The sequence below is a fragment of the Emydura macquarii genome, unplaced genomic scaffold, assembly GCF_026122565.2.
Source record: "Emydura macquarii macquarii isolate MOO-44397 ecotype Brisbane River unplaced genomic scaffold, CSIRO-AGI_Emac_v2 contig_691, whole genome shotgun sequence".
Taxonomy (NCBI): Eukaryota; Metazoa; Chordata; order Testudines; family Chelidae; genus Emydura; species Emydura macquarii.
Genome location: NW_027130828.1, coordinates 12,909,878 through 12,981,966, shown reverse-complemented (window position 1 = coordinate 12,981,966; position 72,089 = coordinate 12,909,878). Strand labels below are relative to the sequence as shown.

General features: G+C 43.6%; 1 protein-coding gene and 1 long non-coding RNA gene across 2 annotated transcripts in view; one reads left to right on the top strand and one right to left on the bottom strand.

Moving 5' to 3' along the window:
- MEGF9 (multiple EGF like domains 9) overlaps positions 1 to 11,910 on the bottom strand; it is an 81,162-nt gene extending 69,252 nt beyond the window's left edge. The window contains exon 1 of the mRNA XM_067542146.1: positions 11,220 to 11,910. Within this exon, the coding sequence (XP_067398247.1) occupies positions 11,220 to 11,736 (517 nt within the window). The 5' untranslated portion in view covers positions 11,737 to 11,910. The remainder of the gene's footprint in view (positions 1 to 11,219) is intronic.
- A 32,663-nt stretch (positions 11,911 to 44,573) lies between these two features.
- LOC137148918 (uncharacterized) lies at positions 44,574 to 69,823 on the top strand. Its single transcript, XR_010918614.1, has 4 exons — positions 44,574 to 44,679; positions 53,814 to 53,989; positions 56,569 to 56,691; positions 69,719 to 69,823. It is a non-coding gene; the product is annotated as an uncharacterized lncRNA (long non-coding RNA).
- Positions 69,824 to 72,089: the final 2,266 nt, after the last annotated feature.

The following is a 72,089-nucleotide window of genomic DNA, read 5'->3' as shown; positions in this document are numbered from 1 at the left end:
CAGTCTTCGGCCTACCCCACAGTATAGCAGGCACAGTGAGGCTGGCACAGGGCGGGGGAAGTAACCAGCTACTCTGATGAATAAGAATACGATTTGGTCACGGCGGTCATAGATTCTGTGACTTTCCAGGACTTCTGGAGCAGGGCTGGAGCAGCTGCCAGCCCCGGCAGCTCTGTTTTCACTCTCCCTCATGGTATTTTTAGTAAAAATTAGGGACAGGTCACAGCACTGTGAATTTTTTTTATTGCCCGCAACCTGTCCCAGACTTTTACTAAAAATACCAGTGACAGAATCTTAACCTTAGTAATGAGCAGTAGCTGACGACTTACTTCCCCTCTAGAGCAAGGAAGGTCAGAAGCAGAGAAAGAACTGTTCTTTCAGAATCATGAGCCCTTCCTTGGCCTGCCACAGCTACATAGCACCTCTTATTCAACTTCCTGGGTAAGTCACAGTCTCGCCCTGGGAGAGCTGGCCTCTGCTGCTGCGCTTTCCTTATGGGGGAGGGGAAAGGAGGCTAGTGGCTTCCCCCCCCTTTTTAAAGTCTGATTGAGTTCTCTTTCTAGCAAAGGTATTTCAGTTCTAGCTGCACCAAGAGTCAGGTTTCTTAATTCGATGCAGATTTCAAATGCCTAAAGAGCAAAGGCCCAAACCCTGCCATTGTTACATCCCTGAAACTCCCGTTCGGCTCTTTGAGAGCACGATAGACCACCATCTTCAAGCATGCCCCTTGTGGCACAGCGTGGCTTTGGAGGCCAACTGCCCTCCCTTGCTCCTTCCTGTGGTCTTGCAATTATTTATTTAGACCTGGGAACTGAAGACAAGATGCCTCCTTTGCAGGGATTTATTTGCTCCTTTTCCAGCGTATAAAGAAAACAACCTCCTCCTTAGCCTCTCAGATCCAACCCGTAAGCCAAGAGTCCCCTAGTTCTCCTCCCGGAGCAGGGTTATGCCTCTGGCCAGCTCCAACCCTCAGTCAGCTTTTCCCCACCTAGCCCCTTTTTATTCATGCTTTTCATCTGCCCAGCTTGGAGAGGTTCACAGGCCACAGCCCTTCTCCTGCTAAGAGCTCAATGAACTCCTTTCCCTAGGAACACCTCCCTACAACTAACCCAATGGTGGTAGGTTATTCAATTAACTGCCTAGATGGGCTTGTTTACAGTGCTGTTGTAGCGTATTGGTCCCAGGATTAGCTAGACAAGGTGGGTGAGGTAATATCTTTTACTGGACCAGTGTCTATTAGTGAAAGAGACAAGCTTTCGAGCTTATACAGAGCTCTTCGGTCTGGGAAAGGCACTGAGAGTGTCACAGCTAAATACAAGGATGGAACAAATAACAGCTGTTGTAAATTCATAACTCTGCTAGACACCAAAAATCATGGTCTGAAGAGGCTGGATTTATGGTTCATTACAGCAAGCTGTTACCCACTACCCCTTCTTTGTCCTATGACTGTAAAGATGTTAACTGCCCATTTCACCTTGAATGGTCTCTGGCAACATGTCTTAACTGCTTATCTGTTCCACTCTTTATTTAGCTGTGACACGGAGTATTTTTCCCAGACCCGAAGAGCTCTGTGTAAGCTCAAAAGCTCTCTTTCCACAAGAGAAGTTGGTCCAATAAAAAGGTGTTACCTCACTCACCTTGTCTCTCTAGATGGGCTTGCTCCCTTTCAATTAACTCCTTAGGGTATGTCTACCCTGCAACATAAGCCCCAGGTTAGTGGGACTCAAGTCTGCTGATCATGTTAGGGAACCCTGGGCTTGAGCATCTACACAGGGTTAAAATATGATGTTGAGACTTTTCTAACCAATGCTCGAACCTAGGGCTCTGGCATCCACACTGCAGTGCGCAGACTGGAGTTAAAGTAACCATATCCCAGAATCTCTAGCACCACCCCATCCTGAAATGTGGCTGCTCTAGCTCTGGGGCTGGGACCATGGTGCACTGGGGAAAACCTTACTGCTCACGCTGCATGTTACCAGGAAGGTTTGATGAGTTCGCTCTCCACACAAACCCAGGAGGCCCAGATCAGTGATCAGAAGAGAATGGATTAATGCTGATCAGAGCTGTTGCAGTTTGCAAAGGAAGGAGAAGGGGGGGAAGAAGGTGTGACTTCCAATTTCAATAGAGTGGATTGCAGATTGTTGGATACAAAGGACTAAGAAAGCTGTCCCATGGAATTGTGGGATACTTCCAGTTGACTCCCAGGACCAGAATCAAACGGAGCTGGGGGGGGGGGAAGAGGGGTGTTTGAACCCAGGCTCAAGCATGGCCTTACATTGCAGTGTAAGCACATGTCTACACAAAGACCAAAAAACCCACCGCTGGCCCATGCCAGCCAACTCAGGCTCGCAGGGCTCAGGCTGCGGGGCTGTTTTGTTGCTGTGTAAACTTCCGGACTCGGGCTAGAGTCTAGGATCCCAGGGTGGGAGACTCTACACAGCAACACAACGACCCCACAGCCTGAGCTGGAGTCAGCTAGCACCGGCCAGACGTGGGTGTCTAGTTGCTGTGTAGACATATCCTTAAGAGTCCTCATGGCTAACCTGGGCTCCCCTTAAAGGGGACGCAATCCCCATGATAGTGAGTCAGTGCACACAGTAGAATTCAACCCTAAGAAGGATTTTTTTTGTTTTGTTTTATGCAGAAATAAGTACTCCAAAACCAGTGACCAAGAGCCTACGTGCATTTATCATCATCATCTCAGTCATCAGCTATGGGGGAGAAAATCCAGGAGACTGGTGAGCCAAATATAAAAATAGTCCAGGGGAAAAACAGCAAGTTACACTATGGAAAGAGTCCAATATTCTACTAGCCACACCTTCCATTATTTAGATCATCAAGACATGTGTCCCAGCTAAATTCAGATTTGCATACAACATTTCATCTCCTTATCATGTAGTGATATCACCATTCAGTTACAGTCACCTGTCAGTGGTAACTGATCTACTGCAGTCACTTCCTAGTTTCAGTATACAGCAACATCTTCATTGGGGCTCCACTGTCAAGCAACAGAGGAGTTGGGGAGATTGCCAAGAATAAAGGGCCAGTCCAGAGGTACAGGGACTCCATGTGCCTGGCTCAAGAACCTGTTGTGAACCACAAGGATCCATGCAGAATCTGGAGGCCTCAGGGGTTTGTGGACAGGCCCTAGGGCTGATTATGTAAGATGGGGTAAATCCTACCCCAAATGTGACCTGGGGCAACTCACTTGGTCTCTGTGCCTCGTTTCCCCACCTGTACAATGAGAACAGCAGCACTGCCATTCCTCGCAGGGGTGTTATTTGGATAAATACATTTAAAGATTGTGAGGTGCTCATATACCAAGATGACGGGGGCCAGATAAATACATTAGGTAGACAGATCAGGATGTTCTCTAATTCAGAGTTGCTAACTCTCGCAATTTTGTACCGAGTCTTGTTTGGTATTTTTTCTTCAAGACCCAGCTCCTGGAGTTATGAGAGACTCAGTTTTCATTTTAAAAAATGAAACCAAAAAAAAACCCAAAACAAACATACAAATTTCTAACCCTCTTCATCGCTGAAAAAATTTGAAAACCTGATCTCCTAACGGCTCAAGAAGCAGCAAGTAAAAAGACACACGATTTATTAGGTTTAAAAGTCTCCTGACTTTTAAGCCAAGCTCATGTTTTTTTAATGCTTAGGGTTGGCATTGCTGTTAGTTTGAGGTGTAAGTGAGTGTGACATGGCTCTGAGACCACAACACATCCTCTCCATGGAACTAGCGAAGAGCACAGGATAGTTATATTTCCTGCTGAACGCAGCATGATTTTATTTATTTTGTTTTTCAGACTCACAATACCAGGATCATGATTTATAACACCTCCTCACTCCTCCGGCCCCTCCCATGATGGTTTTTATGCAGCACAACCATTCCTTACTTCCCAGCTTTCACAGTTGGGATTCAATTTCCATTTCTTTAAAAAATGGAAATAAATTTCCTGCTGCTGTCTCCTTGAAACCCTAATATCTTGACAGCCGTATTGAACTGCAAATCCTGAGCTTCAAATGATACCACGCTCAAGTTGCATTTCCAAGTGATTAACAAGAGGAGAGCAGCTCCCAGCAGCTCCCATAAGTCGTTCCATATACATATTGTACCCCATTATTTATGTCTAAGATAAGTGTTATCAGGCTCTTCCTGGATTGCTTTTAGCTGAGTTGTCTCCCAGCACTAGAGATATCCCAAAATCCATGGATTGGGAGCCTTCCCTACTTCGACAGTCATAGATTTTAAGGCCAGGAGGGTCCATTATGATCATCTGGTCTGATCTCCTGCATAATGCAGGCCACAGAACCTCAGCCAGCACTTACTGCATTAAAATCTTCTAAAGCACCCAAATGGGGACCACTGTGAAGCTCTAGAGTCCCTCTAGGACATGCTGAGATGCAGCAATCCCTAGCAGCAGTGGCAAGAGGGTGATGAAAATCTATGGAAGAGAGGCAGCTCTGGGGGCACAGATGAGAAGGGAGAAAGATCAGCCCCAGCCGGGAGAAAGAAATTAGGCTGGAGGAAGACAGAGTGGAGGGTAATAAGCTATCCAGGTCTCAGGTTTCCACACCAGCCTATTTTAATAAAACACCTCAAAAATGTTTCTCATTCTCCATGAAAAGTTGCCTCCTTTCCAGGTACCTGAAAAGCAACTGATCCTCAGTTCTTTAATAAAGACAGGCCCAAACCCAAACATCAGGTGAGAACCTCACAAACAGCCCCTAATATTATTATTATTATTTCTTAAAGGCAGTACCCACTATGTACTCAGCACTTCGTAAGCAATCAAGGAGAAGCTCAGAATCTAAAAACAAACACATGGACAGAGCACAGAGAAAAGGGCACAGTAACAACAGGCAAATGACACACAAGTCAGCTCGATTCGCTGTAGGTAGTGCAGCAGAAGTGAGTCTTCAAGATGGATTTAAAATGTGGACAGAGTAAAGAACATGAGTATCGGCGCAGAGGGGCCATTCCACGTAAAGTAGGGGGGCTTGTGGAAGGGATTGTGAGGGACGCTGATAAATGGGTAGACAAAGCTGAGAGCACGAGCAAAGCAGAGACGTTGAGGAACCCAAATGAAGTTTGACAAAGTAAATAAATAAGCAGAGGCAGGGGAGTTATGTAGCACTTTGAAGGCAGTGACAAGGGGTAAAATTTTCAAATGCAGCTAAATCACTTAGCCGTACAAGTCCCAGTGGCGTTTAGGAGCTTTGTAAATGTGATGGAAAAAGCTTAAATCTGATGCAATAGTGAGTAGGATTCTATAAAACCCGGGAAATGTTTGGATGAATCCTGCCCATCTCTTTCCTTTTAACAATGCTTGTTTTATTAGCCCAGATTTGCAAAATGCTGTGTGTTAAAATATTACACTGTACCCACAATTACTCACAAGAGGAGCCTAAATGTTATTATCCCTACTATACAGCCGGAGAAACTGAGACACAGAGGTTCTCGCAATTTGCCTGAGACCACAAAGGGAGCCTATGACTGAAGCAGGGATTAGAACTGAGCAGTTCCTCATTCACAGCTCCATACATATGCCACCTTGCCTTCCCCTTTATGTATTGTACACTGCACTTCTCTTTGAAGCACAAACCTCAAGGACACAGCCAATGGCTAACTAGCAGTGGGGACTCAATCAAGGCCATGAGGTGTCCAGATGAGTAAGAAAACAGAGTTGCAAATGCCCTCACTTCCAAAACATCTACTGCACTGTATTCCTTCCAGGATTTTACATCCCTCTGAGATTTGTCTTAGTCTCTTGTTTGTGACCTAAATCTATTAGCTAATCTTTCTAACACAGACACCATCAATTTGGCTGCTTTCGGCTGCACCTTTTCAGTCTGGATAAACTATTTCCAGTAAAGGAACCAAAAGCAGCACATACAGTAATATTCTAAATGTGGTTACACAGGTCACTTACTGTCAGTATACTTTGCTTTGACTTACATACTCCACATATATACTCCAATACACCAAGATCTGCTTTGTTTACGCAAATGATTCTGAGTGTCCATAATCACTTCAGGTACCTTTTCTGATCAGTGCTCAGAGCAAGGATTGTTTTTATCCCCCAACCTCAAAAATGTACAAGTTGCAAAATTCAGATCTGGGGACACGTTCCAAATACCCAAAATTTTGGAGGGGTGCTGATCTATGAATCTAGTTCAAAGCATTACAAAGGTGGAGGCAGTTTCCAAAATCTAGAACTGGGTTCAGATTTCAAACACCCTCAAAATTCCAGGGATGTCTGGATTCAAGGTTTTGGACGGTGGTCTAGGTTGCAATTAATCCATTTTCTGTGTAGCAACCAATACATTTAATAGGTCTGTCTGCCTATCCATTTTTTGGGGTTGGACCCAAGGCTCTAAAAAAAAAATCAAGGAGTGACTTGTACAGTGAGACACATTCTGATCTTTCATGAAGATTTTGCATTTGTTCTCTCGTTTGTTGATCTGATATAAATAAATCTTCTGGATTGAAAATATAGATTTTTCTGTGTATGCAAAACATAACATTGATTGTAATGAATTAAATTACCTGCCTAGCCATCCCAAGCTCAGACTCACCAATGCAAAGCACTAAAAAACACCAGAAGTCAAGCCTAGCCCTCAAAAATGTTGAGATTCACTTAAAAATAGTAACTTTAAAGAAAAATTGGGACTCTTTTTGTTTGCTTCTGGTGTTGGAGACTTTGGACGAGGAGGTCATATTTTCAAGCTATTCTGCACAACGCTGAGGGCTAGAAACTTACTTTTCTTATAAATGAAAGCTGAGATTCTGACATTATCACATGACTCCAGGAGCAGAGTCTTGAGGAAAAAAATCAAACCACATATCACAGAACTATAGATAAAAATCACAAGTGTTGGCAACTCTGCAAAACAGCTGTAAACTTAAGTATGGAAGAGAAAAATACATTGATAATAAAATAGTAACAGCACTTACATAGCACTTGACATCTTGATAAAGCCGAACAAACAGCCTGATTTTCCTCCCATTTACACTCTTTTTACACCAGTGTACCTCTATTCACTCCAATGCAGTTGCTCCTGATTTACACCAGATGAGAATCAGGCCCACCAGCTTCAAAACAATCAAAGTGTTATTCTTCCCATTATGGGTTGCAATAACAGTGCTGAGAGTAAATGCAGCCTTGATAAAAAGGGGTCCATTTCTGTAGTCAGCCATGTGATGTCCATTGATTTTAATGGTAGTCATGTGGGTAAAACCACATGTGACTGTTTTTGAAAATGAACCTCTACCCCTACAGGACTCAGAGGGACACTTTATATTTTTAGCAGTAGTCCAGTCTATATGGATCAGTGACGGCGCATGCTGATGGCTATGCCTACAGTGTATAACAACTTCACAAGTCAAACAGGCTTTTCCATATGAATTCAGGTACATGCCTCTGATTAAAATGAGCTATATTCCACAGAAGGGAGACAGAAGTTATTACACTGGCGCTCTCCTGGTTCATGTATTCTAAACTCTTTCCTCTGGAGGGGGCCTCCTAAACCCATTCCATCTGTTAACGTACAGTCAACCCTTCATCAATCAAACTCAAACTACCCTTCCTAACAAATAAGCTGGATTAAGGGTAACCTGTCCATGTAAATGTCCATGTAAATGTTTGTAGGGTGCCCATCACCCAAGATGAATAACGTAGAGATCAACTGGCTGTAGTTAATAATTAGCATTTATAAACTTTTAAGAGCATCACAAGCATTATTAACAAATCGTCTTACCATGCCTGCGGTAGGTAGGGGAAGTAGTATTGTCCCCATTTTATAAATGAGGAAATTGAAGCACTGAGAAGTGTAGTAACTTGCTCAAGGGCAGGGAGGTCCTCAGAGGCAGCACTGAGATTAGACTCCTAGTCCTGAACTGAAACCCCTGCACCCCAGCAATCGTGCAAGGATCACACATGGAACATGGAAGAATTGTGCACAGAACATGGAAGAGTCTGGATCCTCATATTAGATTTTGAACTATCCTTTCATGTCTTGCATTTATGAATGATACTTGTACTTTTGCCTATAAGGAAACTAGGCAGTGCTGCTCCCGGTCTCTATAAAGCATAAAAACAAGAGGTCCTGGTTCTCTTGGTCTTAAGAAGTGATTTCTGACATCATTCCAAGATACTGCCGCTAGAAGTACAGTCCTTTGGAGGCAGTGTAACAGGAGCAGAACTTTCTGATGCTGCATTACCTGTCTTGGAAGTGATACACTACTGCAAGGCATGATCATAAACATTTTTGGGTAGTGGCTGCTCCTACACTAAGTCATCCTCTCGCCTAATAGATTTCAATCAACTTGCAGAAAAACACTAAGGATAAAATCAGTTGGAGAATATTTACTTTATATGACTCAACAACCTGTATATTCACTCTCTGCACTTCAGGCCCTCAGGTTCAAACTACACATTCTGGAAACTGAAACTCAGTCAGTTTGTTGACAGAGCAGATGAAGTCTAATCATTGTACAACTGAAAAGGTTGCTTTTGCTCTAAGAAAATACAACCCTTTCCTAGTCTAATCTATCATTTCCAAATTTAAACTATCCTATTTCCTTGTGAAGATACAAAGACACAAAACTCAACAGAAACAAAAGGGAGATAGGGCTGTGAAAGAAGAATCCAAGTTTTCCACAAACTGCCATTCTAGCCAAATAAGAAAAGTTGATTAAAATCACCTGCTCAGACAGATACTTCAACTGCTGAAGTGGTAAGAAACAGCAAAATATCGCTCTGTTTCACATCCTTGCCCTGAATTTGACACATTTTGAAGAAAGTATTTTCAATGCTGGGGTATATGTATATGTCTGTCTAGTCTTCATTTCTAAAATTCTAGGAACAAATTCTCTGCTGGGGTAAATGGGAACAGCTCTATTGACTTCAGTGGAGTTTTGCCCATTTTCATTAGGAGAAAATTGAGCTCCCCACCCCGTTTCCAACACAGGTGGATGAGAACATCAAAGCTCTGGAGAGGGCTGTATGGTCCATCTTGCTAATTCTCCATCTCATTTCAAACAGCTGAAAAGAGATTTTCTCCCTTGCCTCTGCCCCCTGGTCTCTCACCTTTTCCCACGTTATTTCATTTAGCCCTAATAAAGCATTTTGGGGCTGGTTTACATGAAAGAGCGAGTACAAACATAAGGTTCAGATCCTCAGCTGGTATAACTGGGTATAGCTCCACTGAATTCAATGGGAGCAGAATCAGCCCTAGAGCTGATTATGACTGTGTTGTGATACTTCCCAGAATGGAAAAAAGCTGAAGGCCTTTTTTACTCGCATGAAAATCAGGCATTGCATTTTCACAGGCCTCTCCCAAAGTCTGAGCAAATGCTTAGCATTTGCATATCCCCTCTCCTCCCCAATACATAGCATTTATTTGGATGTTGGCTCAATTCAAGTACCACGAATTCCAGTTTGAGCGAATCTCCTGTCGCCAGTGTGTGGACGTGAGGAGTGGGGATAGCACTTCTTACCCTTAGGGCTCAACTGTGCCTTTTAGGTGCTGGCCAGGGGGCACAATACTTTACAGTAGGCGCACACTGGGTACTATATCCCTTAAAGGTGTAGTGTGGGCTCCCCTCTGAGCCTGCCAAGTTCTGCTGGCTGGAGGGTGTGGGGAGAGAGAGAAGGAAGGTCAAGCCCACTAACACACTCCTTCTTGTTCCTTTAAGGGTACTGCTGCTCTAGCCAGGAGAAATTCTTGCACCCAGCAGCTTCAGTTGGACCCCTGCACAATTGACTCAAGATGGAGGGAAAGGTGCCTTGTGCCCTTCCCATCCCTTGCACACTCGGGGACCAACCAGCATCTGATCAAACCTTGTGATCAAACCAAAGAATTTTCTTCTTCTGCCTTTATTCTCTTACAATCCACCCAGTTCCCCCCTTACCCCTCCCCCCCATTAATAGCTATAGCAATACAAATGTGTAATGGGTATTGTTTCCATTTTAGCCCTTATCTCCAGTTCCCCAGCCCCTTTATCAACACAACATGAATCTGACCCTGTTCCCTTTGACGCCAATGGGAGTTTTGTCATCAAGTTCAAAGGGAGCAGAATTAGAACCCAGGGCATCTTTGTTTGGACTATTTGTTCAGCAAACCATTGCTTGTTTGTGATGCCTTCAATTACCCCTGTCCTCTCCACGTACAGTACATTTTAGAATATAAAAGGCTCTAAAAACAAGTTTCTTTTAAATGAAACCCCTCCTTGTAACTCGCTGGTGCCTAGTCAATAGAAAAGTCTGATCTTTCCTTGTACAGGCATTATTTAATACAGGGGCATAGAACCTGCTACCATTTAATTCCATTTCTAAATTCCTATTGACTTCAATGGGAGCAGGATTGACCCCATAGTAACGGTTAGTATGTATATAACAAAATTCCACGTTTTCTTATCCTCACATCCATTTATAAACGGTGGTGAAAGACTGCTCGATCAAATTCAATTTTTTGTATTTGCATACTAGTGTTGCCAACGTGTAATAAAAAAAGGTAGAAACCTCAGGTGTCTGTCAAGGTAGATGGTGATCATCAGGCATCTGCCTAGAATAAGGCTTCATGCTCCTGTGTAGGGTTTTATCCTGTGTTTATTTGTCATGGACACAGACTGGTGCATGAGAAATAAGCAGTGAATGAAAAGCAAACAGCCTTCTTCTGTTAATGTGCAACTGACGCAGTGTACACCTGCCCCTTGTTTATTTTTAAACAAAACTTTATTTAGCCTGATCCTGAAATTAACATTGGCAGGTTTTTCTATTTTCAGCTCCCTGAATGACCCCCCAGCAGTAACCTCAGAAAAAAACAAACAAACAAACAAACAAAGCCGTGAGAAAACCAGAGGAATTAGAAAAAAAAAAAAAAGAGAAGCTACCCTTTCCTGGCCATTGCTAAACATCAGGTTATTGCCAACGATTTCTTTGCGGGTGGAAGCGGGGAGGGGAAAGTGGAAGCAACATTTTTCTCCGAGCCTTTCTACATCTGCCACCATCAGCAGAAATTTCCACCGGAGCTGGGGGGTGGAGGACGGACCAGGGGTGTTTCCCGTTGGCGCTGCTCGGTGTCAGCCAGGAGCCTCGGGCATCACCGCGCACCTTGAGCATCTTCCTCCTCTCCCTCTTGCCAGTTGAAACCTGCGGGTCCCTTTATTGTTACACCCGGCGGCAGGGCGGGGGGAGGGAAGCAACGACTCACCTTTGCTGCTGCTGGTGGTGGTGGTGGTGGTGGCGGCCACGTCCTCCTCTTCCTCCTCCTCGGCAGGTGGGGAGGGCACTGCAGAGGGGGGGCTGGGGGTGCCGAGGGGGCGCGGGGCCCCTTGGCTCGGCAGGGGAGAAGTCGAACCTGCTGCTGCTGCTGCTGCTGCGGAGGGGGACGCTGCGGTGCCGGTGCTAGGCTGGGTTCCCGGCGGCTCCAGGCTCGCCCGGTCCGGGTCTCCCGCCTGCGCTGGCCCCGCGCTGACACCGGGCTGGGGGCTGGCGGGGCGCGGCCCCGAGGGGGCGAGGGTGAGCGGAGGAGCGGTGGCTCCCGGTCGGACGAGCTCGTTCCCTTCCTCCGCGCCGGGGGCGGCACGAGTTCCCGGCAGCGCCGCTCGGGGCTCCCCGCCGGGGGCCAGGCTGTAGCCCTGGTCGGGCTCCAGCCGCAGCGAGTCGGCGGCCAGGGCGGACACCAGCCAGAGCAGGGCGAGCCGCGCCGGGCTCCGCGCGACCCTCATGGCGCGGCGCAGCGCTCCCCCATCCGCTCCGCCAGCCAGCCCGCCGCGGCGCCGCCGTGCGATGAGCGCTGCCCGGCCGCCGGCCGCGGCACCATCCCTCCGCCGCTTGCAGTGACAGGAGCCGGCGCTCCTCCCCCCCGCGAGCCCTTCCTGCCCTCGCGCTGCCTCCGCCCCTGCCTCGCGCCGGCTTGGCGGGGGGGGGGGCGATGGGAGGGGGGGGGAAATCGGAGCCAATCGCAAGCCCGCCTCAGCCACGTGACGGCTGGCTCGGCCTACGTCAGGCGCCGCCCAGCCAATCACAAGGCCGCTGGCGGAGGGGGGGCGGAGCGTAGCAGGCGGCCGGGGCTGGGACTCTTGCCTGTGCGGTGCTGCATTGTGTTACCGGAGCGACGCGGGCGGCACGCGCGCAGCGACGAGGCGTGCCCAGCCCCGCTTGCTGCGGCTAACAAAGGAGTCACCTCCGCGGCCGCGCACCGCGGGCGGGGGGAAGGGCGGGGGGACTGACTGACTGACTGACTTCCTTTCCTGCGCTGGGGACGGGGCCCGGCTTGAAAAGCCGGAGCGGGGTTTCCACCTTCGTGGTTATCGGTTTTTACAACCAAATTTCCGCCGGCCGAACGAGGGGGGAAGGTGCCCGCCTTGCACCCGCGAGACGGCAAGGAAAGCCCTTGCAGCGCGTCATCGGCAGGAGCCCCGCGCTCAGCTCGCTGCAGTGCAGCCACTTCTGGGGCGGAGCGCGTCCCAGCGGGGCGGTTGTGACGCAACGAGCTCTGATGCAGGGAGGGAGAGTAAGAACGGGCTTGTGGTTGCAGCCCTGGGCTGCTAGTCAGGGGATGGGGGTGCAGGTCTTGGCTCTGACACAGAGTCGCTGTCGTCCTAAGCAAATCACTTAATCTTTGTGCTTCAGTTAGCCGCCTGTGGAAACTGGGATGCTCATGATTCCTTTCTCCTGCTCTTTCTTTGTGCTGCTTATTAAAACTGCAAGCTCTTCCGTGTAGGGACTATTTACAGTGCTAAGCACTAACGTGATACTAATAATAGCCACTCAGAAACGAGCCATTGAGGCTGACAACACCTTGAAATGAGCATCAAAGCTGACAAAACGTTGGCCATAGATTGTGATCCAGGGTATTGGAAAGGGATACTTGGAGGTGACCTGGGTGAGATTGGTGTCAATCGTTCTCCATGATAGAGCAGAGTGAGCAAAAAAACAATGAAATTATTATTAATTATTTATTGAGCACCCACAGTGTGGTCACTGCTCCACAAACATAAAAGGGAGACATTGCCCTGCTCCTAAGAGCTTTGTTCTGTTTTGTTACTAATGAAGAAAAACATCACTGTGATAAACACATAGGCACATGTACCCAAGTGACTGCGCTGCTGTGTGTTTACATGCCAGACACCTGCTGATGACAGTGGGAGAGGCATGCCCATAAATACTGCAGGATCAAGTTTTAAGGGGGAATACAAGAGCAACCCACCCTTATTGCTGCCACCAGGGAAAAGTTCTGCTGATCCAGGTAGGAAAGGATGTGTTTAGTTACAGTTTATAAACACTAATAATTCAGGCTGCATTCAAAAAGGAAATGTGCAGTGCTGGAAAATGCATCCTTGTCACACTTTCCTATTGGTGATCCTGACTGTCGGCCCTGTGCCCTCTATTAGCTGTGTATCCCCATCAAAAATGACTATTGATCTGAAAGGAAAATTTTAAAATCTATGATGTGCTGTTAGTTTTATTGAAGGCAGCAGATTTCTACAGGTTCCTCTCCAGAGTTAGATGTTCCTTCCCCTCCCTTACTCAGAACAAAGCCTAGATGATTACCCTCTTTCTAATTCAACACTTGTCTACACAAGGACATTGACTGGCATAGCTGTTCCAGAATATCATCACCATTAAAGCAAATCTCAAAGGGACATAGCCTTCCTGCAGATCAAGCACCATATAGATTGATCTCTAGCTATTATGTAATAGCTATTCTGGAATAGCTACCTATGGGGACACTCACAAAGCAGAGTAATTATTCCAGAATAAAATCATTTTTATTCTGGAACAGGGAGTCTACATGGGAGTTATTCCAGAATAACTAAATTATACCAGAATAGTGATTCCAGAATAGTTATGCTGGCCAATTGCCTCCAGGTAAACAAGCTGGTCTTCATTGAAAGTCTCAGCATGTTCCCACAGAAGGTTTGAATTCCATCAGATCAGCACTTTCCGATGGAAAATCATTTCATTGGAAACATTTCTACCAGCTCTAGGCTCTAACCCATTCCCAGTCCCCAAACCACCCAAGCCCACTTCACACAAACTTTGATGACACATACAAAAGTTAATTTTGACACCCAACAAAATCCATGATACCAAAACATTTTTTTAAATCAATGTTAATTGCCAAGCAAGAAAAATTAATCATCTCTTTGGAGTTAGTTTTCAAAGCTCCAAGCAGCATTTTGCCACACAACTCTTATTAAGTTCATGAGTAGTAAGTGGTTTTTGACATTACAGCGCCCTCTTAGGTAGGCAGATCCCAGAAATGACTGTAATGCAGATGTCTACAAATGTGACTGAAGAGCAAGGCTAAATTGCAGCCAGTCTTGTGAATGTAGGTGTCCATGTGTGGTCGTTCTGGCCCTTAAAGAGCATGCTCCATAAACACACATTACATTTTAAGCACTCCAAAATCATCTTCTGGAGAAAGTTACTCTGCACATGCAAAGCATTAATATCTCCCTTCCATGTTGTGTCAGCACAGACAGCCTCTCCCATATGAACATTCTTTCTGACTACTGCTGTTGTAATGACCCTTTCCTCCTTAACTGGAGAGACTATACCTCTGGGAGTAACCAGGGATGTTCATAAATCGCTCCCTGGTCACACTGAGATGCCCTCTACTGTTACCTTTAGAACTCCAGTCTCTATGTTAACAGTCTCTGTGTTTAAAAGGAGATTAAGTTGTTTAGGCCCCACTTTTTGATGAATATTGTTAATAATTTAATGATTTTTAAAATATATAATTTACAAAAGATTTTTTGTTCAGATTTAAATGTTCCTCCTGCAGCACTGGCAACTCAAAGATCACGGCTTTGTGCTAGTGCCTGTGAATCAAAATGGGAAACTGACTAGGGGTTGATCTGAAACATAAGCAAAAGGCTTGAGCCTGTTTTGCTGTTGGAGGCTAGTGAAATGCAAAAAGTAAACAGCATTAGTATTGAAACCTTTTTAGTGATCAGAGGTAATGTTAGTAACATATTACAAAAACAGATAAATAGAAAGATAGTTTTTAACCTGCCATGAGTGTCCCTTAAATAAAATACCTTCTATAGCAGTGATACTAGATGGAGGCTTACAAGCCACATGTGGCTCTTTAATGTGTCTCCTGCAGTTCTTTGCAGCACATGGTATTAAAACACTGTGTGACTTAATTATTAACCAATCTAAGTTAATATCCAGTCAGGACGTGTTTGCTATGCTGTTCACTGATTGTAGTTGATAAAATAATAATACATGGTCAGTCATTTTGCTGTGAGAATTATATAAAACTACATATTTCCTCTCTCGTGTTTAAACATGAATAGTAGTGTAGTAAGTGAAACAATGAATTCACACTACTGTGGCTCTTTTGGGTAATGCTGACTGCTAATTTGGCTCCTGAACCACTGAGGTCTGAGTATCACTGTTCTATATGTTCATTCTGAAACTGCATCTCTTGCCTCAGCTAAGGCCCTGTCTATGCTAGGAAGAAATACCCAATGAAATAAAATTCCAGCTCAGAGGGTTTCATCCTGGTACTCTTGGGGCTTGTCTACACTAGTTTCAGCCATCATGTAGCTACACCAACATAGCTGCACTGGTGTAAAATGCTAGTTTCTACACTGCAACAGGGTCAAAAATGACTTGTACTGGTGCAGCCTAGCAGGTCTGAAATCAGGGCAAGTCTCATTATTGCAAATTAGTGCAGCATATCTGCACTAGGAGTTTACACTAGTGCAGCTACTTTGGTGTGGCTATGAGGATGGCTAAAACCCCTAGTGAACAAGCCCCCAGTGTAATGCAAAGGACTCCCTCCTGTTGCAAATCACTGAGGAAGAAAACTGCACACAAAATGGATGCCTCCGGGTTTTGCTAAGGCCTGATCTTGCAAACATTTCTTTTACTCACATTGATGCTCAAAGGAACGACTCACGTGAGTAGAGTTACTCATGTGTCTAAGTGTTTGCAGGATCAGGCTTACTAAAGCAGAGACCATACAGCACACCTCTGCTGTGAGGGTAATGCTGCAAGGAGCTAAGCTGAGGCTTTGTGCTCCAATATATTCATTCTCCTATAGTGATTACCATATTCCTTACCCCAGACGCACAGGGAATACCATGTGGCATATTTCTTGCAGAAATGAAACAATTACTCCACAACAGCAGTGATGTTGCTTTATAAGTCACTTGACTTATAGCTTCCCACATCACAGAAACCATGAAAATCCTGCCTTAGCATAGAGCACTCACTAATTTAGATTCATTTCTTTCAGTCACTGCAAAGCCTTGAGATGAGTGGAGTCTGTGTTTTGGGTATCACTACGAGGGAAGCTGGGAAAGAATCTCCCTTTTCCATGTCTGCTGAACCGCTTGACAGCCTCAGAGCTGCAGTGGTCTGCACGGCCTTGCCACTCTCTATTTCTTAATCAGTTAATTAGCAAAAGCCCAGTGTCCTTCTTACAGATTTCCAGACAGCAGCAGACGTGCTGCCTCTGGCCAGCTAGCCAGACCTAAATATAGAGAGCAGAGCAGCAGCCAGCTACCCTCAGAATGTGAATATAAACAAAAACAGAAGGAAAGCCAGGGAGAGCACAAACCCCTTGTAATTTCCAAATAAACACAGTTATCAGTTTGCTGTCCAGCAAGATTCTCCTGGGGCAACTTTTCCTGCAGACTCTGCTGCTGGATGGAGTTGGAGAGGACAGCTTAGTGATCCTTGTTAACATGTGCAGTTGTTTTCACTAGTGTGAAGTACCAAATAGAATAGTAACTATTTATACCACCCTTAGTATTGGTATACGTGACAAGACGCAGAGCAATAGAGAATCAGGTCATGTGGATTTGCTTACCTTAGAATGACAAGTTCAGATTTTGACAGGGCCTGCTTTTCCCCCTTCATCTTTCTGAGGTAGAAGAATTGAACAGTTTGCTTTGGGGGGAAATGGCTGAGACCTTAACTGCTAAGTATCTATGTTCATTTTAAAAAACCTCTTGACCCTTTCCACAAGAGTAGTGTATTAGCCAGTATTTCTCCTTCTTTGCTGACTGTGCACCTGGCAATGCTCTCTAACAAAGAGGTAGATACATTCCAGGTATTTTAAATGCCCTGCATATAATCCATGATCCTGAAAACACTTAAACAGGTGCTTATCTTTAAGCACATTCATTTTATACATTCGTGAAGTTAAGCATGTGCATATGAGCTTACAGGATCAGGGCCATACTTTGTGATGTACTTTTAACATAAAAAATCTTATAAATGTAATATACTGTAATTAAGTGCCTCCTGAATAGGTCTATCACTGCTCTTTGCTGGATAGGATCAGAGCTAGTGAACTGTGGGTCATGGATCCTATACTGGAAACTAGAGCTAAATGGAAATTCCAGTTTCAGACCTGCAGGAAATATTGAAAATTTGAAATTTGGTTTTGTTCTGAATAGTAAAGAAAAACCAAATTTTTGAAATTTCCTGCAAAAGGAAAATTCCAAAAACTTTTGATTCACAACTATTAAAAGGTTTCCTTTTGATAATGTTGAATTGCTAAGTTTCAGTAATGCCAAAAAATATAATGTAATATAATTAATATAAATTTATAGTAAAACCAATATGAGCAGAAACAATAAAGTCAAAAGTAAACGTTTTTACCTTCTCAAAATAAAACATTTCAACATTATCAAAAGAAAACAAGAAAGATTCATGTAAACTTTTCCCTGCCTTAACTTTTATTGGAATTGACACATTCCTGTGAAACATTTAGAGTTCAGTTAAACTGCACTTTCCATCAATTGTTGCATCAACAGTTTTCCAGCCGGCTGTCCTGCTAACACAGATGCTTTTTAACTGAGCTAGTCTCAAGGCCCCCGTGGAGTTCAGAGTGGCTGTGATGAACAGCATAGTGTTTCTTGGTGGCCTTGCTTTTGTTAAAATATTATTTTCCATGCTTTCCTGCTCTCCTAGTCTACCATCTCTCTATGGCTTCCTTTCTGTAAACGGTAACTTTGGAGGCCCCTGAGCTGCTGGCTGTGGCGGGGGGGTGGAACCATACAGGTCCTTGGGGAACAAAACTCTGCAGTGTGGGGTGGTAGCTCTCTTCCTGGGATTCCCAGTGGTGCCCTGTTTTCCCCATGTGCAGGGAGGCCTTTGTCTTCAAATCCTGCGTGCCACCGTGACCACACTGACTCTCCGCTCAAGGCTGCCCTGTACCTGTTTTTGAGGAGTCGGATGGAATTGATGTGCCAGCCACACCCACATCTTCCTTGTGAGGAAAGGGGATGCTGCAGCAGGAGAGAGCCCAATGTGTTCTTCTGAGTTGGTGTAGTCCAAGGTTGATGAAGAGGACAGCTATGAGCTCCTTGCCGCCTCGCTTGTCCCTGATGTCCTGGCTAGTCAGCTGGACAGGAATGGTGGGCACAGCGTGCAGGAGATCAGTGACTTTTTAGATAGCACGAAGGAGAAACAGGAAATCGAGTTTGAGGCTCATTTCCCCATTTGCCGTGCTTTGGCCTGTTGGCTGCCCTGGGTTTGAGGGATACCTTGTCCAGTTGCAGGAAATACGCCTATCTGAAGAAGCTGTTGTGCAAGGTCAGGAAGAATCCAGGGACTGTTCAGGGCATACAGACGCCTCCATAGTTCACATCTGTCTGGGTAACACCCTCCCACCTTCCCACGGTATCTCTCCACTCTTTGGCTTTCTCCTTCTAGCTTCCACAGTGCTGCTCAACTTTGGCTCTTTAAACATCCATGGGTGCTGGGATAGTCTTAAAAAGGGCACAGCTCTTAAAAAGGACACAGGTCAACTTCTCAGACGAAAACAGGCCAGTGTTGGTTTTTTGCAAGAGACACATTTGGTTCCTAATGAACAGAGGGCCTGGTTGAAGGACTGGGAAGGGGAAGCTTCCTTGAGCCACAACTTTAATGTTGGTCCTGGGCAGCTGTTCTTTTCTCCTGGGATGTGGGGGCACAGCTTCTCTCTGTGAAGGAGACTGTGCAGGCCTGGTTCCTCAAGGTAGAAGCATGTGTTGTTGCTGTTGTGTTTAATTATTTACTGCCTATGCCCCTACCTGGGGGCAGAACCACATTGTCATTTTGCAGGCTCTTGCCCAGGCTCTGCTTGGCTGTGACCCCAACAGTGTTGTTGTTCTGGTGGGGACTTCAACTGTACTGTTAACTATGTTTTAGACAGGAAGTGTGAGGAACCACGCCCTCACTCAACCAGGAAGCTGCATTGTCTCCTGCAAACCTTTGGGTTAGTGGATGTCTGAAGGTGCTCTCTCTCACCCCACCGTTAAGCAGCAGTCCTAGCTGAAGGCTACTTCTAACCACATCTCAGAGGCTAGACTGGATTATTTTTATGCTGTGAAATCCAGTGTACATATGTTTGTTCAGTCCTCCATGTCTCTCTCTTACTTTTCTGACCCCACTATGTCTCTTTCATTGTGTCTCTCTCTGTGCTTCCCACTGGCACTTTAATGCCAAATTGTTGCAAGACCTGAATTTTGCCCAGGCGTTTGCTGTGTCCTGGGAGCATTTGCAGCAGCAAACATCCTTGTACAAGTCCTTGAGATGGTGGTGGGATGTTAGGATGGTCCAGATCCAACTCTTCTGCGAACAGTACACCCAAGCTAATGCATGGTCCTTGCATTGTGCTATGGCTGCCTTGGAATGGGACATCTTGGACCTTCAGTGCAACTCCCATTTCTATACAGTAGAACCTCAGAGTTACGAACGACCTCCGTTCCCAAGGTGTTTGTAACGCTGAACTTCTACTGTAATTTCAACCACTACCGCTTGTAAATGGTATAGCCAGCAAGTAACATTGGAAATTTAGGGGGAGGTTCTCAAAGGCAGTAAGGGGAGTGTGGTAATATTTGCATACCTGCCAGCCCACTGCACCTTGGAAACACTCGCCCTTAACTTCTTCTGAATAGACCCCCAAATGTGCCAGAAAGGGCTTCTATAGCATTTAATTCAAAGGATTTCCTATTCTGACAGCATCCTCCTACAGCAGCCTTAGAATTCAGCATATTGTTTTCCAGCCATGAGCAAGAAGCATTTCTCTGGCACATGGCAAGCAGCAACATTACCCCACCCTCTCTGGTCTTCCTGCTGCCTCCTTTTGGATGCGTTTGACCCTGAGTGACTGTGTTCCCCTAGAGGATCCTGTACAAGCTTTTCCTCCCACAGCAGGTCAGTAACTTGCAGTGGGGGGTTTGCACGGCATTATAGTGACCAATCACTTTGTGAGCCACATCTCCCCCGAGGTGTCTGTGCAGGGCCCCTTTTGTACAGCTTCAACTGTGGTGTTTCATTTTTTCCTCCATTGCCCATTTGATTCCTGTCTTTGATGTTTTCAGCAGCCTTTCAGCAGCTTGGACTGATTTTCTTCAGGCCCCTGTTTATTCTAGTAGAAGATACAGCAACCACACAAGTCCTGTCTTTTATCAGGCCAAACTGGCCATTTTGAAATCTCACAAGGACGGAGTGGTGGGGCCAGAGGAGTTTGAGGCACTGGTGCTGTTCTGGGCATTGATCACAGCCCGGCTTCAGGCTGACTACCTCTTTTGTAAGTGATTTGTAAACTGGATAGCTGGTGTTAATAGTGTCCTGTGTGAACTTAATGATGGTGATGCCTTAGTGATCCAGGTGTAATGTTTGCTTGGGATAGGCTTATCTTTATTTATTCCTTACTGTGGGTATATTGTAATGGATAATATTTAATATTTGTACAATGCTTTTTTTATATGATGAATAAAGGTGTTTTTACATCACATCTCTCTCCCATAAATGCACACACAAAGCTTCCCCCTCTCCTTCACACAAAGATTCTCTCTTTCATACACACAGATTCTCCTTTTGTCTCACACACTCTCTCTCACAGACATTTCTATCTAAATAACAGCCTGAAGCAAGCATCCAGATTTTTCCTCTCTGTAATTGTTCTTGGCTCCAGCAGCGAACTGAGCTGCCCCACCAACCTCACTTTGTTCCTCTCTATCTCCCAAACTGACAGAACCATTAGCGTCTACAATTCTGTCTGTATTTCTTAAAGGGCCATCATACCAGTGTGCTACCCCTTTATAGTTTCTGTGAATGAAGGGGCACAAAAAACGTCACTTAGCAGAAGCCGTGCTGTACCCTCTTAGAGATGGAGCAGGATTCCCTTAAAACAGTGGCTTCTCCCAACCCATGGCCCGCAGGCCAAAAGTGGCCTGGGGGAATCTTTCAAAGTGGCCCGCAGCTCCCCTCCTGATGGCTGCAGAAGGGAGCTGCTGCTTAAGGACCCAGGCGGAGTGCGTTGCAGCGGGGCTACAAGACCAGTGCAGGCTCCTTACTGCAGCCAAAGGGACGGGAGATCAGCGCTCCTACCCTTCCCCCCGGCTCCAGCAGAGAGCAAAGAGGGGTTTTTTGGGTCCCTAGGCACTGGGATCCCTGTTGGAGCCAGAGGGAGGGGAGCACTGATCTCCCATCCCCCTGGCTACAGAAGGGAGCCACTGCCGAGGGACCCAGGCATAGCGCATGGGGCTACAGGACGCATGCAGTTCCCCTGCTGCAGCCAGGGGGACAGGAGATTAGCCTCCTCGCTGAACTCCTTCTGTCTGGCTGCAGTGGGGGGAGGAAGGGAAGCTGCTAGCAGAGACTGGTGGCCCTTCAGGGTTGCAAAAATGACATCTGTGGCCCTGAACCAAAAAGGTTGGGAACCACTGCCTTAAAACAACAATTCAAGACCCATTAGAAAAAGGGCTCCCTTATTACACATACAAAGAAGAAACAAAACAACAAAGCATCCTTGTTATTTGAAACTAAAACATGGAGGCAAACCCTTGGAAATGAAATCTGTGGAATATTGGAGATCACAGAACTTCCATGAAATATCACTTTCGCCCCAAGTCCCTTACAAATGTGTAAATGCCGTTTTTGTTTAATTGGCCGTTTACAGGCATTTCTATTGTAATGGATCCCACAGAGAGAATAAGAAACTTACTACTACTACTACTCTATTACTGGCAGCTACAAGAGCTCTCCTTTAGCTCACAGAGAAGAGGCTAGTAGTTCTTGGACCTACAGAACCATGGTTCTAATCCCAGTTCCTACTCTCCACATGTGTGAACGAGAGGGAAGTTAATTGTACTGTTTGCACCCATTGTTACACTGTCTGAGGTGAAATAATTGCTAAATCTGGGGTAGAGGGAGATGTGTAGATCCAGAGGCAGTTGTAGAACTCCCAGAAGCTCAGATATGTTCAGATCCAGGATTTTGGTTCCACCCATCATAAAGATACAGAGCTAGCTGCAAAATTTGATCTCCTTTCAGGTTTAGATTTCTAACACCCCCAATGTTGGTGCTATGGCTTGGGCCTATGTCAAGGGCTCCATCCTGCTACCAAGGAATTCAACAGTAAAAATCACATTTGTTAGCAGTGTCCAATCCTGACCCAGTGGCAGGTAGCTACATATCATGGTCCCATTTCTGCCATCTCTGTCCTTGCTGCTCTGTTCATTGCTTTGATGCTCTTTGTATGTACATTAAATTTTTTATTTATTTATTTATTTATTTATTTATTTTTGCATTTGGGTAAAATACATATTATCTGATTGCTCCGGGTGGAAGATAGAGGAAATAGATTTTCTAGTCATGAAAGGGGACTATTTTGTCTAAGTACAGCTTCTCTTTGTATTACTCAAACATGGAACGGAAGAGATTTTGAGAAGAACTAATGTAAATGGTTGGGTTGATTTTGAACAGGATTAGCAATGGGTATTTGCAGCCCAGAATTATTTTGTGTGAAGACTTTATATTACATGTAAAAATAAACTATCTTTAAAATAAACTAACTAACAGAAAAAATATAGACATGCTTGTATGCAGTAGCTAACCGAGAGAGCAATTCTGAGGGTGCTATAAGGATGTGTAGCTAGGAGATATCAGAAGAACTTAAGCCAGTGTACATTTAGATTGAATATCAGAAAAAATGCTATTGGCAAGAGCTATTAAATTATGGAATAGCCTTTCCAGTGGTGGGAGCCACATGTTTGGGACATTGAAAACTAGCCTGGATAAAGTACTGGGAAATATATTGTAGGGCCCAATCATGCAGTGACCAGGGAGTGTTGGTGAAAGTGGGGATGGGTTCAATCGAGTTTTTCAGTGTTTAACTGCTATGGCTCTATGTTGAGGTAGGCCAAGGTGGAAACTACTAGCTCTTGATGCAGATTTGCTTTAGGCTGGTTTGTAGCCAAATGACGGATAAGATTTGGGTTTAGACTCAGTGGTATCGACATCGTGTAAGTTGTTCTAATACCATTTCGGTCCCCAAATGTTGCTTTTCTTGCAAGATTCTGGTTGCATCTGAACTGGAATCAGAAAATAGCCCCTTTCTGGTTTGGAATCTGATCCAGAATCAAACTCAGGAAGGTCTGATTGGAGTCCAAAACACACAGACCCTGAAATTCACAGGGGGGCAGATTTGTGGTTCTGGCTCATATCTGACATTTATGTATGTGTTGGGGCTGTTTCAGCGCCTCGAAAAGGGTTCTTTAGTTACTGACCTGGGGTAGCCGGATGACATATTGTTATCTTTGCACCTGTGTCAGTTGCTTTGGACTGAGTTTCAGCCTTACATCCAACAGCCAGAGGATCGCCATGTGTTTTTTTGTTCTAGAACCAAATGTTAGCTTTAGTGATCGAGTTGTCTTTAGGTTGTCAGAGGCAAAGGAAAGAGGCAGTCAAATGAATTTCAACAGCTTGAAAGCGGGAAGTGTTCTGAGCTGAGTAAAGTGGGAACAGGGCCAAGAGAGTGACAGTGAGAGCTACCGCAGCAGGGATTGAGTCCTTTGTTCAGTCCAGGATAAAGGACCAGATGAGAACTGAAAGCAGGGATGAAAAGCCCCGCAGAGACAAGTTCTAGCTCTCCCCATCATTCTGTAGTTTAACTGGGTTTAACCTTGTCTACACATAGAATTTGCACTGATTTAGCTAAACTGGTTTTTAAACTGGTGCTGAAACTGTCCATGCTTATGTGAGTAAAGGTCTGCAGGATCAGGCCTTACGGTTTGGCTCTTCTTTTGGGTTGCACTAATTGTATCCTTTTCTACTAGGTCACCATGGTATCCACTGATTTTTCCTTTGGATGCAGACAATGTTGGGATAGAGCCTGGGAAAAGGGAGAAGCTAAAGGACTCAGCAGAGGACAGAAAGGAAAAATAAAAATAAATAGGGAAAAAGACAAAGCAACAGAAACTGAAAAGGGCCAGGATAGATTATAAGTACTTTGGGGCAGGGACTTTCTTTTTGTTCTGCGTTTGTACAGCACCCACACAGTGGGGTCCTGGTGCACAATGATGTCTCCTAGGTGATACAAATAATAACAGACAAAATGAATACATAATACAAAAAAATAAATAACAGAATTAGTCAAACCTGTGATAGCTCGGTTCATATTCCCGCTGAGAAGTACATGGACCACCCACGTAAGTGTTGGGCTACCCCAGACGGGTGTTTGGCACTTCACTAGACACCTGAGTTACACCTGCATCAAGCTGGTTTAAGAAGGTATGGAATCAGGGCCCTGCTCTTCATCTTGGAGCTGATGTTCCCATCCTTGAAAGCAGCCTGGATCTTCTTATGCCCTGTTACTGGACAAGGAGAAGAGAACGAGCTCTTTGCCCCTGAGGAGATGAGCAGGCCTTTCCCCTGTGACAAACGGTTACCAGCCACACCCCTTATCTGTTAGAAAACAAACAGCTGCGTTTCCTAGGACAGAATCAAAGGCCTGTTGAGTCTCTGTCTCTCCCCAGTAAGTTTTTCAGGTAGACAAAGACATTGTGCAAGGAGGAGACAGTTACCTGAGATTACAGTGTTTGGCCACTGAATGTCAGTGTTGCTCCATGAAAATTCACAAAGGCTGGATAGTATCAGCAGCAACCGGCCATGTCTTGCTGTGCAGAGGATACACATCCTGTGCCTAAGGGAGTTGGGGGTTGGAGCGATGGGAGAGCAGAGCATTCAGCGTGGGGCACTGCAGCTGGCACACAAATCCATTCCTATTCAGAGGCTTGTTCACCGGGAAGCAGTTATAAAAGGTTTGTCATCATTACTCTGATTTACCACATTGCCACTTTACAGTTGAGGAATGCAAGTGAAGCACAGAGTTTGATTGCCAGAAGGATCCTCTCCCCTGTAGATAACACCAGGCCACTATCTCTGTAGTGCTTGTGAGACCATGAGGAACGGAGACCTGATGCCATGCCAGTCCAGACCCTGCAATCCCAAGAGAGCATATTCAGCCAGCGAGTATGTGTTCTGAGGACTGTGGCACCTGCCTGCCAGGGGCAGATGCTGCTCCTTCCCAGAGCATCCGTGCCTGGCAATGCATCCTTGGATGCACTTACCACATGGGAGCCTGCCTTGGTCAGCAGGATTCCTGGAACAAAGGACAGATTGCTCAGCATTCCTGTTCCCCCCTCACACTGCCAATCAGGGCAGGATTAGATTTAAGCGACTTCACCAAAGCTATAGTGAGCATCACTGACAGAAACAAGCATCCCTTAGAACTCACCCTGGCTCCTAGTCCTTTGCTTAAGGAACTGGGTGAGCTGTCAGCAGCTGGAATCGAACTTTGGGCTTTTCAAAGCATGAGCCTCTACTACTACCTGAGTGGAAAGACCTGTTTCTGTTAGCCAAAGCTCTATGTAGCAGGCTCATCAGCCTCTGTATGTGGTCCAGACACCACTAGAGGGGGACAGAGCATGATATATTAATTTAGACAGAATAGAGGGGCCAAATGGGTTAATATAACCCAATCACTGTCCAACATTAAACAGTTTTAAACAAGGTTTGGGGTTTGGTATACAGAGACCTCAGCCTGCTTACAACCATGGCAAACACACTGTTAAATATCCTTTTAACCTTTTATTAAAGATACAGAAAAGAAGGAAAAATGGTTTAAGCACTTGAAATGTAAAGTATTCAGTAAGACTTTCATTTTAAAAATATCCCTTGTTCCCTTTCCCTGTAGCTGGAGAGAATTTTTAGTAGAAAAACCCGCCTTGTTTGACAGTCTTTTAGATGGTATCAAAGATGATAATAACTGTCCTTCTTGAAGAAAAGAGAAGAACTCAGCTGAGATGGAACTGCTATTGCTGTTGATGTTGAAGTCCAATCCTGTTTCCTAAAAAGACAAACATACAAAGAGGGAGAGAAAAGAACAGAAAATATACAAAATCAGCTTTGGTCTCTGGTGCTGACTTTCATTTGCAGCTTCACAGCTGGAAAAAACCACAAGCCCAGCTCATGATCTTGTCAGCCACACTGAGACATGGCAAACTTGTACCAGCATTGGCCTGGTTAGGGCATTGCTTTAATGTGCCTCTTTCTGTTCACAGGCTCATAGCAATGCTGCAAAATATGCAGTCTTCACCAGCTGAGCCAGACTTGTGTTAGACAGAAGGAAGAAGGGGAGAGAGATAGGAAAGAGAAGTAGGGGAGGCACAGTACTCATGGGTGGTCTCAGTGGCAGAGAAAAGACAGTCTCATCTCCAAGATCGTGTTCGGAATTTAGCCAAAACTGGTGGAGGTGGCGATGTCATCTGGCTCCCTCTGGCCCAGTCAGGGCAGGACATCTTTGAAGATAAGAATGACGAAGGCCTGGGGTCCCAGGAGACAGAGGGAGTGGCAGCCATGATATGAAACTCCTCCAGGAGCCAATTTTTCTCCCCATAGTCTTTCTTGAAGGACCCCGAAAAGGAATGATGGGTGGAATCTCATTATTTTGTCCACCAATTAAACCTAATTTCCAACACACCAATTTTGGTCCATCGATCTTGATTCCTATTTACCAGGCACGATTTTGACACAGCCCTTGAATTATGTCAGTAGGACTTTTAGTTTGGACTAATTTACTCCTTTTTGCATCAACGTTTGTTGTTATAGGTTATTGTGACATCTTATGAACTTTTACTCACTATTCCCAGTTGAGCTTACAGGGTAAATCTGTAGGCCCAATTATTACAACAGCCACCACACTAAGTGGGTATGGGTTACACTTAGGTTTGCCAACAGTCTCTTTTTTTTTTGTTTTTAATCTCAGTACAACAAGATGGGGAGTTGCTCAGTACTGCAAAAAGCAACAAGAAATACCCCTGGCGAATGTAGGTGAGTGCTGCTTATTAATTATTATTATTATTATTAAAGATGATGATAAATAATAATAAAAATAAAATAATAATAATATCGGGAGGAGGGATGGAGTGGAGGTACTAAGAAAACAGTCCCTTATTTTTGAAATACAGTGTTGGCAACCCGAAATATCACTACTCTCTATGAAAACATTGCAAGAATACATAGGAGAGTTTTACATAGTGGATTGCCATGTGGTTATTGAGGCTGGGATATTCAAAAAAGCTCAGCATTGGCCTGATTCTATTCCCATAACAGTCAATGGTAAGTGCTTCTGAAAATCCCACTTTACGTTAACATTCCTTCTAATTTCTCCTATAGGGCATGTCTGTGATTAGATGTTTGTGGTTTTTTCTAGCACCTTTGTAGTATCTTCTCTTGTTCTATCCACCACTTGCTATAAAATAAATTGCAAATAAAGAAAAAGAGCAAAAGACTGTGGAAAAGCATGAGAAGTGAATTACCATGAGAACTGCTGCTGGTTCCAACCCCCCATTAAAGTGTGCAGGTTGGCAGTGGGGTGCAGACACTACCTTTCTCAAGAAAAGAGAAAATAGCAAGCTAGGGAACACATTTTGCATTGATGAAGAGGTACTTACTACATAGTGGAAATTCTGCTATTCTTAATTGAACAAAGCTCCTATTGACTTTACTGGGTGTTTTGATAAATCAAAGGCTGCAATTTTGGTTCTTGTGGGCTACATTCTTCAGTTACGTGAATTACCAAAAGGAGGATTGTTCTAGGGTAGCAGGCCCCTGTAATTGAAGTAGGTGTAGTGTCTCTCTGCCAGAGCAGGTGTTCCCATTTGGGCCAATTAAGGGGGCTAGAAAGCTGCAGGAAACAGGACTGTAAAAGTCCCTTGAGAAGGAAAGCAATGAGAGCTTAAAATGTAAAGAGTGAGCTGAGGAATTGTGTGGTTTGTTTGTTTAAGTTTGGACAAGAAACTTACCTAAAAGAGAGTGTAGATGTGGCACTGTGTTTTGGGGAGAAGCCCTGCTGTGATACAAGGATTTGTCCAGGTGTTCCCCTAGGACCTGATCCATGCCCCAATGGAAGTCTTTCCACTTATTTTAATGGCCCTTAAAATGAAGGAGTCAAGAGATCTGGGTTCTAGACTCACTGTGGGCAAGCTAGTTCACTTCCCTGTGCCTTAGTTTCCTCATCTGTAAATGGAAAAAGTGCTTCCCTGCCTCACAGGGCTGTTGATATTAATGTGTCAGCCAATGTAAATCTGAGATACTTTCATGGAAAGTACTATAAAAATGCTAAGCACTATCAACATTATCCACCTGAATTAGTTGTTTTGCAGGTTACACAGTGGCCTACTTCATCTCACCTTCTACTGGTAACGTTTTACACTTACCTAGCAAAGCAGCTGTCACCCAAAGGATCCCAAGCACTGTACAAATCTCATGCATGCCACAAAACTACCACAGAAATCTAGCTTTGATTAACAACTCCCCCCTCTCTCCCATGTACTGGATGGCATGAGTTGATTTCTCTGATGGGAAATGCCAATTCACTGCACCTGAGAGAAGTACCATGGAATTTTACTCTTAAATAAGCTGAGGTAGACAGGCAATTGTTGCAGTGGAGTGGGGAGTGCTAGATAAAAAGCCTTGGGATATTTTACATGCCAATTTAGTGCTGATGGAAAGGTGCTAGTTTGAGAGCATTGAAGAATGACATCCAGGATAGGTCTACACTGCAGCTGATAGCATGAGTCCCTGTGCAGATAGACAGACACAAGCTAGGTCGGCTTGAGCTAGAGTGCTAAAAATAGCAATATGGCCTTGGCAGTAGATTGGGCTAGTCGAACAACTATGTACCCAGAGGGTCGGGCATCATTATACTAGGGCAGGTAGCCAAAGCTGCCACTTACACTGCAATGGCCACACTGATATTAATTACCACACTAACTTGAGCAGAGCTAGCATGTGTCTTTCTGACTCACTGGGAAACACCCTCACAGCTGCAGTGTTATAAACATACCCTCATGTTTATCCATGCAGAAAGCACAGCAGCAGTTCAAATTGCCTTGCCAATGCATCTCAGCTCCTGGGGTGGCTCTCCTCCTCCAGCCTAGGAAGTCACAACTAAACTCACGTCCATCAATGACAACTTTCACTCACACCAATCTGAACTGGATTCAGAAAGGAACCCTAAAGGCAAAATGCCCATGATCTCTTTATCAAGCCTCCAAGCCATCCAGATTGGGCTCAAATATAGTTAACAATAATAAACCCTTCTTTTAAAAAAAAATTGCTGGTGCACTATCAATAAAAATCTCTTGTTCCTTTCCAGGAAGATTACAGGCCAAATCCTGGTTTCTTTCAGGTTTAAACCCAATGGGGAGTAATAAAATTAAAACTGTGAAGGCAGGAGTAATTTGTGGCCCTCTTCTGGTCAACCCAAGAAATTCCATGCCCACCCTCAGCAGAGACACCCACACTGATTACTCATGCTATTGGAGTGAGTCATCTGTGTGAGAGCAGGATGTGGATGGGCCATGACTCATGAGCAGATCAGACGGAGATATAGGTTCCTATGTACAGCCTGTTCTGTTGGAACATCCCTCTGGAGTTCTGCACTCAGCGCCCTTCCAGCGGTTGGCCCTGTGATCCTAGGAATTTATCATCCCTTTATTTTGCAAAAGAAGCACAAGTGTTTTCCAAGCAATGTGTAAAATGCCATAGTACCTATGGGCCTGGTTCTCTGTTGCCCTCACCTTGTGTATTGGTGGTAAAAAGAATGATAGCACCTGGACACCCTAACAGAACTGTGGTCCTATTGTGCTGGGCATTATATAAACTATTTGCATCAGCCCACAGTAAGTGCATGATAGGGAGTAAATGCTACCAAAGCAGAGTGGTAGCATCTTATAGCCCTTTTGCACTGGTTAAGTCACTGCATAAGGTTCAGGGCAAATGGAGAATCAAGCCACATGTGCCTAATCCTGCAGTCCTTACTCTGTTCGGACTCCCACAGGGCCGCAACATTCTGCCAGTCAGTTCTCAGGACTGGAGGTCGGGGGGCTCTGTCTGAGTTCAGCTCCCATTCTGACCACAGTTAGCAGGGCCCTAGGTGGCAGGTTGGAAGGCAACTGATAGCTCCGTTGAGCCCTCGGGACCAGAATTTGAAGCCTATGGTCCCTGACAGTTGCCTTGCAGAGCAAGCAGAAGATGAGGATCTACAAGTTTTCCATAAAGTTCTCTCATTAGACATGTCTCTGATCACAAGGGCAGGTAGAAATGGTTGCAGATAACATTGCCTGGTCTTAATATTGGAATTCCTAAAATGGATCACATCCACAGTCCAGTGCCCTGTCTCTGACAGTGGTTAGTACCAGCTGCTTTGGAGGAAGGTGCAGCAAACCCTGTGGTGGGCAGTTATGGGACAATCTACCCTTAGAGAGACTTATTTCTTCACCCTCATAGTCAGAGGTTGACTTATGCCCTACTGCATTCATTTTTGCTGTTTAGCTTTTTAAAAAGATACATCTATAACTATCATTTAAAACTCAGCTTGTGAGTCAGCAGCACCAATATTAAATATAAACTAATGGGACCATGGCCAGGGTGCTGGAAAGGCTGGAAAGGTTGAAAGAAGTGGTTGCACAAAGGAAAATGCTCTATTAACTTCTCTTAAGGTTATCAGCCCTGTTTAAAGGCTAATGGCTCCTTTGAAATTGTATAGTACATCAACTTGCAGCCCAGTTCATTACCTAAGCACTTCACACAATAGGGCACACTGTTACTACAGCTTTTATTACAAATGTCTTCAATCACGCCCTCTTGTTAAAGAGCAGCCGGAGTAATGACCTATGCGGCATTATTTTTCTTAATCTCTTCTGAAATTGGTCATCTTTGTGATCCTATTTCCCATTATCGGGGAGTAGATAGGAGTGATATGAGAGCAATGGGTATGGAGACACTTTCATAATGTCTCTTTCTTTTACAGTGAGGGGGGAAGAAATTCCCGGTGCTCTCCTGCGTCCTTGAAAACTATGGGCTAAACTGAGTCTTCAGGCTGAGCTCCCAGTGAGTATGAAATTTAGCTGCACCACATCAGGACCAGCACCAGGAAGGAATTGCACAGACCTGGCCAGGAATTAGATTTTATACTGAGTGAAAAGTTCCATGACTTTGAAATTTTTTTCCATCGCTGAATGGAACAAAACCAGAAATTTTGCCATGACTTGCTGAACAAAATTCTGAATACAATCTCCTTTTGAGTTGATCGAAACATTTCGTTTTGATGGAAATCAGTGTTTCACTCCAGTTTGAACATGTTTACTTTTTAAATATTTTTAAAATAGGAAAGAAATTTCCCAATAAAAAGTCATTTTGAAACAAAAAATAGAAACACTCTAGTAAGAAAAAGTCAAAATACTTCTTGTGGCCTTTTTTTTTTTTTCTTCTTCCCCAAAATGAAAATCCATTGAAACTGACACAACTTCAGCTAAACATTTCACTTTCAATGAATTGGCTTTTGCCAAAGGAAAAATGTTATGAAAGAAAATTCCCAAGTGGCTTTAAAACTGCTTGTTAGAGAGGCACAATCACTCCTTGGCTCAGGAGTGGGCGCCTTGCTGATCCTGAGCACCAGCCAGCCCAGCCTCCAGGCAGATTAATGAGCTCAGCTGGCTAACTCTAGGACCATCTGGTTGCCCGGCTTGGCTGAAGGTAGCCAGCAGGCCTGCTTTCAAGCTCAGCAGCAGCAGCGGATTGCTGACTGCTCAGTGCTTGTGCCCGTGGCTACAATTACTCCTGTGCCTGCCTTATTCCCAGCCTTGCTCCAGCCTTATTCCTGTCTGGCTCCAGCCCTGCTTGCTACTGACTGTGGTTGTGACCCCTGCCTTGACTCCTGGATCCTGACTCTGCTTCTGACCCTTGACTCCAGTTCCTAGCATCTGACTCTTGCTGCTACCATAGGCATGATTGCCCATGCCCTGGTCATCACACATTGGCTTCCAGCCTTGCACTGAGAGTGGGGGAAGCAGTTATTTACAACACCTCTTTTTGGGGATGTACCGTACTCCCCATCGTGCGTCCAGCCAGTACTGGAGGCTTGTGCACAGGTGAGGGGGCAGAGTCATGGTCCCACCAGCTCCACACCCACTTGTAGGAAGGGAAGTATCAGGCATGCAGCCCCTGCTGTCCACACTCATTAGATCCATGATCCAGACAAGTCCTATGTAGCGGCACAGAGAGTGGGGCCCTACTTCCTTATGCGGCTGCATAGACCTGGTTGCAATCAAGACCTCTTATTTTTGTAGCCTTAATGCAAAATCTCCTTTTTGAAAAGTTCTGAAAAACTTTTTCTTAAAAAGTTTGTCCCTTTCACATATGGAACAAGACAAGTAGCATTCACAGACATTACTCCTGCGTACTCTCAAGTATCATTTGTCTATCAGTCATCTTCTACTCGTCCTTCTCCTTTGCTCCTCACATCTGGGCCCAGGGATTCCCTTCTTCACTCGACCCGTAAAACCGGTACCTTCTTCTCCAGATCCCTCCGTATGATCCACTTCTGTTGTAATGATATCAAGAAACCAGCCAGCTAATAATTGCTACGGTGGGCAGTAGTCTGGCGTAGCTCACCTTCTTTACTAATCATAAAAACATCTTCAAGTGATTTGAAACCGTCAAGTTGTGCGCATGGCGTTAGCCCATGTAACCCTGTGATGTTATTGCTATTGATGTCCCTCACCAACTCCATGTCTCTCCTACTCTTCGTATTGCTCGCATGTTTCATCTTCTTTGGGTCAATCTCTTTGGAGTAAGGACTCTGTTTTCCAATGAGGTTTTCAACAGCTATCATAATAGGACCGTGATCCTAACTGGGGCTTTTGGGGGCTACCATAGAGTACCTAGTAATAAATATATCTAAGATTCTTGATCCTGCAATGAGCTACTAAATGGCGGATTCTTGTACTCACGCAGAGTCCACTGAAGCCAACCAGAGTCCACCCACGTGCTGCTTGTTGCAGGACTTGGGCCTAATTGTTTACAGCACGCTCATTACCATAATGTCTGAGCATCTACCTTTGTTACCATGCAAGGCTGATTGTTAACAGTGGACTCCCAGCTACAGCGCCCAATTTATTTCTTGTGTCACAGACAGCCGTTTACATTTTTGTTATGTGAATAATCTCAGATGTGAAGGCTGTGTTTTTCCCCTTAGATAATATTAATTACCACAGTTAGCCAAGTGGTTTAAAAGGAAAAAAAAAATCTTGGAAACGCTGCAGGCCTTGTAAATATCTTAAAGCACCAGCTGTATCTCCTCTCAAGCTTTGAGAAGATGCAAGACAGGAACAGTAGCATGTATTTATTTAGGAGACATAGTGGCAACGTTTCTGCTCCCAACCTCCATCTCAAAGAATTGCACCAAGAAGGTAGGTCTCGCTGTCCTCCAACTCCTCCTCAGCTTTGTTAGAGTTCGTCATGACTTGCCCATTAATTCTGGTCCGTGTGTGGCTTCCCCTGTAGCATGTATGCGTGACTGATGCTAGCAAGCAGTCAGTAGGATTAATCTGGATTCTTCACTAAAGAGAGGTCACATAAATGCAGGAGCTTCCACCTCCTTCTCCTGACTTCTCCCTAAGGCTGTGTCTACACTGCAAAAAAAAAAAAAAGCCTCATGGCAGAGAGTCCCAGAGCCCTGGTCTACAGACTCCTGCTTGCTCTATGTTGCTAAAAATAGCAATGTGGACATTCCTGCTCTGGATGGAGCTCAGGTTCTGAGACCCACGTCCCTCACTGGGTTTCAGAGCCCTAGCCAGAATGTCTACACTGCTATTTTTACCACCACAGTGCCAGCCCCACAAGCCTGAGTCCGTGGACCCATGCTCTGAGACGTGGTGCCACGGGTGGCTTTTGTACCCGAAGTGCCCTCTACCATTCACAAGTATGTAATGCATTGACTGTCCATCTCTTCTTCTTGTTTCTCTCCCTCTGGGGCTAGAGGCAGCTGCTGGGAGTCTTCTCTTCTCCCCACGGATTTTCACACCAGTCATTGGTTGATCTGATCTATCAAATACCATGAAGATGTGCTACAAGGCAGTGTGTGTTCTAGTGGATAGGTGACTAGTCGGGGAAAGGGTGAAGAGGTGTGAACGGCGGGGGGGGGGGGGTGAGTGGGCAAAGATGCATGAGTGGTGGGGAGGGTCTCAAGGGACGATCAGGAAGGGCGTCAGGGGAGGGGGCCAAGAGGTGCGAACAGCGGGCGGGAGAGGGGGCGAAGAGGCATGAGCAGCAGGTAGGGGAGGGCCTCAGGGGAGTGGGGAAAGAGGCACGAGTGGTTGATCTTCAGGGGAGGTGGCCGAGAGGGAGCGGGGGTGAACTGTGGGTGGGACGGAGGGATTGGTCAGGGGCTTCTGGTGGCGGCTGTTTGCGGAGGCTTAGCCTCCCCAAGACTCTTATACCCGCCGCCCATGGCGTCCTCCCAGAATGTGGTCCCTCTAACCCTTTGTTCATGGTGCAGTGTGGGAAAATTTGACTGTCCACCGAACTTGACTGTCTAAAGGACAAAGAAAATCAGCCTGTGGAGTTATGGGATGCTTTGGCAGACTTCTAGAACAAGGCCAGTGGGGCTGTGCCTACACTGCAAAGCAATAGGGCTTGAACCCTGTCTCCTAGCTTGACTCAGGCTTGGACCCACCATGCCCATGGATTCCTGGCACCCTGGCTCAGTACGATTTGTGTGTAGACCAAAGGGGTGTTAGGCTTCAGCCTGATTTTGAACCCTGGGCTTATATCGCAGTGTAGATCTACCCTCTTGTGTCTGTCTTGTCTATGCAGATTCTCAAGTCTCCAGGGCAGGAACCGTCTTACTACGTGTTTGTACAAATGCCTAGGCCACATGGGGCAGCGCACTGGGGTCTTGATCTCAGTTAGGGCTTCCAGGCATTACTCTTCTATAGGTGATGATGATAATATATGCAGAGCGTTTGACCTAGCTCAGCCAGAGTCAAAAGCCTACCTTGCTCCATCCTTAAACTTCATGCTGGTGAAGTCCTTGGTGTGTGTGGTAAGGCTGTCGCTATAACTGCACTGAGGTTTTAGGGTGTGGACACTATAGTAGGAATGAGATGGAGACCACCAAGCTATTCCACCAAACAGTTATCAGGTGGGAACAGAGAATGTTCTCTCATCAGAGGAAAGATGGTCCAGTGGGTAGGATACTAACCTGGCATTTAGGCACGTGGGGTTTGATTCCCTGCTGTGCCACAGCTGTCCCGGGTAATGCTGGCCATGTTACTTAGGCCCTGATCCTCAAAGGTATTTAGGCCCTAACTCCGCATGAAAACAATGGGTGTTAGATACCTTTAAGCAGCTGGACCTTAGCCTCTGTCTCAATTCCCTGTCAGTAATGGGGAGAATAGCACTGCCCTATCTCACAAAGGTGTTGTGGGGATAAGTATATGAAAGGCTGTCAGATGTTCAGATGCCCTGGTAATGCAAAGTACCTAAGATAAAAAACTGCTAAAAGCATTGTGAGTTAGCTGCAGTTGTGGGGAGAACACCACTCTACATCTGGATGCAAATATTTATTATGCATATTAAGAATGGACTGAAATCCATTTAAGATGTGGCAATGAAACTCGCTGTTTAATAGCAATAATAAATAACAATCTGCTTATTAATAACGTATCCACTTCAATTCATCTCTAGGCAGCCTGCTGGGTCTCTTTGATTTTAACCAGGGCTTCATATTCAGGCCTCTGTTGCTGCACTTTCTTTTGGATAGCAGCCAGCTCAGCTTCCAGTTGGATGATGCTGACCTGCCGCCTGCTAAATTTAAACTTGGTTTCTTGTAAATTACCTGCCAGCAGGGCAGTCCCTATGGGGGTGTGGGGCCTGGGGCAAATCACACTGTGTGGGTCTCCTTTAATCTGGTGGTTTTGCTCCCTCCGCCAAGATCCCCCCATAAAGAGCCGGGGATGGGGAGGGCAGCTGCAGCCCTGCTGCTCCCCCAAGTCACTGGGAGGCCAAGAGGCGCCGGCCGGCATGGAGCACTTCCCTGGAACCTCGGCGCCTCTCCTGCTCTGGTGGCCGCTGCTCCCAGCGGTAACTGTCTCAGCTGGTGGCCTTGGCTCTCCCCACCCCCACGGTGACCTGGGCTAGGGGACGGGCTGAAGTCTGGGGCAGAGAGTGGTGGTGCAGTGTGGGTGGGGTGAGGGGCGGATCCGCCTATCCGCGGGGGGCCCCCAAAGTGCGGGGCCCAGGCGGTCGCCCCGAGTCACCATACCTAGGGACAGCACTGCCTGCCAGGGTAGTCGTCAGTTCACAAATGTAGGTAAATGAAGCTAGGAAACAACAATGATTGGAGGGGATCTAAACTGAATCTTGATCTTAAATCTTATATGCTTATTTCTTTTCTCTTTTGCGCTGACTCTACTTTCTTAAGGCTTTCCCTGCCAGGTGCTGACTGTTATGAGAGTGCCCTGCTAAAGAGATATGTCTGTATGTAGGTAGATAGCTAACTGGTATGTAGGTAGGTAGCTAACTGAGCTCCATCCACTAGCACATAAGAAAATGTAGCATTGTTTATATTCTACAAAGTTGTCACTGCAAATGGCTTCCATTCTTCAGCTCTTAACATATGGCTCCCAATCACCCACTGACCTGAGTAGGATATGAGGGGACTCAGAACTTTATAGGGTGCCCTCAGAGCTCTGACTCAGCTGAAAAACACACTAAAATGTGTCTTCTCCAAGAAGCTGACACGCACATGATTTAATGCAGCGGGGGTTCAATCCAATGCCCATTGAAAGCAATGAGAGTTTTTCCATCGCCTTCAGGGGGCATTAGATGAGGTCTCATATCCCGATGCCATGAAAAATAGTTCCAAGAAAAAGTACAAGAGAAAAATAATAGTGGGAGTGGTATAAACTTTTACAGTTTTTTTGTTGTTTCTTAATTTTCCCCAGCCTTTACTTTTTTCCTTTTTAACGTAGCCTAGATTATTTAGACTTGTTCTCCCTCTTTCTGTTCTCTGTCAGCACTGAGAAACCATGGTGACAGATGTCTTAGGAATATGGACCAGTTCCTCACTTCTTGTAAATTGGCTTGAGTCTATAACAGTTTGTGCCCCCAGAGCCTCTTTCAATTTACATTCTCTCTGAAGTGTTCTTGGTGTAGTTTTTACACTGTAGAGCTGGTCAAAAGTGGCCTTTGAACTGCTGCTGAAATGACAGCTTAGCATTTTCTTGAGTGAGATTAATTAATAATAATATTTAATTCATATCTCTGCTTTCAGCTGTAGATTTAAAGGAATTTTACAGATGGAAAAACTGAGGCATAGATAGGTGAACCTGAGGTCGCCCAGCAGGTCAGCAGCAGAGCTGGGAAGAGAACTCATGTTTCCTACTCCAGTATCCTCTCTACAGGGCCACATAGCCTCTCAGAGATGGAAAGCATTTACTTCTTCCTCTTTTGTTCCCTTCTCTTCCCCTCCCACCAACCATCACTTTTCATGCCCCTCCCCTCACTGCCCACCTTGTCTTTGTATCCCACCTCACCCCGCGTTAAGTTTTTCTTCCCATTTATTTAACATAATATGGACCACAGGGATTTTTGTGTGTATGTTTTAGTGATGAGTCCCCTAGTGTGCACCTAAAATTATAGTAGTAGATATGGCTTCTAAATAAAATTCTAGCTGTGCAAACAGTGAAGATTGGGACTTAGCAACCATTGTTGGAATACAGCTATAAATGAACAGAGATCAGGTTAGTAGGGGGCAACAAGTGGAGAGCTACAGGGATTGATGATGGCTCCAGTCATGGTCACGCTGGAAATAAATGACCTAGACGGAGGAATGTACAGCAGGGTGTGAAATTTTGCAGATGGCACAAAACTGAGCAGCATAAACTGACTGAACTGAACAGAGCAATGAAATTAATTCAGCCTGTCTCATTAGGCTAAACCAGAGACCCCCAGGGTCTTCCAAGTGCAGCTCTTAAGCCCCGGATGTGGAAAGGGCACATTCCGCAAACACTGGAGTCCCAAGGAACATTTTTGAAAAGAAACTCTGTGCAAATTCCTCTCGGCTCCCCTGCTCTCCCTCCCGGCCCGGCGCTCCCATTGTTATCACATCTGTCTCAGTGGGAGTTCCAAGCCTGCAGGCACAGCAGAATAGCAGTATCCAAACACTCGGTGGGATCTGGGAGGGAAACACTGCTCTAAGGATTTGTATCTTAGTGTGAATGCACAATAGCAAACTAGGGCTCCGACATGTCAGACTGCATCAGCGAGGTGTTTGAAGTAACACTGGTAGAGTTTGTGCAGGAAGGTTGTTATTCCCCCTCTAGCAACCAATGGTGCTTTGGTTTTGACCTCACATTGATTCTGTACATGGCTGCTGCACTCTTTCTGTAGCTCCCCCAGCATCAGTTAAGGATCCTTTCTGTGCATGCAGTGTAGTTATATGTGTACAAAGGATAAAGAGACTTCTGATGAGGCAAATACCAGGCCTTATTTTATTACCTCTTTCCTACCATTTTAGTACATGCTTTCCCACTAGTTTGAAGGTTGTGTTATTGGGTCAAATCCAGGTATCCTTATTCTGGGGCACCTACTAATGGTGAAATTTACTGAAGTGTATAGGAATTGGGTAAGGTATCCACATGGAAAAATCTGTGCCTCCCAGCCCCCTTCCGCTCTCCCTATTCCTTGTCCACATAACATCCCAGAAGAGATTGATTCCCTGAGGGGTTTGGAGCAAGACAATGCATGTAGCATACTCATCTCACTGGTCAATCCTGTCCCTGCACATGGATCCCTGAACCTGCTGAGGGTTCTCCAAAGATCCAGGGATGGAAGATGATGGGCTCAGCTGTTTTTGCTGCATCCCATTCTGTACTGAAAGGGGGCTAGCTATCCAGATGCGGAGGAACCCTTCCATGGACAGCATTTGAGGGAAAGGACAGTTTGTCCCTGATGCTTAGGATTTTCCTGTATCATCGTCCCAACCTAAAGAGAAGAATAATTGGGACTGGTGTCCAATTGCAGTGGGGCCTTCCATACACATAGCAAGAGGCAGCCGCTGCCTTACAATCTAAAGAGACAAGACATACAGAGGATGGGAGGGAAAACAAAGAAGGGAATGATACCCCCAAGGACACAGCAAGTCAGTAGCAGAACTGGGATTAGAACTGGGGTCTCCTAAGTCCCAGGCAAAAAGTGTGTCCGTCAGGCCACCCTGCCTCACTAACAATAATCAAAGACGCTTAATAGAAGTGAATTCTTAGGCTTGGACCACACTTAAAAGGCTTGCCAGCATAGTATGTCAGTAGGGTGTGACCAATACAGCTATGCCAGCAAAAGCACATGAAGATGCTGTTATAACAGTGGCATATAAACTACATCTCCCCTGAGAGTGGGTTGCACTGTGGCTAGTAGCTGCTGATATAGCGATGATGGCAAACTCTGAAGTATAAACAAGGTCTCAGTTAGAAGAATCAAATGTGTATAGGGGCAGAGACTCTTGAGGTGCAGGAGCTGCAAAGGGGAGGAATGCAAAGACGGAGTTTAGAGCCTAAATTAACAATCCTTTAAACAAGCAGTTAAGGTTACACCAAGCAACGTCTCCTCAGCAATCAGCCTGAACACCACAGAAGACAGGGGAAAGAGAACAGAGGGATGGGAAGGAGGGGAGACAAAAAAGAAAGCAGAGAAGAGAAATTATTCTTTAATGATATTGTTTCTTAATTACACCATAGCATGTGGCATGGCAGAGACGGCAGATGGATAGCAGCAGCCTGTTTTGATGTTTATAATTCAGAAAGAACACACAGAAAACTCGGCAAACAAACAGACGAAATGGAGGGTGGGCGATGGAAATAGTGGGACTGTATTAATTCCAGCTTGAGGAAGATGGAGTTCAAGCATCCAGGACACTTTAAAGCTGGAACGGTTCAAACTTTGTAACATTTGTGGGCGTTTCATGGTCTGATGGTGCGTATTTGTCATGGGCCAAAACTCTGCCGTTTTGTTTTTTAAAGACTACCAAAAGAAATTAAGGCCGTATCCTGACCTCAGTCTATGCGTGGAGCTGCCATTGAAATCAATGGGAAATGCTAAATAACAAACATGCTGCCTAAAACCTAGCGGTCTGTTTCAGTAAGGATTCGCTGCATTGCATAGGGGTTCATGTATTTTTCAGCTGAGGGCAGAGAGGAGACACAACAGGTGTGTTCCTAATAGCAGCAGCATCCTATCTAGCTCTCACTTTTCATCAGTAAAACTCAATGCACTTTACAAAGGAAGTCTGTCATGGGGTGTACATATCCCATGTTGACCCAACAACCAAAGGGTTAACTCCTGCACTGCCAGCCACTGCTGACTGGTACTGCCTGTCTTAACCCTTTGGGTCAGCATGGGATACATTCCCCCACTGACAAGGTCACCATCATTATTTTCATTGTACAGATGGGGAAACTGGGGCACAGAGAGGGGGACATGACTTTCTCAGAGTCACCCAGCAGGCAAGTGGTGGAGCTGGGAATAGAACCCAGGACCACTGAGGCCCTGTCCACCCCACCACCTACAAAATAAGGAGGGGTATGGGTATCAAAGCTCAGCTCCAGCACTGAGTTTTCCTATGGTTTGGAACAGTTTGGATCCAGGTTTCCTATTCAGCCCATCTGTGATGCAAAGCATATATATGAAGAGGACCTGAATGCTCTGAGTAATTTTCCTTTGAATCTGCACTACATTAGTAACACACCTAGCCTCATGCAGCTGTGAGGAGAAATCTGGGGGTAAGATCTAACTAATGCAGTTTTTGGTCACATTCCAAAATAAACACGGGTTCCAGTAACCCTCATGGAAAAACAAAACACCCTATTGTTTGGCACAATTTGTTGTATTGTGCTTCACTGGTGCCAATAGCATTCCCTCGGCTTGATGCACAGGACACCCTATGCTGGATGCAAAGGAGAAGGGATGAGCTCAGCAACCAGAAGAGAAGGGGAAGGATGTAGATAAGCATTGCTGCAGACTCTTGGGTCTCCACTGTGTCTGAAACAATGACCCCCTGGGAAGGGTTCTTTATTGGTACATATTGATACTTTTAAAAACTAAAAGTGATGATAAGAAGCAATATAGCGACTCAGTAAGAAGCTATTCCCTTGATCTCCAGATGGATCAGCGGCAGGGATTACCTGAAAACTCATGAAAGGCTGCTCCAGTGAGAGATCCATCTTTGAGTTTCATAAATTTTAAGGTCAGAAGGGACCATTAGTTCATCTAGTCTGATCTAATGCATAACACAGGCCAAAGAACCTCACCCAGCAATTCCCGCATCCAGACCATGACTTCTGTTTGAGCTGGAGCATATCTTTTAGAAAGATAACAAGTCTTGGCTTAAAGACTGCAAACGATGGACAGTCCACGTATTCTGAAGAGCCAAGGGATCTGGAGAGTGGATATTGACAGCCCTGAGCTGCTGATTAAAAATGCACCCAGTCTGGATGGTGGACTCTGGCAGTCTGCCACTTGCATCATTTACTGAAAGGCAGAAGTTTGGTTGTGCTGTATTTAGGGGAAAAGACCCATCAAAAGACAAGAGCACAGCCTGTCAGTTTCCACTAAGAACTCCTGACCATTGGCTAGACTAGCAAGCTAAATCTACTGAGGTCCAAAGGGGCTTAAATGTCTGCATAAAAACTCAGGCATGGGAAGAAATCTGAATGCATCTTCTGTGTGATCTGCTGTTGCTAAATGCCCCACCTCTCCTCTCCCTTCCCTGTGATGTGCGTGGTGGGTTGGGCAAGAATAGCAGCCCTCTCCAATAATCCAACATTAACATTTGCAAGCCAATATTTACTGTGGGTGTTTACACAAAAATACTGCGGTCTATTCACTATGCACTGGGAAACGTACCCTTCATCTGCCTCAGTCAGGCATCTTCAGACTGCTGTCTCTCTCTGATTTTAAGCAGGGTTTCATACTGGAACCTCTCTTCCTGCACTTTCTTTTGGATACCAGCCAGTTCAGCTTCCAGTTGGATGCTGCTGCTCTGTAGCCTGTTCCAGAGATTACATTTCGAGCCAGTCACTTGTTTAGAAATGTAGATGACAAAAAATCATGCTGACTGGTAATTCAGTTTTGATTCTGTGGAGAAGATTCTGTGCTGTACGCTTCAGAGACACTGCCCACCAGAGGCGTAGCCAGAACTGATTTTTTGGCAGGGCTTGTGGTTGCTACGGATGGGCACAAGCCTCATGTCACAAGCGAAACAGAGGGTGATAAAAACGCGGGATGAATTGCTTAAAATCTGATTGGGTGGGCCTGTTTTCAAAGTGGGTGGGCCATGGCCCACCCAGGCCCACCCGTAGCTACACCACTGCTGCCCAGGAGCTGACGCCTTGGTGGGTTCACGTGGGAGGGTGGGAAGGAGAAGAGGAAAAGTGCCTTTGAGCCTCCTGCACACTTCCCATTTAAAAGTAGGAGCAGTCCTTTCCTTCTGGCTGCTGAATGGAATTTTCCTGCTCCTCCTGGCTATTCAGAAGTAGGTACAGGAAAGTAGCAGAGGTGCAGTAGGATGGGGTGAGGCACTCCAGGAGTTAACCTGACTGTGTCCTGTTCAGCAGAAGTAGTGAAGTGCCACAAGCAGCACTGCTCCCCACCGATACATGAGGTGAAATCCCTGTGAGACATACACACGGATTCACATGCATAAAAGGGCAGGTGATTATTCCTTCTTGAGAAGGCTGGCTACTTTGCTTCCAGCCATGGGGATTGCAGAAATGTGAAACCTTCTCTGTACATACACACATTCTGCAAGCCAACGGCATATGTTTACTGTCAGGCTTAGACTCCTGGACCCTTGGCTCCAAAACCACAGGCATCTAACTCCCCAATGGGCTAATGGAGTGATAATTCCTGATGCTTCATGCTTCTATTTGGCTAGAACAACACCGAGTGTACGTGTCCTGGTGGGTTATTGTTTCCTGGAACCCAGAAAAGCACAAAGGAGTTTTTAATAACCATGAATGGTCAGGACTTCATCTGAAAAATGGCTGGGCTAGATTCTCCTCTCACTTGCACTGGTTTGCAACACTGGCAAACTTCATGGACTTCAGTGGAGTCACTCCTGATTTACACCAGTGTAAGTGACTGTCTCCAACAGCACAGGGCTTCCTAGCTCCACAACGGGGACTCAGTAGGGACTCAAAGGGAAGAACGTCACCTGCTGAGACACCCACACAGTGTCTACTAATTCCGTATGTCTGGTGCATATTGCGATCAACCTTGACATTAAAGCTTTGTTGACCAAAAAAATAAACGGGGGGGAGGGGAGAGGAGGAGGAAATGAATCATGCCTGACAGCAATTACATTCCACACAGGAATCGGAGCCTACGGGTCTGTAACTCTTGTAAAGTTGATGATCATTTTCCACTTGTAGGTGATAGTTCCAATGTTATCAAAGTGGAAATATGGATACATTTTAACGCCTGGGGAAAAGTAATGAGAAGTTTATTATTTCTAATAGCTCTTTCATGGTGCACAGTTATCTGACAGAGTAATTACTTTTTATGAGAGGCAGGGAGTTCAGCACTGGAGAGGCACTGTCATTTGTATGGAAGGTGCCATACTTACAGCTTGAGAGCACAACCAGAGACAAACAGTTCTATTTCTCCCTCCTCTGCCCCACAAAAAAATGAGTTTTTAAGATTAATCCTTTGATAGTTTGTGAAAGGCAAGTTTGTCTGGTGACTGGAGTGTGAGATGGAGACTCAGGATTTGTGAGGTCCTGTCACTGACTCTGCTACTGACCCGATGTGTATCCATGGGAAAGTCACTTATCCTTTTTGAGCATCAGTTTACCAAGCTGTAAAAAAGGATATGCCACTGTAAAATACTGGCTAGTGGATGTGTATATATATACCACTGCCCTCCACTGGATGGGATCAAGAACTGTTCACATGTGGCATAGGCTCTTTACAAACAAATGGAGATTCTCCTGTAGACATGGTGCTTGGAGCTGAAGGATCTGAGTTCAATTACTGCTGTCACAGCAGAGAGACAACTCTGAAGTCCTAGGTGGCTACAAATTTGCTGAAGTACATATGTTAGCTCCTTCTGGGAACTGGGAGGTTTAGTTCTCTAATGTTTGTAAAATGGTCTGGAAGGGAAGCATTATAAAAGAGCAAATTATTGTTAATTACCAATACATTGGTGTTAGATCACTCCCAGAGCATAACCTAAGGCTAGAAAACTCCTACAAAGAAAGTTAAATAAGGCTTATGCTTTGGCTGGGTTTAATATATATGTACAACATGTGTTGCAAGGAGTCAGAGTGCCTGGGGCACTTGCAGTGCACGTAACAGGAAACACCTGGGAGAAAAAAAGGCGTTTAGAGAATGGGCAGAACTGTGAACAGGTGGTGTTTGTGATCAATGCAATGACAAGGTGACCTTTAGAAGGAGTGTGCAGAAAGAAAGACCAAAGCAAGCAAGGACAGGATCAAAGCTGCCATAGCCTGCATCAAAGGAAACTTGTAAGTGAGAATTAAACTTGTCCAGAAGAGGCTGGGAAAGAGATGGGGGAAACAAACCAGGGAAATAGGAATTAAAGAGGGCAGGCCTGCTAGCAGCAATATGGAAGGGGGTAGTAGCTCTGCTACTTAATCTCTCAAGGAGAATAAGTAAAGCTAGGGGTGCTGGGTGCAATGATTAGAAGTCAATTACCAGAGCTATGTTGAAGGGGAAGCAGCTCTAGCCTCTGAATTTAGTAATCAAGAACAACATGATGTTTAAATCCCTTCCCCACATCCAGGGTCTCGGTAAAGGAAGTAAGAATGCAGTGCCTGCTGTTTCAAAGCTGTATTTTGCTAGGTTAGCTGTAAAATTCCTAAATCCTTTGGATAAGGTGGGTTATTTGTTCCATTTCTCTGCATGTTGCACATGAGAGTGTAATACTGAATTATATCCAATAACAAAGTAGAAACTGTCTGGAATATTGATCCCCGTCCTCACCTCTGAAAGAAAATTTTGTTGGGATATGGGTGGGATTATGCTGTTTTAATACTCCTGCTGTGGAAATAGGAGTCTGAATGCTGGCTCTGATCCCAAGTGACACTGGTGTCTCATGTACAAGGTGGATCAACATCCACAAGGAGCTGGAGACAATGCCATGTAACTCAGCAGAATTTGTAGCCTCTGCTCTGGAGACCTACCTGAGTAGTGGAGAGAGTGAGTGGTAGTATACAGAGGTAGAAATGCACCTAGCGTTCCTCCTGTGGCTGGGAGGATAAGCAAACTCTCCTCCGCCCTCACCCGCATATCCCAGAAATGCTGAAATGTGGGGAGGAGGAAAAATTATTCACTGGCCACAACAGACCAGTGGATTCTATTCCTGCTTCTGCCAATGAATGTTATGTGACCAAGTCAATTAAACTTTCTGTGCCTCAGTTTCCCCAACTGTAAAACGGGCCTGGTAACTACATTTTGAGAGTTAGTTAGGTGATATTAGGTAAGTGCCAAGTGTTGTTTAATTATTATCATTCTGTGGTAATCAGAAGGTGGTTTTCATTTTGGCTCTGTGGAAGAGATCCCAGGGTGTGGTACTCACGCTGACCTTACACAAGCCACCCATACCTTGTGTCTGTGGACTTTAGACTTGCTGACACAGAGTTGCATTAGTTTAATGGAAGATGTGATTTACAATCATTGTACTTAAACCAGTGCAGAAGACTCATTTGGACACTTCATTTTATTTGATTTAAGGGATTGTCTACATGGAGACTCAGAAAAGTTAAGATGAATCATGTAAAGGGGTGACGTTAATGAATACAAGTTAAAATACATGAAACCCCTGTGTGGGTACACTTAATCCAAATTAAAGTGGCTTCAGTTCACTGTAGCTTAATCTTCCTTCAAGGATGAGAGCCACAGTACTTCTCAATGCAAGCAGCAACATAGGGCTTTTCCCTTGTTTTACTTACGCACATTAACTTCACCGCTAGTTGATTCATCTTAGCTTTCCTGAATATCCTCTTGTAAACAAGCCCTTTGTCAATTAGGAATAGATTAAGCTAAACCAAAATAAATGTCTGCATTGGGATTTTGCTCTGGCATAACTGAGTCAATTTAAAAACTGGGTTAGTTGAAACCAGTACAATTTCTGAGCATAAAGAATTCCTCAGTCTATTTGTCCTGTGAGGGTAATAATATATCAGAGTTGGTGGTGGTCCCTGGAAATGTTTAATGTTAAGTAGCTATGGCCCTTACTTCTCCCAGGGCTTAGATTAGCTGGTTCACCGTAGTTCTACTACCAACTCCTCCACCAGGTCAACCTCTGACCTCTTTTAATGCCGCACATACAACAGGTGTGATATTACAGATGCATCACCGGCAGAGTCTCAATTTTTAAATAGTAACTTGCATTATAACAACTTGCTACAGTATGTTACGTGCATCACTCAAGTGATGGGATTGCCTAGCCCATGTGATACAAAGACGCCAGCACTGGGCATTTTAATAACACGTGGGGAAGGGAAAACACCTTTATTAATAAAGGTGGATCCCACCTACCTGAATCACCGCACGTGAGCTCATCTTCTCTCTTTGATGAGCTGCCATGGTTCTCCTTTGACTATCTGAACTTGTCTGGCATTGTTCAGTCACACACTTCAGTCATATATCTGTTGTAAAACTGTTTATTTCAAACATCCTTTCACTGTCTTGCACGGTAGATGGTAGCAGAGCACTCTTATTTCCCATACATGTGAAGTTTTTAAAATGTTTTTCCCCCTCACTTCACACCCTAGATGGCAGCAGATTGCTGTAGCATTGCCATCTTTTTGTTGTATGTTGAGTTCTGATTATGCCCAAGTTCTGGCTTGATTCCCCCTTCTCTCTTCCCCCCCCCCCCCCCCCCCCGAAGCTCCAACAAATCCCAATGAAATCAATGGGAGCTCCAGGGTTCTCAGCATCTTTGGTATTCTGTTGAAATTCTAGTCCTAATAGAGATCTTCAGAGTTCTTTTTATTTTTTTAGGCTAGAAGAAACAATCAGATCTTCTAGTCTGAGCTCCTGCTGCATAACACAAGCCAGAGAACTCCATCCAGTTCGTTCCATATTGAGCCAGTAATTTAACTAAAGCATATCTTCCAGAAAGGCATCTAATCCTGATTTGAAGACTTCAAGAGATTGTGCCAATGATTAATCATTCTCATTTTTAATGCCTTATTTCTAATTTAGGATTTGTTTGTCTTTAACTTCCAAGGCATGTGGTTCTTATGCCTTTTTCTGCAAGATGAGAGATACCAGTGCCTGGTATCCTAAGGAATGATTCTTTAGAAAAGCTCTTGGAGAGATGCATGGAAAGCTGTATATTAATAAATAATATTCAAGAGACTACTGCTCTAATTTTTTTAATCAAAATTAGATGCTTTTTTCTAAAAATCTGCACTAGGAATTATTTTGGGGAAGTTCTATGGCCTGTTTTATACAGGAGCTTGGACTAGATCACATTGTTCCCTTCTGGACCTGCAATCTATTAATCTAAGAAAATAAGGAAAGAGCAGGTTAAAGAATATTTTGATAAACTACATGTATTCCAAATAGGTAAAGAACAGGTTGGACAAACAGTTGTCAGGGATGATCTAGATTTATTTGGTCCTGGCTCAGCACAGCAGGCTGGACTTGGTGACTTCTAGAGGTCCCTTCCAGTCCTGCATTTCTAGTTTTGTAATGGTGGCGTGTATGCAGAGGGTGGAGTAGAGGGAGTAGCTGTGGGATTTACAACCCTAGATCCAGGATGATAGCAGTGGGATTCCTGAAAAGTAAGTACATGTGCTTTTTGCTCTCCTGGGCTGGCAACTTCTAGAGAGAACTTAAAAAGAGCCACACAGGCAACTAAAAGGTCAGGTTACTGCAAAGAGAATAGAATGAGGTACTGGAAACAGAGAGAACTGAAGAGAAGGGAGGAAAGTAAAGATGAAGACTTAGATGAATAAAGCGAGAGAAGAAAGGAATGGATGGGAGACTAACATTTTCACTTTGCAGAGTTCTCCAGGGAGCTGGGAGTCCCAGGTTTGAATGAAATGCTTTCATTTAAAAATTGCAGAAACAATATAATAAGAGGATTTGGTGTCTAAGAGAATTATTAAACTTTTTGTCCCCATGGCTCCCTCTAGCCTACTTCCTCTTGCCCCTGCATTTCCTGTTGGATACAGGCCGTGTCGCAAGATAGCACTATGCTACATGCTGTTTGTGTTTCCACAGTGAAAATGCCATTCGGAAGCAGAGCATGCACTAATCTGCATTCCCAAGGAAAGCAGATCTTCCCATGGAAAGGGGAAAAGTCAGGGCAAAAGCTGTTTGAGTGGGATTAAAAGAAGAATAGGGAGGGGGTTGGGGAAGGGATGCTCAGGAGAGTCTAACAGACACAGCATGTTTAGATTTACTTTACCAGAAAGCCAGCTATAAATACTATACAGTACTAAATGGCTGTTTAGTTTAAAACACTCCCATCCAGAGATGTAAATGCTTCACCATTTAGAAAAAGCAAGAGCTTACAAGAGGTCAAGGAGTGCATCTAAGAGGAAGGATGGTCTAGTGATTAGGATGCTAGCCTGGGTCTCCTGAGTCCCAGGCTTCAAATCCCTATTCTCATACAAATGTCCTTTGTGAGTTTGGGCAAGTCACTTAGTCTTTCTCTGCCTCAGTTCCCCATCTGTACAATGGGGATAATAGCACTTACCTCACTGGAGTGGGGTGAGGATGAATGCACTGAAGGCTATGAGGTACTCATTAGCTATGGTAGTGGGGGGGCATATAACTGGATAATCAAAGTTCAAAGAGCAAGTTGATCTGTCTTCGGGAATTTAATTGAGCCGAAGGAGGTGGGGGTGGAGGGGAGGGGTGGAAAACATGCCTTGGAAGAGCCCCGAAACGATATACATGCCTAAAATAGGTTTAAGTTTAAAGAAACCTATCACTGTGGTACTACAGCTAGGTACCAGGCATCTAAGCTATAGAGGTGCAAGATAAATAGTGGGTTACATTATCTCCTTTAGGATGAAAAAATACTTACATTATGCTCAAATAGGGCTAAGTGTAAAGCACCCTGGCATCCAACCAGTCCTAAGTGTTTGTGTAAAGTGAGCAGCTGGCAGTAGTGTGGCTTGACTAAGTGTGGAAGGTTTGAGTTAGGAGAAGGATACTGTTTCCTGGAGATGAAAATTTAGAACTCCTCAAAATATTGTTAAAACATGTTTTGACCGCAATGAAAATATTCACAGAAAATTATGGTTCAATTTTTCATTTTTGATGAAAACCTGAAAAATATTACCAAAATATTTTTTTTTCAGTAAGTTTCTTTGGTTTTGAGTTCAATTTTGGATTAAAAATTCTCAGTTTTGAAAACTGATTTTTATTTTAACCAAAAAATTAACTGAAATCCTGTTGGGTTTTGTGTGTGTGTGTTTAAAAAAAATTCATTTCCCAGTAAAATGAAAAACATATTTCACATATTTTGCTCTACTCAAAATGCTGCAGAATGTATAATGCTCTAGCATGAGAGATGGTTCATATGGTGGCAGTGTGAGGCAGTCGATACGATCAGCTGATGCAGGCACCAAGTTAGTAGGCGTGTCAGAGAAGGATGATGTATGGAAATCACGTGCAGAATTTTCTTTGACAAGCACGGCTCACCAAAGATGGCGTGCATTGTTGTGTGAATAAACTGTCCTATAGAGAGAGGTTTTGTGAATGTGTTAATTTGTGTGGTTTTGTCCATAGAAATTGCTTGCTGCTACTTAATAGATATGTGCCAGATGTTGCTTTATTGTCTCGAGAGAGGAAACTGGAGCATCATAAATCTGGACTATTAGTGGCAGACTTGCATTGTGTGCCATGCAGCCAGGAAACTATTGTTTAGTAGCTGTCATTGCAAATAGCAGAAGAGAAATCAAACCCATCAGATTCGTTCCCCACAAGGAAAAATTACTTATGGACACTACCTTAACTCAAAGAGCAATGTAAATAGCACCTGTCCCACAGCAGGTGTAGCTGTTGCTATGAAATTGATCCATTCTACAAACATGCTCTATCTGTTTGTTCCTCAAAGAATAGTGACCCCACAGCAGTACCACTAATGGCTACCTTCTTATATGTGGAGAGGAGAGCGAACATACTTAATGCCTTGGCCTGCTTAGAGTCCACCTTCCTTGATTCACGCTCTTAATGTGCTTTATGGAGGGCAGCATGGGGTGGGCGATATTTCCTTTGGCCATGGCTTTCTCACGAGGTATCTGACACTCTTAACTCAAGAAATGCAAAAGACTTAAGCAAATCATGTTTGTCATTCACCATTAAACTCCTCCCCTTGCCATATCCTGGGTAGCAGCATTCTGCTGTATTAGTTTCCTGGCCTCCTCCCCTAAGGTGGTAACATGGTTATTTAATAATCCAGAACATCAAACTGAATGACGAAGCCATGAGAGAATGCACAACATATGACAGATGTGTAGTCACATTGCTAGATGGTCACAATGGTCCATTCTGGCCTTGGAAAGCCCAATGGGGAGGAGGCCGCAGTGATTGAGAGAGGTCACAAGTTCTCTTGCATGTAAGGGAGCAGTACAACTCAGAATACCTAAAAGAGCTTAAATCTCTGAGATGAAGACTGTAGTTGAAGGAGAGTTCCATTGTGCCAGAGAAGCAGAAGTTTCAATAGGGCAAAGTTCATTTGTGTGGAGGATGGAACTTTCTTAGAGGCCAGTCCAAGATTGGAATGAACTTCTGCAGGCACTAGGAATCATCACAAACTTCCCCATCTTCCACTCCAAGTGTAAACTATGGTTTTTTTTGTTTTTTGTTTGACCTTTACCTTCTGTAACATAAATATGTAGCACAGCTTAAAAAAAGAAGAGGTGGGGAAGCCATGCCAAAATAAGACATGCTACTGCACGTGTTTCTTCGTCTAGTGAGACGATGAGAGAACGCACAACATATGACAGATGTGTAGTCACATTGCTTAATGCACTACTGGAAGGGGCTCTGGTCCAGATCCTCAAAGGTATCTAGGTGCCTAACTCCCATTTAAATCAAGAAGGATGTTGATTAAATTGGAGAGAATTCAGAGAATAGCCACTAGAATAATTAAAGGATGAGGAAACCTGCCTTATAGTAATAGACTCCAGGAGCTCAATCTACTTAGCTTAATTAAGAGACAGTTAAGGGGTGACTTGATTATAGTCTAAGTACTTATGTGGGGAACAAATATTTGATGATTGGCTCTCCAGTGTAGCAGATATAGGTATAATGAGATCAAAAGACTGGAAGTTGAAGCTAGACAAATTCAGACTGGAAATAAGATGCAGATGTTTAAATCGGTAATTAACAATTGGAACAACTTAACAAAGGTTGTGGTGGATTCTCCATCCCTGGAAATTTTTAAATTAAGATTGGATGTTTTTCTAGAAGATGTGCTCTAGGTCAAGAGGAATAATTTTGGGGAAGTTCTCTGGCCTGTGTTATACAGGAGGTTACACTAGATGTTCACAGTGGCCCATTCTGGCCTTGGAATCTATGAATCTGGGTCTCTGATAACATGGTGATGAGCATGGAACAAGAACTTCTGTGGGATAGAACCCCAACAGTCAGTGGGCCGAACCTGGAATTTTCCATAACCAAAGCAACGGGAAGGGGCACCTCCCTAAAGTAGCTGAAAGTGAAGTTAGTCAAACCACTCACCCAAGGTAGGAGGATAGCAGGCAATGCACACTTCCCTATCACTGGTGTACCTGAGGTCCCTTAGCCCCGATCATGGAGAAACAACCCAGCAGGAGTGAAAAGGACAGCTCATTCTACAAAATTGAACGTATTTCATTCTGTTTCAGATTGAAGACACTTTTTCTTTTAACTTTTTGGGGGGTGGGGTAATCTCATCCCCTTTCTCTCCTATTTCCCTCTCACCCCCACATGTATCCCAGCACCAACATTGCAACCTCAGTGAGCTGCTCCTTATGACATTTCTCATCTCCGGAAACAGAGTTAGGGGCTAGAACTGGTGGGAAAGTGATTTCCCCCCCATCTCCCCTTTTCAGAAAATCTTGATATTTTGGTTTTAAAAATAAAAACCCAAATCCAAAAATAACCCTGAAAGATGCTGGCTCTGAAGTGGTGCTGGATGCCTTATGGGAACAGTTTAGATGCCTCTTTAGGTAAGGCTTCTGATTTTAAGTTTTAACCCATAACCACTGATAAAACACCCCCCTATACAAAATAATGGAATTGGTGGTTATCTAATGAACACCAGAAATAGTCTGCATTAGGCAACCCTTATTTGTAACGATCAGGGTGTGGTTTCTAAAATTCACTAATGTAATACATGTTAATTGGTCCAAGTAGACCGTGAAGGTCCACAATAAAGGTTCCCTAGTAGTGGGTAGAATAGTCCATCTCATTTTGTCCACAAACTAGATCTAATTCCTGGCACACCAATTTTGGTTCATTAATTTCTGGACCCACATTTTCTTGTTTACGAAATATAATTTTTACACAGTCCTTGAGTTTATCTCAGTTGGCCTTTTTGTTTAGATTGATTCAGTTTTTCTGTCTCCTTTTTGTACCTTTTCCCATCCACATTTGTTATAGGATGTCTTCTGAACTTTCATTTATTTTTTTACAGTTGAGTTCTCAATTAAAATAAATTTGTAGATCCAGTTATCAGAACAATTCACATCCAGCTCACCTTAGCTAATTGGTTGGTCATTGTGACAGGGATAAAAAAGGAAGTTTAAAAATTGGTATGGATATTGGCAGATCTATGGATGCAACACACACAGTCACTGTGTAAATCAGTGGTTCTCAAACTGTGGGCTGCTTATGGCCCAGTCAGCACACAGCTGCAGCCCATGTGACATCCTCAGGGCCATACAGGGGTGTGTGTGTATATATGTGTGTATATAAAATTGTGTGGATGCAGCCCACATAACACATGGAGAGCTCCATATGCCTCTCTCAGTGGTAAATAGGTTGAGAACCACTGGTGTAAAGGTACAAATAAGAGAACCCTTTGTATACTCCTGGCTGGAGAAAGAAGTAAGTTTTGTTCGGCAGTCTTCTGTGCCAGGTGAAAGAAGGATGAATTTCTCACTTTTAATAGCTATATATCATCTACCTGCAGCAGATTGCATTTTAGGAATTATTTCCATTAACCTTATGTTTTGTAACTTTAGCATTTTAATACAATGATCTGGACCTTCTTGCTGTGCCTAGAGATATCGTTATTCTAATCCTGTTGACAACCCAGTTAACGTAGCTGGGATGTATAAGCCTTATGTCAAGTGATGTTACAGGACACTGCAGACAAATTATAACAAACTGGGGGTGGCACGGCTCTCGACTGCATCAAATGAGAATTATACTATTGTGTCCTGCCCTTCTTGGTTCAGAGTTAATGGAAATTGTCCTGGAAGGCAAACGGTAGAAGTTGGTGCTTTTTGCAGTAAAAGGACAGTTGTTGCTTTGAAGTTCTGAGTGGCTGTGATTAGAGCTAGTTTGGAAATTTTCCCCAACACAACATTTTTCTGTCAGAAAATGCAGATTTGTCAAAATTGAAATGTTCTAAAAGTATCAATTTTGATGAAATTCCAGTGGAATTTTTCTGGTTTCCTGCCAGCTTGCCCCAGTCAGCTCCTAAGAGACTACCCTGCAAGAAGAGATTCCAGGGTCCTCAAATCCATGGCAGCCTGCCAGGCAGCTACGTGAGTGGGGGCTTCCAGAGATTGGCTCCCTGTATGAGGGGGCTGCCAGGGCTCTGCTCATCTTGCGGATTCTTGGAAAGGTTTTGAAAAGGTAAAATTTTGGAATACCAAAACTGACATTTCAATTTTTGTTCTGTTTAGGAATTAATTTCTTTTTTATATTTTTGGGATTGTTTTCCTGTGGAAACAGGGATTCCAGTTTCCAGCCAGCTTTAATCGTGGGAGTAGCTGTTATATTCCTAAATGGCCCTTCAGTCACATTATGGTCTCTCAGTAATGAGACTGTAGTTCAGGTTGCATCAGAAATCCCTGTTTTCTAAGGTCTGGACCTCAGCATCTCACTTTTTTTTTTTTTTTCCCCCCCTGAATCCTTTTTTGTAAACATGCCAGGAGGAATTTGAACTAATTAGCGGTTAAACTTTAATGTGTGTGGAATGATCTCCAGTGTGTATTTTTTTGCACGTGTGGTGGTGGCTTTTTCCCCGACCCCTCCCCCCCCCTTGGAAAAGTGAGGAAAACCAGAGAACTCTGTGCCGCCCCCCCAAAAACAAACAAACAAAACAAAAACCAGTGCACCCTTGCTGCCCCTGAGTAGTAAAATGATACAGAGATCATTAGCCACTCAGCTTCCCTCCTTCTAGTTCATTCTTATAGCTTTGGGGGGTGGGGTCACTAGAGTCCTGGTTGTCATGGCAACAGCGGCCTGTGGAAAGTTACCTCAGGCTACCATAACCAGTTAACAAGGAGCAGGGAAAGCATATTGGGTTTGGGTAAGCTCCGCTGTGTGCTTCTCCTTTGGGTTTGTATGGTAGCAAGTTAGGCTGCTTTTTTTTCAAAAGTTAATTGATTACGTTCCTCAAATGACATAAAAATAAGATACACATGCAGAGGAGCTGGAGTTTAGTTTTGTTTATTGCTTCTCATTAACTGGAAGCTACAGCTTTCTGCCTTTAGTTTAGTTCAGCTTTTTGTTTTGAAATAGGAAACTATAGATACAAGTCTCTCCTCCATTATCTCTTGCACCGTTTAAAAAAACAGTCCTTTAAAAGTTGCAGTAAGACTGAAGTTGCATTTTAAAAGGTTTTTTTTTTTTTTTTTTTTTAAATACAGTTTAATTTTAATTACAGTTGATAGATGGGTCAGTGTGGTGCTGAGTGGTGAAATATCACACAAAGATGTACACTGAAGACAACAAATGTGTGAGTGTAAATAGCACACTCTTTGATTTAAAAAAAAAAAAAAAAAAAAGGAAAATATTTTCTAAGGAAATTCACCACAAAACTTCATTCAACGTTAGATAACGTGGCTCTCAGCAGTAAACTAAAACCATAAAAAGTTAGGAAATACAAAGTTCAGGATTAAAAGGTTTCAAAGTCAAGCCCTTAGGTTAGGCCCCATTCTGCATGTGTTATGATAGCCTTTCATTATATGCAGTGACCACCTGGGAAAAGTCTGGTGCAAGTCACTTGCCCAGCATCATGTAGGAACTTGGTGAGAGAGGCAAGGATAGACTGCTACCCTGGAGACTTGGATTCAATTGCTCTAACCATGAGACCATCCTTTCTCTTCCTTACGTCCGCATTCCAGCTTCCACAGACTCCTTAACTGCCCAACCCTGATTTAACCTGAGACCAGATCCAGCCTGTGCACTGAATGAACCATGAAGCCTGTGTGAAAAATAATATGGGATCATGTAATTTAAAAACTGCATCATAATGCATATGTGCAAGGAAAGTTGCAGAGGCAACATTCATTCTGGCATTTCCTAACTTGAGTGCTTGACTTTGCAATCTTAATCCTTAACTTTGTATTTCCTTTTTTTTTTTTTTTTTTTTTTTTAAATGGTTTATCTTCTTGATGAGAGCAACCTTAACTAACTTTAACCAAAGAAGTTTGTTTGTGAATATTATACAATTCACACAACTAAGTAGTTCACACTTTGTTGCATTCATAATACAAGACTGATAATCATTTTATACCATCATACATTTTGTAACTGTAGCCTCGCCTCTTCTGGGGTTGGACTGGTTGGTAAAAGTATCACATTTATTTTTTTATTTAAGACTATAGTTACCCATTAGTTGGTCTCTCCCTGTCAATGGGTGCATGAAAGGCTTCATGCTCTTAATCATTCCACATAGCTCCTCAGATACTTGAACATAGTTGGGATGCCCCTAGTTATTCAGCTACTGGTGTAAAACTGAATTGTCCATGTAGACAATGTCTTTCTAAGTTCAGGTCTCACTTGTATACTGCCCCACTCCTCTATTTTAATAAAGGAGAGGAAATGGCACTGTCTTGGTTTTAAAATAAATTGGTCTATGCAAACTCATTGACTCTTGAATGGTACTTAGCTGCTGAAAATAACGCCATGCTACAGTAAGAAGCATGGGCTAAGTGGCTTCTCTCTGTTGGAGAATAAGTTGCATGTAGTCTTGCAAAATTGTCCCTGCTCTAAGAAGCAGAGTCAGTACAAGACTGTACTTGAAGTCATCAGTAAAAAAGACGTATGTAGCATTTTCAAGCCTGTTTTGCCACTGTGCTATTCCAATTTAATGGTGGAGTAATTCCATTCAAATTAAACAGGAAAAACAGTGGAGAATTGGGCCCTTTTATCTCAAGATGCCAAAATACTTCTAAAAGGTGGTTATCACTATTCCTTTTATGCAGCTGTGGAAAATAAACATGGGGAAGATGTTTTCTGTCCAAGGAATGTAGTGACATGGTGGAAGAGCTGGAAATAGAACCCCTATTTCTTGAATCATCCTATGATGCCCTGTAAAGTGGAAATAGGTGAGTTTATCTATATGAAGACCTCTTGTGTCTGCAGTATCAGGCTGTAGTTGTCAGAAGAATAGACTTTTCCTTCAAAGACACCAATGAAACAGAAAGGCAACATGTTTAACATGGATAAATAGCAGGTACTTTATGGGAGGGGAAGCATAATTAACCCGTGGAACTCATTGCCACAATATATCATTCAGACCTCAGGAAGAGTCTACATTTTAGACTCAGGAGGAGTCTAGATTTTAATGAGTATTATCATCCCCAGTTGCATTAGACAGGATAAAAATAGAATAAGGGGTATGTTATTTTAGCTGAACCAGTTCTCTCAATCAGTGCTAAAGACTGCAGTAAAGAAGCAACACGCCTAAACACAGGAATCATTGTCTAGGTTAAAGCATGATGCTAGAAATTGGAGCTTCTGAGTTCTAATCCCACCTCCTAGCTGTTCTCCCAACTTGCGGTGTTACTCTGTGCCACCATCTGTAAAATGTGGATGTCGATACCTGTGTGACAGGTGGTGTTATGAGGATTAACTTGCTAAAGATTACAAAGCACTTTGAGATCCTTATGGAAATGCTAGAGAGCATGTGAATGAATCCTTATGGCAGAAGGGTTGCTTTAAAATTAACAAAGAGAAAAGTCTCACGTGAAGAGGCCAAAATTTCCAAACTTGTGTATTTAATATTAAGCACTTAAATCTGTATTTACTTAAGCATCTAAATTCGTGTCCTTATCTTCAAAGGTACTGAGCAACTGCGGGAAACTTAAAGTTGGAGGCACCTATGTTCGTATTTAAGTTTGAAAATGTTGGGCAATTTTTTTGAATTCTAACTACAGTATTCCCAGTAAATTAGTGTAGATCTCTATGTTGACCATTAGAGGGAGTCTCTTGCACTTTCCATCTACTGGATTCACCCAAAAAGACTGCCAGGGACAGAAAAGCTTGATTTATTTGTAGGTTTTTTACAGTAGGGACTTCTTTGTAAATAAATAAATTAAATTTAAAATTTGTGAGATTTATTGGTCTCTGGCTATTGTTATGAAAAGATTGGCAGCAAGTCTATCTGTTGAGTGAGGGGAAACATGAACATCTGCTTGGATCCATAGGTTTTTCCCAGGTGAACTTTATGAAAGAACTTCTCAGTTTATCAAAGAAAACAAAAAAAAGTGTTAAGAGCAGAAGCTTGGCCAAAGCATGAAGTCCAGCTAGGAGATTTGAGAGGAACAGAAAAGCCTAAGTGGAGATTTAAAAAAAATAAATAAAAACACATACAGGCCAGGTTTGTGTTTCAATAGTAGTGCAAGATTTATTCACCAGCCGTTGTAACCCTTCTGCAGAGAAGAGAGAAGCTTTAAAGAGAGAATAAGAAAGAGTCCTTGGTGTGGAGTCCAAACAGCAAATGTGTATCATTCTCTGGTAGTTCTACTAGCTTCCGGTACCATAAATGTGCATCACAAGTGCATTCAAATGCTGTTTGTTGACAATGTTCTTAGCACTTTGCTAAGCCTAAATGTCCCACGGTGAATGCTATTCATGTATCTGAGTCTTGTAACCTATGGTTTACTATCTTCCATTTATTATTTGCATGCCAGCAACACCAAGATGCTCCAGTTGGGTTCAGGGCTCTGTTGTGCTGGGTGCTATGCAAACATCTTCAAATACCCACCACTGAAAATCTCACCATCATAGAAGACATGGCATACGAAGGTTGAAATATATGTAATTTATATAAAGAGTTGCAATTATTTTTATAATTATAAATAGATACAGGAAAAGCTAGTTATCTCCATCGGCCTTTCAGTCTAGCCAGTATTATTAATTGGTTGGTTTCTTGCAGGCCTGGAAACCTGCCTGTAGGTCTTAGTGAGGAGAAGGTCATGATCTAATGGATCAGTTAAGAAGAATGGCTCAATGCATAAGAGTTATATGAAGATGTCTGTATAAGCTTGACTCCAGAGGTAGCCTTGGAGGGAGTTCTTGGCATTATTATTATCTGTAGATTGCCTAAAAGCCCCAGCCATGAACCAGCTGTGCTAGGTACTGTGCAGGCACAGAACAAAAAAGGCTTGCCCACAAAAGTGTACAGTCTAAGTGTGAGGCAGACATATGGCCTACTATAGGGAAACAATAAGACAGTATTGGTCAGCATAATAGGCTGCTGCTGTGCTGAGACCACTGCTTAACTGTTGTCAAGTTTTCTGATGCAATCGTGGCAAAGGAGAGTTTTAACATAGCCCTGTGATGGTTCTAAGGAGGGTGGTACTCTTGGGTGTAGCATATGAAATATGTGAAGGTAAATGAAAAGTAGCAGAAAGTGCAGAGGAGTATTTGGTGCTCCGAATGGCTGAGACCAGAGCCTATTTACATTAGAGATACTTACTGTGTATAAAAAAAGAGAAACTCGTATAGTCATGCTCCCTAGATTAAAAGTATAAGGGCTACTGATCCACATACATCATTGCCAAAGGATACTACCGCCTAGGGTCAAGGAAAAAGTTTATATGGATAAAGGCATACTCTGGAGGCTAATTGATTACTCATTGATTTAGCCAAAAAAATTTAAATTGTGGCATCTGGGATTTAAATGCAGGATTAAAATCCATGGAACCCTGAATATGGATACAGACCAGCCCAAGATTTTCAGGAGCAACTAATTATTTTTTTGGTACCCCTCTTGCAAGCATTCAAGGACCTGAACTTCCAAAAGTGCTAAGCATCTAAAAATCAGACCCCTTTAATGTATCTCAAACTGGGGATGTAGGCCCTAAAATATGAGGCAACCAAAATCATTAGTCGTTTGAAAATCTTGGCCTACATTCTTTTAAAATAATCCCAACAAACACTCTAGTGTTTCTGCAGTCTACTGTCAATGCTAACTTAAGTACATTGAAAATTTCATCTGTGTGTCTAGTCTATATATACAAGACATTACCAGCTCCATTTGGTTGGACTTCCTGTTTGCAAATAGAATAATCTTTTGACCTAATTTCCTAAGAAGGCCTGTTATTTATTAACTATAATGTAAATTCTACCACTGGGGTTTTGAATTGCTGCTATTTTTAAAGATCCATATCTCCAGGGAGATTGATCATCTTGCAGACATGTTAAAGTCGGAATCACGCATTTCAAATTAAACCAAAAAACTTCACATGAACAATTTATAATGTGATACTGACTTGTCAGTTAGAAGCACAATTCATCCCGCTGCCTACATGTGGCAAATGCCAGCAGTTTGGACAACTTATCCATAGTTCCATGAACATCAGCAAACTTTGCTGGCAGCCTCTTTGTCAGCAGCACATAATAGAAACTTTCACTTGTACATATGAAATGCAACAAAAACATACAGCCCTAGCCAGGAATATCAATTTAGTTTCCACAAGTAGAGTTTGAGGTTTTTGTAAGTTAGGGACATAATTTGAGGCTTTTTTTCCCTTTCTTGTCTGTCTTTCTCCCTCCCCTACCCCTTAAGTAAGATAAGGAAAACTACTTCTTTTGAACATTTGTTCAAAGAATTTTGCCAAAAAGTGGGAACAATGGCAGTAATGCTCAATTCAGTAGCCTCAAACACTCAGTGCTAGGAACATGGTAAGTCTGTCAGTGTTTGCCTGCAACACCCCACATTGTTAGCAGGGGTGAAGTGATAAGTGTTCTGCTTATTCAGTGGGGTAAGTTACTTGTTGGATATGAGGTGTGGAAGGGACTTACTGGGTAGAGAAGATCTAGAGTATGAGCTGAGTAGTCCTAAGGGAGGAATTCTAGGAGCAGCCAAAACTGCCAAGAAGGCTTGAGCAGAATTTCGTTATTTACTTGTTACTAAAGCCAAACTTCATGAAGATGGGGGAGTAGGGGGAGAGACTTTGGTTCTACACAAGCATGTGGGCTGCGAGTGTAGAGCTAGTTTAGAAAGGCATCTGCTTGCAGTTCCCCTCCACATGGATGGAGGTTATATTTGAAGCACAATGGATACATTTATGCTATAGAGTATTGTCGAAGTTGCACACTAGGCTTTACAGATGTTGGCCAGAAAGTAAAGTGTAGTCAGCAGATATCGAGGGGAATGAACTGTGAAGGATCCGCCCAGTTGGTGCCATAATATGGCCACTGTGGCATTGTTTACCTCAAACACTGTTGGCTTCCCTGTTGACATTTTCATTGGCTCACTCTCAGTGTAATGGTATCCTTTGTGCCCTATCCCTGCTAGCCTTTGGGGCCCCCAGTGCAGAGGATAGTTGTAACGTGCAATGATGTTTCCTGCAGGAATGGCTTCAGTTTGCAGAAGGAGTGTGGGTAGAACATCTGGTACATTCCGGTTCATCTCACTGGACCACTGACCACACCCCTTTCCCCATTGCATTCGGGAACACTGGTCATATTCTTCTGATCAGAAGTAGACGGCCTCAAACTACTTAGCATCTTTCATTCTACTTAGAGGCTTCCATAGTGCTTTCTATAGCAAGTTGCTATTCCATTTCCCCCCTCCGTAGCAGGGGAACTTATAGCCCTGAGTGTCTCAGAAAAAAGAATTGTAATCAGTCCAGAACACATTAATTCTTGTTCTCTGCATTTGTCTAGAATAAGTTGTTTTGATTCTAATGTGCTAAAGAGTTATATTGTAAAGATACAATAAGATGCACCTGTAACCTATATAATTCATCCAGGCAAATGTTCATTTAAATTGCTATTCCATTCCTATCACTGAAACTTGCATAACAAAAAAGAGAATAACAGTTGGGGGGTGGGGAGTTGGGAGGAGGGAGAGTCGAGGTGAATTTTATATACTATGTCACAGGCTTTGATTTTTAAACCATGTAGCATGATAGTTGGTCAGGGAACAGATTAGTTTCCAGATTCTGTTCTTACACTGTAGTGTTTGTACTAACTGTTGGTACTGTGTTAAGGGTACCAGAGAGGTGGTAAGCATCTCAAACAAATATCAGCACCCTTTACCTTCAGAACTCAATAATAAAATAGCACCCTGGGCGTGTGAAAGGGTTGCCATCCAACCAAACACAACATGAGCACTTTGTTCCTTAATATAGTAGCATACTATGTACAAAAATGATAATGCTGTGTGCTTCTAATAATGCCTTTGTCCAAAGATCTCAAAGCATTTGGTAAAGGTTAAGCAAGCCTCTCAAAGCCTGTGTTATGTCTGTGCTTTAAAGACCAGGGGCAACCTAGGTAAATGTTGGAAATCACTTGTTAATATGGTTGAAATATTTTAAGTCTTTGGTGGAGACAGAAGCCAGCCATGTGGAAATACAAATGCTTATTCACCGTTCCTCCTGAATTCTGCATCTCTGAAAACTCTGTAAGGATTTATAGCATCGCCAAGAGATGCTCTTTGCTGTTTCAAGCCTAGTTATCTACTTTGGTTGTTATACTTTTCTCCCCCATACACTAACCCGCATCACTTCATAATTTTGGAGCACATTTCACCATAAAATCTTCTCAGAAGTGAGGGACTTTGCGCCAGAAGCTTGGACTTCTTGTTGGTTCTGGGTTGGTGTCCAGAAAACCACTGTAAGGTGCTGTACTGGCCAGCTGACAGAAAACCTTTTTTCAGAACCACTCACTTTTTACAGAGAGAGTTTATTCAGTGATTTCCATAGAGATGCCCATAAACAGTAATTATATCAGATGTCCAGAACTATATGGCTCTTTTAATGATTTATGTTTTATCATGTGATTATGAATGTTTGTTGGAGGGTATTCAATGTGGTTTTTAAAAATAATCCTAAAAATGTTGTTTGCAATAGGCATTTTCTGAAAGTTCTCCCCAGTCTTTGTATAACTTGACTCTGTAGGGAACTGTCAAATATCTTGCAGGGATTGATTGACTTGCATTTGGTCTGCTCTGATCCCTTCTCTGGGAAGAGTGAGAGAGCAGGAAAGGAGAATGTGCTGACTTTTGTGGGTTGGGAGGATGCATTTCTCCTTTCATTTATCAAGATTCCTAGTGTGCTTGACTTGCTACCTATGATAAGGTACATGCACTTCTGTGGCTGATTAAAGCCCGTGGAGAAATGCTGATCCCATTAATAAGGCATGTTATCGTCTCCCTTGAGAAGCACGAGGGGCCAGCCGTACTTGCTCAAGTGGTAAAATTGCTCAAAAGTTACTCAAAATTGCCTCTCTGGATGTTTACAACTTCCTCAGCTGCTGTCCTTTCTTGAACCTACCTTTTTTATTTTGAGAGGGTGGGAGATTGAGAGGGGTTGGAACAATTCCAAGCTGCACATGAATTCCACAGTTTCTCTTGATCCATTTCAGACTAATTTCTGACTTAGAATCTGTTTTGGTATCAGCGGCTGGTCTAGCAATGGATGCGGGGAAACATGTCATAATGTTGGATGGGATTTTCAAAAGCCCTTGGTGTGGGCCTAACTCCGCTCCATGGAGATTCAATGGGAGGTTTTGCCCCTGGTTTCACTGGGAGCAGTGTCAGGCTAACTTGAGGTGATCTTGCAAATCCCACCCATACTGTCTATTTACTACAGTTAGCCAGGAAGTACAGTTGACTTACTTGTGGGACCTACTTGGGTGGATGGAATGGCCCTTCAGTAGATAGGCTATTTCCTCTCTTGTAGGAACTGCAGGCTAGTTCTGGGAAGCTACTCATTCTTTCTCTCTTCAGTTGGTCCTGCAGGGCTCAGTCCCTTCTCCTGTGTATGTGAAGCTGCTAGGGAGATGCGGTGGCACCAGTATGCTGATGACAGTCATGTCTGCATCTCCTTTTTGTCTGGTCCAGATACTGCAGTCTCATACAGTCTGGCTAAGCAGTGTGTGACTCTCTCCTGGTAAGAGAAAAGTCATGCTTGTTGATAGAGAAAAGTGCTTGGGTCAAAGTGGATGTCTGCATCATCTATTATGGGAGTCAGCAAACGTTTTTGCTAAAATGTTTTGGAGCCTCAGATGTCCAGGCCTGCTTTCGGATCTCCAGGTACAAGCAGTCACACTCTGTGCCCCCTGTGATCTATGGCTAGGTAGGTTGCTGCAACCATTCCTTTCTGTCATGGACGTCACAAGGGTAATCCATGTTTTTGTCTCCAGATTATACTACTGTTACATGCGGTACTTATAGCTGCCATTGAAGAGTATTGGAAGGTCCAGCTAATGCAGGATGAAGCTGTCTTCCTGATTTTTAAGAGATGCACAAGTATTTACACTGGCTTCTTGCGTGCACTGCAGAGTGTTCATTGGTGATCTGACCAGATATCTTTATGCTCCTAGCCCAGTATCCCATTGCAGATGGTAAGATCATTTGAGTGGTTCTTGTTGGGTGCTGGAGTTGAACCTTCAGAACCAACCATAAAGTTAGTCTTGGTTCTGAAGCTTGTTCCCTTTGGCTGTTCGCCAGAGTCCATGTCTAGGGTGATCAAGCAAGTGTCTTGCATCATGCCTTGATCTCACTTTTTTGCTGTTAATATTCCTGGCAGAAGGATAACTTTGTAGCTGCTGATGCACATCCAACATAAACCTCAGCCTAGCTTTCTCTTCTAACTAAGCTGTTTTTAGGGTTTCCCTGTAAGGATCTTGCCCTATTTCCTTTGATCTCCTTTATATACTGTTTGGAGCTAACTGGACTCACCTGCCAACAAGACTCAGCAGTAATTGTCCCCAATCTTAGTGCAATGTTGTAGCACCTGAGCCTAGTGTGACTCAACAGAAGAGCCCTGCTTCTCTAAACATGGTCTTAGCTTTTGCTACCCCATGACCTGCCTTCAATCCACAGTAGAGCACTCATTGGTTTCAACGTGAAGGGTCATGTATTGTCCTTGATCCATGGAAGAATTTCAGTGTGTGCCAATAGTACTTGTGAGCTTGGATCAGAGGGAATCTATGGCTTTCTTCCACTTTAGCAAGCTTGAAATCCGAGGCAGTGCTGATGCTCGGCAATACAGCCCACTGTCTCTTTTCAAGACCCGTTTCCTCGTTCAAAACAATTCTCTCCATTATCTCTTTGAAGAGAGTGAAAATTTCCTAGAGGCTTCACTACATGGTGTGGATGGAGCACAGCTGCTGGCCAATCTGCGTTGACACCGCGTGACTCAGGTTTCCGGGGAAGGAGTGAAAGGGCCATTGGAGATGTGGCTCTTTTGAGAGAGGATTTTGGTTGGCATGACTGACGAACACATTTTTTTTCTTCCCCATCTGCACAGATCTTCTTTTCTTTTCTAGCCCAAAGAGCTGCCTGAAAAATGCTGTAGGAATTGCCTACTAGCAGGCGTGTGCTTGGTGATATTTTGAGCAGGGGCATGAGGGCTGGGTGGGGTCATGGTGAGGCGCTCACTGTTTGTCTGTTAGATGTATCAGGCTGGTGCAATTTTGAAAAGACCTCTGCCATGTTACACAGCAGCTTTGTGGCCGAGCTTAAATAAATGAGTGACTTATCCCACTGCCAAGGAGCATCAGTGGAAGGTCAGTATTTGATATTTCCACACCCAAAAAAGCCGCTCCAAGCTAGATTTACAGCACAAAATACCTATTCAGATCTCTCCAGCCCTCTATTTTCATTGACTTCCATCCTCTGCTGATGTATACAGAGCTCCTTCCTTTCTGAAAAAAAAAAAAAAAAAACAGTATTGCTGATAAGGGACAGCCTTATCTTGGCTTATCATTACACCACAGCTAGGGGTTTTGTGTACCTGTCTGATCCCTGTCACAATGTTAAGAAACATCTAGTATGGGAGCTTTATTTCCACTTGAAAGACGGTCCTTAGGGTGCTATGTGAAATGTGTTGCATTCTTTCCTCAGAAGTTCCTTCCTTCTTAAAGAAGATCTTCGGATTCAGCATTCTATTTATCTTGTCAACTACTTTTTAAACAAAGATCCTTGGCTATACTGTATATAGATATTTACATTTTCAGTACTCTCTGCTGAGATAAATTACTAGCCTTTGCCCCTTTCAAAGGATTATTTAGCACTAAATTTCTCTCTCCATAATCACTGCGGGATGCCATTAAAAACTGATCATGTACCCCCTCCCAGCAGCAGTAGTTAAATTTACTGTGGTGTTTTCCATTCCAAGTATAGGGACATGACAAATACCACACACAAGGTAAATACTGTGTTGCTGTAAACATTGGGATTTTTAATGGTGCTGTGTGTGTGGCATGCATAGAAGTTAAGGGGCAAAAAGTGTATGAGGTTCCCTCTCCCAAAGGCCTTATTGGCTAACTCAGAATAATATGCACAGGACCACCTGAGGATTAGGCCCTAACATATGAAGGCTTTGTGAAAGAGTTTGTTCTTACAGAGAGAACTGATGTTTGTCTGTCCTACGTACTTCTACAGCCCCTTCCACATGAGACTATCAAAGCACTTTATATACACTAATGAACACAAGAGCTGGGAGATAGGGGAACCAAGGCACAGAAGTTAAAGGAACTGCCCCAGGCCATGCACCAAGTTGGTGTTAGCACTGAGATTAGTACTCAGGAGGTCTTAGTTTCCAGTATGGCGTTGAATCACTAGTCTATTCTGTCTCCCTTCAGTAGTCAAAATCTGATGCAGTTTTTATTTATTTTGATTTTTAACACACAGACACATTAAAAAATAGTAAATAAAAACCTGTCCCCGGTCCTAGCCACCTTTTGTAGGTAATTTAATACTAAAGGTGGTTGGAAAAGGAAGGGTTTTTCCTCCCCTATTTTTGGTGAAAATTTTAAAACTGAAAAATATGGCTGAAAATTTTTAATTCAGAAATGGCACAGTCCTGCCTTCTGTTCCCATTCTTCCACATAGACTGGGCTCCCTAGTTGGACTACATCTCTCGGAAGGCACCATGATCTCCCCATTTGGTAAGGGGAGGCAATGCATCATGGAAGACCCTGGTGATGGAGAATCATGGGAGATATAGTCTGTCCAGGAAACCCAGCCTATAGAGGAGAAAAGGGATATAAGGCAGTTGAGCTACAATGTCCATGAGGCACTGCAACAGCATAGCCAAATTAAACAAAAACAAAAACAAAGTTTGGTTTGGGTTTTTGTGTGTTGTTTTGTGGCTTTTAAGAAAAATCAAAATTTTCCTTGGAAAACAAATACTTCTTTCAACAAATGTTTAATGGCAAATGGATTTAATGGTTTCCAACAAAACAGTGTAGATAGAAACATTTTGACCAGTCCTAACAAACTACAATGAAGTCCACATCTCTCAAATGTCCTGATCTTTGCTTCTGCAAAACTCTCTATCCCCAGCAAATAAAGAACCAGGTTTCCACCTTCTCCAGGCCCTTATCTAAATCACTGGGCTTTGCAGCATGCCCTCAAGAGCAACACATTTGGGCTATTCTGGACCACGGACTCTTTTAAACACACTGAGGCATCTGTCAGTGCTCCCAATAAACAGAAATCAGAAGTACTTCATTGCTTCTCCAAACTCCCTCATTAATACTGATGGAGACCAATAAAGCCAAGTAATATAGGTGTATTATGCTTTGTTCATAGGCATATGTCTCAGATGGTGAAAATGCAACCTCTGGGCCCAGTGTGCAAATGGGAGCCTTAAAGTGATGTCCAAATCACACAACTGGATACTCAAATTGTTCCTTGCTAGTACACAAAGTCCATTTTCCCCGATCAAGGCTGGATGTAAGTGTCCAAGTGCCTTATTGTGATTTCCTGTTTTAATAATTGTATAGGGCCCTGTAATGTACATAAACATGTAAATAATTTTTAAGCATCTGAGCAGTCTCTTGACTTCAGTGAGATTACTCCATGTAATGGCACTTGCAGTCTATAGATCTTAAAGTGCTTTACAAAGAGGGTTAAGTATCTTTGTCCCCATTTTGTAGATGTGGAAATGAAGGCATGGAGAGCCCAGCCTATAGAGGAGAATTGGAACATAAGGCAACCAAAATACAATTCCCACAAGTTGAAATGACCTGCCTGAAGTTGCACACCAAAGGCTTTGCTCAATGGCAGAGCTGGAAGTAGAACCCAGGTCTCTTTGTTATCAGTCAGGTGCCATACACATTGCATCATGCTGCCCATATTTTATTGCCAATGCTACTCCAGCTTTGATAGTGGTCTTGGAAGAAACTAACTTGACCTTTCTACAAACAAAAGCAGTATAGATACTCTGGATCTGGCTCTCTATGCAGAGCTACAAGCAGAATTGTAAACCAGCTTCCAGTCAAGTCAATGGAAAGGCACTTACTGACTTAAATGGAAGTTTGATCTGGCCCCTAGACCCCGATTCACCAAAGTATTTAAGCTATTTCTAACTGGACTTTGATTAAATTACCCACGTGCTACAAGTCAGGCACATGCTCGTGTACCTTGCTGAATGGGAGACATTCAAAAAGCACTAAAAATGTGTGGTGCTTTCTAAACAACTCTGTTAATTCTGACCTTTATTCTTGGAAACAGCTTTGACTCCCTGTTCTATACATTAAAGCATTAGCCATAATGACTCTCTAATATAATTGCAAGTGAACTGAAATCTTTAAGTGGCCAAGGGCCAGAATAGAGAACTCTCTAGATCTGATCTTTTCAGCTTTATATTCTACCTCTTTTGCTTCTGCTATTTTTTTTTTTTTTTTTTAAATCTCCAATGAATAGAAGGCTTTATTTTTGTAAACGACATCAGGACAACACACACGTGAACTGACGCCACCACAAGCTCCTCAGTAACACTCACTGTTTGGGGGGAAGTAAATATGTGAATTTCAAAAGTCTTTCTGTGTGGAGAATCTGTTTGGACTTGAACAGGAAGGGGGGGAGCAGGCATATAGGTAGAAATATTAATGAAGTTTTTTTATAAAGGCTTCATTCAAGGCTTTTAAAGAAAATATAACTCTTATGGGACCCGCAGTTTATCTGCCAAGTCCAAGAATCTGGCTGGAATGGAAAAAAAAAGTAAAGGTCTGCACAAGAAGTAGATTAAATGGCAGACCTACCTCACACAGGCACACACGAAGTGTAAAGATGTTGCAGCTGTAAAAAGAGAGCGAGGTTTGCAAAATGAGTTTTGGGGTGTCCAAATCAATGTGTATTGGGCTGTACTGGTGTGATGAATTATAGGTCCTTCATGTTATCTCGCATTAGTATGTGTAGGAGGCAGGGCTGATTTTAGTGTGATCCACACTATCTCAGTTTGTCACACCTTTCTAGTGGCAGGTCTACGTAAGAGGGTTAGAATCTCCTGCTAATGGAGTTACACCTTCAGCTCAAGTGGTAAGGGCTCATGGTTTTGGGTCCAGCCCCCACTGATGACCCAAGCATGAAATTATTGCATTCACTCAGTGCTTGTTGCTTAAAAGAAGCAGTGAAAACCATAAGTGTTGTTAGGAGCAAGGTTAAATAGAGGTCCTAGCATGGGTGCGCATAAGTGGGGAGCAAGCAGGGGCATCCCCCCCAGTAATCATTGGTGGCACAGAACTCCTTGGCCCTGGGGCTGCAGAAAAGAGCAAATCTCCTTCTGGGGCAAGGGGGTGGGGGAGGGAAAGGTGAGCTCCTGCTGAAATGGGGCAGGGGAAAGCGAGCTTACCTGGGGACTGGGAGCGGGGTTCGGGAGGGGACACACAAGATGCCTTTCCAAAAGGAGCTAAAATTACATTTCTGCATACTCCCCTGTGTCCTAGAGCTGACAGTTGTGGGAACCAAGATGAAAGTTTTATCAAGTGAACTGGACAGAATATTGGAGAGTACACTGAAGGAACAGATATATGCTGGCATAAGATGATCTAATAGGGAAAGTCATCAATCTCTAATAGGCCTGTTCCATTTCTAACTTCATTGATTTCCCAAATAATTACCTTGGCTCAGAAATGTCCAGACTAATTGTTTTGGTAAAATGGTTTAGTTCACAGCATATGGAAAAGTCATCTCTTCTCCTTACATTAGGGTTAGATGGTGCTTGATCATCTCACCTTAAGGAAGTGTGTAGCTGGGTTGTCCAGAAAGACAACGTTTGGTACGGACCTGACTCAGAGGTTCAATTATTTCCATAATCCTATGCTTTTGGGGATAGTAATCTGTTACTGGCCCTTTCCTTATATGTGTTTTGCCCTGTGCTTCTGTAGGACTGTCCTATATGGACCATCTTAACGTCCATTGATGCCAGTGGAAATTTTACACTACTAAGAAGAAGAGAGCAGTTATGGATTGTGATTAAAGGGCAAAATTTCCTACAACTGGGCTCTGCTATGCAATTCTTGACCATGGAATTCATGATCTTTTCTTCTAATGTGCCTAAACCAGCATCTCACAAGGAAAGAAAAAGCAAAATCTCAACTATAAAACACTCAAACTTTTTCTTTGCTACCTTTCCTGAAACGTCCATTTGCTGTCTCTGATATGCTTGCACATTTTTTCTTTATACCTGTAGATTATCTCCCTGGTTTGGGTGGAAAAAAAATCCTGACATTTGAGAGGTCTATCGCGAGATCATGTCAGGCTTAAAATTACTTAGAAATCACGTCTCACAATTAATTCGTGAGAGTTGGTGTGTTTGTATCAACACAACAAACACATGGGGCTAACACAAGTAACAGTGAGATGATTATAATTCACGTAAGTATCATTCCTATCAACTTCACTTTGCAGTTGGGTAACTGACATGCCCAAGGAAGTCCCGCAGAAATTCTGTTGCAGAGACCCAGATCTTAAACTCAAATCTTTTGCATCTCAGTCCAGAGTATTGACTACAAGATCTTTCTTTCTTGTCAAAAGCCCCAATACTGCGAAAACTTAAGTATTTGATTAAAGTTAAGCATATGGGTAACCTCTACAATGAATCTATTTGTATGTTTAAATGTTTTGCAAAACTGTGGCCTAGGTAACATACATCTACAAAATTTCAGGACGAAATCCTGACCCTATTGAAGTCAATGTGAGTTTAGCCATTGATTTCAGTATAGGCAGAATTGCCTCCCAAGCCTTGTTTTTAAGACAAGCAACAGAACAGTAGAGGAAAAACAAAGACCACATATTTTTTTTCTCTGTTTAGAGCAATGAATGGATGCATTTTTGTAAATCAAAGTGAAATTAGACATTTTACGCTATGAACTTTAAAAACTTGCATCATCCTATGAACACATCTCTGCTACGATTATGTGCATAGATTTTTTTAAACAGTTACAAAATATTGTTTCTACTGTTCTGAATCCAACGTTTTATTATGAATTCATAAGTTTCTTTGGTGCTCTCTTCCTCTCTAGTGTGTTGTAGTTTTTTTCTTTTACTTTTTTTCTTCATATGTGGTCATGAAGTAGTCTTTCTAAACATGGACAGTGATTGATAAAACTTGGTAGATATTTGCAGGAAGTTCACATTCACTCTTACTTACACACTTTTTTTTTTAAACCAAAAGGGAACATTATATCCTCTAATTTGACCTCCTATATAACTTATAAAAAGAAAGTACTTAGATTGTAAACTCTTTGGGAAAGATCCCATATTTTTGGTTTGTAAAGCACAATGGGGTCCTGGTCCGTGACTGAAGACCTTAAGGCACTTCTGCAATACAAATAATAACCCCAATACTGTTAATTTAGTTACCATGTAATACTGCAGGCTACCAGGAGATGGTGACACATTTTGTTGAAGGTTGGACTCTAGAAGAAAAAGCAAAAGTGGGACAGGAAGTTGCTGCTAATGGCAGAGGTAGCTACTGCCTAAGGTGACCAGCTGTCCCGATTTTGTAGGGACAGTCCCGATATTTGGAGCTTTTTCTTATATAGGCACGTAATACCTCCTCTCCTCTCCCCCTCTTCCCCCCCCGGTCCTGATTTTTCACACTCGTTAGCTGGTCACCCTACTACTGCCTGACAGTGTTGTTGCACATTTCACACATAAGTAAAGCCTGTTTGGGAACATACTTCTCCATCTAGTCACACCTCATTTGTTCTATTAACTTAGACTGCTAGGATATGAAGCAAGGATTTGGGCCAGGCATGCACATGAGCGGTGCTGGCTGTAGCCAGAAATTGGACCTGTCTGCAACTGTTTTTTTTCTGCACTGAAAATTAATCAATATAGCCAGCAACATCTAATCTCCAAGATGTGGCACGGCTGTCTTTTACTTAAATTTTTGTCCAGACACTCTGAGATCCTTGTATATAAGCGCCTAGTAAATTAAAATGCATTATTATTTATGGTAGGGCAGAGGTCCCATGTTGTTTCCTGTGAGCCCCATTAGGTCTCTAAGGACAAACCCTTATTTCTGCCTTGTCTAGCTGGGGAACTGTTAGGACCATTTCTGTATATCTTCCTCTTTAAATCTGTATGGATTCTGCTGTTTGCAAGAGGCCAGCAGCCATGTTGACTTCATTTCAACATAGACTGTTATAAAGGAGAGAGATGTACGCACAGTGTTGTAAGCCCGCTCATGGACACTTTACCATATAGTTTTAATCAGAAACTAATATTCAAACCGAAATATGTTTGCTTTAG